The following is a 72,089-nucleotide window of genomic DNA, read 5'->3' on the forward strand; positions in this document are numbered from 1 at the left end:
TTTTCTTGAAAATAAATATATTTATTATGTCCAAAATAATCAATTCTTTTGTATTAATAGGGTTCTTTTCTTCTATGAATTCTTTTGTACTTCCTGACATCACAATGATATATAAAGATTTAACATATTTACAGTACTAGAGACATGGCTTTGCAGTTAAGACAATTTCATTCCCAGGACCTAGGCTAGGTTTTGACATCTTTCTATAATTCCTGGTATGAGAAGATCTCATCTCAAGAAGACCAGATGAGAAGGTCTGGTCTTCATGGAAACTAGAATGGAGGGGCACATAAACACACAAAGACAAAGTGTTATCACATAATGGAAAATAAAACAAATTCTTAAACAAATATATGTTTACTCATGAATGTTTTACTTATATAAGCATTCACTACTGAACTCAGGTGTTGAGGCAACTACAGGCTTACCTACAAATGTTTTCTTCATCATGAATTCTTTCATGTAGGTTTAAAGTCAGAGAAATGAATCGTTCTCAGTTGGTGGTATCATATTTGAAATTTTAAGAAATGTATCCCTGCTGGAGAAAGTATGTTATTTGGGGTACGCTTGATAGTTTTCAGCTTCATACCTTCTGTAATTCCCATTCTCTACTTCATGCTGAAGGTAGAGGTTGTGAGCTCTAAGCTTCCTACTTTAGCTGCCACGTATGATACTTGTGTTGCACAGTTTATAGTGATCCTATTTCCTCTCGGATCATAAGGCAAAGTAAACACATTTGGAAGTTGCCTTAGACATTGTGTTTGGTCACAGAAAATGCACTAATATGCACATATAAATTTTACAACTGTGTTCAAATTTTCTTGTTCTGTTGCTCTCCTTGTGGAGACCCTGTCCTCTCCAGCTCTTACTATTTCCCAGAACAAGAAAATTTGAACACAGGGAACCTCCCAAAGACTCATACTCCAACCAAGGTCTATTCTTAGAGATAACCCAAAACCCCTGCACAAATGTAGCCCAGGGCAGTTCAGAGTCCAATTGGTTTACATAGTAATGTGAAGAGGGACTGCCTCTGACATAATCTGATTGGCCTGCTCTTTGATCACCTCCCCCTGGGGGGGGGAGCAGCTTTACCAGGCCATAGTAGAGGACAATGCAGCCACTTTTGATGTGAACTGATGGACTAAGATCAGAAAGGAGAGGAGAACCTCCCCTATCAGTAGACTTGGGGAGTGGCATGCATGCAGAGGGAGGAGGGAGGGTGGGATTGGGAGGGGAGGAGGAAGGGGCTTATGGGGGGATGCAGAATGAATAAAGTGTAATGGATGAAAAATTAAAAAAAGGGGAAAATAATTTAAGAACCTTAAATGACTTTCAAAAGTGGAGGAAAACATGGAGTTAGTCAATTTACATGGAGCACGTCTCGCCCCGGGGGCAATGGTCTTCTGAATCTACTCAGACCTCGGACACCACCACTGCTAGTTCTAGAACTGATGCAGGATGTTCCAGGGAGGGGGTTAAGGCTTCTCATAATATTTCCTATAAGCCCACACCTGTTTGTTTTTATTCCCCATTTTTATTCATTATTAGCCAGATAGAGCCAAGTAATTGTGGTAATGATACTTGCTTTTTTGCCCAATGCTAGAATGCTAGTGAATTTAGGTATGCCCTGGTTACTCGCATGCCTTACTGGGTGCCTGTGCCCATTGATGCCCCTCACTCTATGACTCTCTTCAGACAGAAAAGGGATCTTGGAACTACAGCCGCCATTGTTACTGCCATCTCATTGGCGGCTGTTGGAGCTACCACTGCGGCATTAGCCTTGAGTCATACTGTGCAGACTGCTCAGACCCTAAATAATCTTTTAGCCAATGTAGCTCATGCTTTAGATGTACAAAAAGGAATTAATGCTCAACTAAAAGGAGGTTTGATGGTGTTCAATCAGAGGATTGACCTCATGCAGGAGCAAATTGATACCCTATGGGAAATCGCTCAACTTGGCTGTCAATGGAAGTATGCTGGACTTTGAGTCACTAGCATACAACATGAGAATTTTCCTTGTGCTGCAAATCTGTCTAAACAATTGTCTAGCTATATTTTAGGTAATTGGACTGGAGAATTTGATACTACGATGGAGCAGCTGAGAGTGGCCATTGTCACGGTAAATTCTACCAGAGTTGACACAGGACTAGCCACAGGATTATCATCATGGATTGCTGCAGCCATGAATCATCTGAAGGAATGGGCGGGCATGGGAGCGTTAGCAGGCCTTCTGGTGTTGGTCTCCTTGGTTTGCCTGTGGTATATATGCAAGATTAGAGTCTCACAACAATGTAATGCAGCCATGACCATCCAGGCCTTTACAGCCATTGAAGCAGGACAGTCTCCCCAAGCATGGTTGGCTACCATAAAAAGATAAAATGTTACACTCAGGATGCGAGGCTAAGCACTGCACTCAGGGTCAGCCGCTTTAGACCCAGAGAAGAGCATGTCTGATTGCATGCGGGTTGATGCCCCAGGTTCCGCCTCTGAGAAAAAAGTATCGGACGGGTCTGATGCTCTTTGGGTGGATGACACCTAAATGAACATCGGTACAAAATCCCAATTTATTTCTAATATCAGAGATCAGACCTCTACTCTTGCCTGATGTGTCTAAACAAAAATGGGGAACTGTAGAGAGCTGCGTAATGCCGCGCTGCGCCTTAAAGATGTAGCTGGTTTCCGCCTTCCACCTTCCCGATGGTGAGTGCTCTCTGTCACGAACAATTCCACATTTGGCTAAGGCTGAGAATCTGGCTTGCTTCAATGTATGTGGACCTATCTGCATTGCCCACGTGGCACGCTGGGGTTGGCTACCCAGAGGCTATTTAAGCTGTGGGCTGGCTTTCCCCAGGGTCAGATGATTGTTCAAGGTTCCTGAATAAACTGCATCGAAAAAAAAATAAATAAAATGACAAGCTTTTTCTTCAATGGTATTAGGAAAAAAAAAAAAGAATCTGTCCGCAGCAAAGAATAGGTTCGGACTTTCTAAGAAAAAATGCAAAATATTTCTTACCAGGCCAGTTTAGATAAGCTGTGCCCTCACCCTGTTTGTCAACTTCCTGACAACAGTGATTATAAGATGTAACACTTCCTCTAATAAGCAGACTTTGACAAAGGTCTTGGTCTCGCTCCTTTTACTCGCCCGTCTTCTCTTCAGGTATGGTCCCCCTCAAAACCCTTCAATAACTGAGTCCCCGCTGATGGGGGCACCCCTCAGAGTTCTCTTCAGATGCATCAGAGAAGAATCTTGGAGAGAGACAATGAGCTACCTCACGCTGGTGCTGCTGATTTGTAGATCTGCCCAGAGTCCCTCATTTCATTTGGCCATCCAGCTGACCTTCAGGACAGTAACAGCTACTTAACTGGGGTATCAGATCAAGCAACTCAGACATCTGAGTTTTTCCCAGATGGACCCTTCGACCTTAGGGGCAGACAGAGCCCTACTCTAAGAAATCTGTATTTTAGTACAATTTTCCAGTCTCCAAGACACAAGGAGACAGTTCCTCTTCAAAGTCACAGGGTCCTTTGTGTGCACATTCCAATACACAAACAACATTCAGTGCAGATATCTCTACCACATAGATGAGAAATCCCAAAGTCAAACAAGTCAAAGCCAAACAGTAACAACAATTAAAGCAAAAAGTGACCATGAATTTGAAAGTAAGGAGTGGTAAATGGGAAATGAATGAAAAACAGAAGGAATAAAAATGAAAGGACATGGATGAATCTAGATACGGTAGTGTAGGAAGTTTATTACATACAAAAGGGACAGCACAGCCAGATGCAGGGACATCTGGGAGAGTCCAGAGGGGACATGACTGTGAGCCTTATGAGGAAAGGCAGGAGGGGAGAGGGGAAAGCCAGACCAAGATGCCAGGATAGTAAATGATAGATGAAAAAGACCAGGTAAACAAAATGGTTGAATTACATAAGGAAGACCATCCAGGGGAAGTGGAACTCAGCCCCTGGGCTAGAAGGCGGAGGATGCCAACCATTACCCTATCACAGGGAGAAACACAGGGATGCTGGGAGAACCAGGAGCTGGGCCTCCTTTGATTTGTTAAATAGGTACCTCAGCCATTTGTCCCAGCATTTGAGACTTAACATTAGGGAAGAATGAGGAGGTTGAAATGAATAAACTTAATCTCAAAAATTGTTGTAAAAAGTTAAAACAGGCTTCATGCTCCAATAGTTTTCTGGGACTAGACATGCGTAGCAGAGCACACCAAGAATTATAAACTCCTTTTCTCTTGGGGTGCGCCATTGTTAGAATAATAACATTCCAGTTATGCTTGGCCACACCAGATTATCCAGTTCTTCTGTGTTTGTTGAACCAGTGTAACTAAAGAAATTTGGTTTCTAGAAATAAGTTTAGTTGCTTTTCCAGAATCTTGATTGCCTTGGTCTGTGAACTCTAAATATTGCCAGTTTGGACATTTCCTAATCATCTAAAATTGAATAACTGACACTTCTGTCCAAGCACGAAAGCTCTCACCATCCTTCTTCTCCATCCCTTTCTGTGCTATGATTACACCAGCTTCAAATTTGGTCACTGAACTCAATTCATACACTGGTGCTTCTTTATTTGTAATTACCCACTCTATGAAAGCCAGGGATGTTTGAGGAACCTCATTCACTGGTCCCTTTTCCATTTCACTGAGCAGGTTAAGGTCCAGCCTGAAATGAGTTGCAAGACACTGGGCCACAAAGGCAGGATTAGGTGGTTCAAAGCAAGTCTTAACTACATAGCATGAAGGCTGAGTTTTGTAAGACATTGCTCTAAACAGATACTAATGAAAAATCCATTTTTATTTAAGAATGAAATTCTTTTTAAAAAATATTTAATTTTATTTTCTGTGCATTAGTGTGTAGGTGTCAGATTGTTTGGAATTGGCATTACAGACAGTTGTGAGCTGTTACATGGGTGCTAGGAATTGAATCTGGGTCCTTTAGAAGAGGAGGCAGTGCTCTTAACCACTGAGCCATCTCTCCAGTCCCAGGAATGAAATCCTTAATGACTGATAAATGTTGGAGAAGAGAAAGAAATAAGAGATTAGAGCAGTGATGCATAAAGAAAATAAAACTTACTAATTAATACCAACAATTGACTTTTTTAGAAAGATAAATATAATTGAAAAACTACATAGGTATATTTACTGAGTTTGAACAAAAGCAGCCCCTTCTCTGGTAGAGCTAATAGCATTAATCAGATACTGATTGATCTTGATTCTACCTGCAGTGTTAGATGCTGAGATTGGTAACGTGACATACAAAGCTACCGCAAATAGCTGAGTCTCAAATTTCTGAGCAGACATAGCCCTATCTATGAAGACAGCACATAAATGCATAGGATAGACCTACTTGGAAATTCAATATTCACTGGTTCAACCTAACCTGCCCAAATTGAATACCCACCAATCTGGTCTGTTTTCACTCACATGCAAGAGTTAATGTGTGCTAGATATTGAAAAATCACTAACTCTGTGGGGATCATATCCTTCTTCGTAGCCTGATCCCTGCAGCTGACTGCCTTAAAGTTTAGTTTTTGATCTAGCTATTGCCTACCCTGTTTCACCCAGCAATTGTACATAAAGAATTGTTCTTACTGTTCTGAACAGAAGGCAGAAACCATGCTCCACATGCAAATCCTTTCACTGTAACGACAATGGACAGTATTACACTCCCAAACATGTTCCTGGCTTTTGAGAGGGAACTCCATTTTATTCTCAATACATGGAGAACTTAGTGAAAGCTCTCAAGGCCACAGCCCCAGTCTGTTACTGGCTATGATAAGAATGATAATGGGCTTGAGAAAGAACTATGCCATTTCCCTCATATGAAGGCCTCACGGAACGCCTTCATTGATCAGGTCAGCCAAGAACACAAACAAGTTTTGTTTTGTTTGTTTGTTTTTTCCCTTTTCAAAGAGTTATCAACCAGTATAGACTTGCCCCTGTGGAAAAATTATTCTTTTCTCAAAAAGAAAACTGGACCTTTAGGTAAATGAATTTTAATTCAGAACATGGCTGTTCTGGCAAGAGATCACATCCAAAGGTATAGGATCTAGTTGGAATTTAGACACACCTTTAATACCAGGAGAAAGAGATAAGCAGATCTTTGTAGTCAAGGCCAGTCAGGTATAGAGCAAGCTTCAGATATGGAAAAGCTTAGGTCGGGGTGTGGTGGTACAAACCTTTAATCATAGCCCTAAGGAAACAGAGAGATGCAGATGATTGAGTTCTAGCCATTTCTGCTCAGGCTGTTCAGCTGAGTCAGTGAGTTGAGAGGCAATGCAGTCAACTTGAGTTTGCAGAATTCAGAAAAAGTTTTACTGGGGGGCTTTTACAGACACAGGTTGAAGAGAGAAACTAGGCACAGGTTGAAGACAGACAGAGCCAGAGAATGAGAATCATCCAGAAGATTATAACATATTGCCAAAGTTAGTATGAGGCCAAGTAGAACAATTCAGTCATAAACTAAGAAAAGCCAAATTGATTCAGTCACCTTGGAGGGAAGTCTGAGTCAGAACAGCTGAGTTGAACAGGCCAGCAAGATTCAGGAAAAAACTAGAAAGGATGAGCTTATTCAGCACTAAGTCTCAAAGGATGAAAACATTCTCGATTACATTGTATGGAGGCTAGAGGCTTGCAGGACTAGGCCTAGGTTAGCAGATGAAGGCACTAAGCGCCTGGAGGACAATTATTTCAGGGGAATAAAAGTTACTTTAACACCTTTATGTCACCACAGGCTGTAATGTTGGTAGTGACCCTGTAGGATCGCCTTGAGCAGTTTGGTAGAGGCCTGTTGTTTGATATGAGGATCGGCCTGGTAGCTGGTTGTAAATCAGAGTTTTCTCTCTCCTTTGCTACGGTTGGGGCCAAATTTCTGGACAAGCTTGGTCAACATGTGTATGCTATTATGCTAATCTCTAACAGGCCTGGTTAGCATACTATTTACCTGTGGGGTAATTTGGAAGCAGTCCTCCCCCTGGCTAAATTCTATTTAGTGACACCTATTATTTCCCAAGTATTGGCTATCCTTTACATCATCAATTCTACTCTTCCTCATCACAGCTTAATATTGGAGTGCTACCCAACACATGAGATGGCGTTTACAACCCCCACAAAACTACCTCCGAATGGATCTCACACTTAAAGATTAAATGCTAAGAGCAGAACTTGTAGAGGATGCAAGAAAAACTGGAACACCAAAGACAAATTAAGTACTCCGAGTTTGGCGTCCCACCATGAGGATGATTTTGCTCACAAACCCCTGCTGCAAATGCTCTGCATGGATGCGGCCCCCTCAGTGAAGTGACTCAGATACAACCGCTGGGTCCAGGGAGCGCTCAGGACCACAAGTTCCCTCCCCAGTGGCCGCCGCTGACCAGCCAGTTCCAGAAGAGACCCCACACAGCAGCTCCCGCCACTCAGCCGCTTTCTCCTCCCTGAACTCACCATGTTGCGACTTCGGAGCTTGCCTCAGTTTCTCTCACAGTACCCAAGCAGCGGCGGCAGCAGCGCTCAGAGCACTTCAAAGGGAACCACGCAAGCCTACTCAGCAGTGGTACCTGAATCAGCAGAAAGGCATCCGGAAGGACACGCCCCCTCTCTTGACTGGCAGGTCCGCTCAGAGACCCTGATTGGCCAGAGAGTCTTAAGTGACAGGAGCCCCTCCCTTAGGGCTAGGGTGTCTCCCTTAGGGTTAGACTGTGCGGAAGGGGCACAGCTCTTTAGTCCCTGACACTGACTTCCAGTCCAGGACTGTGCCTTCTCCAGATCAGCGGAGATTCGCATTTCAGCAGCACTAATGCCTGTCCTCCGATAGCCTATGTCTGCCTGCACACCCAGCCTCCAGATCGCCCAGCCCTCCCACCCTGGCCACTCAGCCACTTGCTGCTCCCCTCTGTGGGAGGGGACCCTAGGCTCCCCAACTTAAGATCTCAGGGTATGCCTAAGCTCCCACACAGCAGCACTCAGGAGGCAGTTCTGCTTCTTCCTCCTGGTGGATCAGGCTTCCATAGCCCATTACTCAACTGCAATGAAGTTACCCATCTGTCCCACAAATGAAAGGGATCCTAGAATATTAACAAGACAATTTTTAATTATTTATACTTTTTATAATTAAAGAACAAAATACAAATTTATGTGACTTCTCTATTAAATTACCATGGTGTTTAAATGTTTTAGCAGTAATATACACATATATAATGTAAATATAAAACGTTTGAAGCACATACTCCAAGAAACCCATTCCTAGATGATTAACATATCTAGAGAACATATTCAGTACAATCAAACAATTCTGACAAAATGATTGCAGGATTCTTAAGTTGTGCTAAATCACATTCATCTTTGGTGGAATGTCTAGTTTATAGTGATTTACAAGTACCACAAAGGAATTTATTAGATTTTATAAATGACTCTCACAGGAGTTATATATTCTTCTCAGAAAACAATATGAATTGTGTTTTGTAATAAATGCAAAATGCATGCTAGGCAAAAAGTATAAAAGCTGATAACAGAATTTTGGTTGGGACTGTGTGTTCCTTATATATTTCATTTCTTAATGTTATGAATATTTTAAATTTTTTATATTAAAATTTATTCACTTTGTATCCCAGCTGTAGCCCCCTCACTCAATCCCTCCCAGTCTCATCATTTTTCCCTCATTTCCATCCATGCCCCACTCCATCTCTCTTTTCTGAGACTGATTCTCCAACCAAGGACCATGCATGGAGATAACCTAGAACTGAGCCCATGGTAGCTCAGTATCCATGTGGGATCCATAGTAACGGGAACAGGGACTGTCTCTGACCATGACTCAGTGGCTAGCTCTTTGATCACCTCCTCCTGAATGGGGAGCAGGCCATAGAGGAAGACATTACAGCCAGTCCTGATGAGACCTGATAGGCTAGGGTCAGATGAAAGGGGGGGAGGACCTTCCCTATCAGAGAAATTTCAAGAGACAAGATTTGTGTTTTGTGGCTTCATAGTGGGCTAATATAACTGCACCTACGTTTCACCTGGTACCTGTGAACATCCTGAGAGAAGAACAGTTAACAGATGACAAACTTTATGGAGCAGTGTTTTTAGAAGCCATAGCTTCCCAAATGGGAAGGTAAACAAAACAAAACATCTGTATTAGTAAAGATTCTCTAGCTGAACACAACAAATGGAATGAATGTACATATGTAGAAAGTGTGTTTATTAGAATGGCTCACAGGCTGTGTTCCAACTGGTCCAACAATACCTATCTACCAATGGAAAGTTGAAGAACCCATGTTGCAGGATTATTTAGTTATACTGTGAACCCTGAGATGGTATCCTGGAAAAATCTGTCTCTAGTTGTGGAGTGGTTTAGTGTAAGCATACACCGTTAATCCACAAGTTCTCTGTTAAAACAGGCTTGGATAAACTCAACCATAGGTCATGAGTCCAAGCAAGCAACCAGTTGGGAGAGATTCACATGAAGTGGAATGTAGGGACATTCAGTTTGAGAGGATTTTTAAAAAGCATGGAAGGAGAAGTAGTTTTTGTTTTGTTTTGTTTTCTGAGCCTTTGGCTGAGTAGGAAGGTAGGCTGCCTCCCTGAGATAGCACGTTTTCACCCAGGCATCTGACTCCAGCATCTTTATTGGTGACATCAAATGTTTTGGATTTTGCTTAAAAACAAAAAAAAAATATAGTAATGGTTCAGCCAATGTAACTGGATGTCTCAGATGGTCTTCAGTATATACCATAATTCTTAAGAAATAAGCTTTAATGCCAGTTTTTAAAAAAATGAGCTTGCTAGCCAGAGGTAGGGCCAGCAGACAAAGAAAAAGAGCTACCATCTCCAATATTATATGTATGTATTTTGTGTGTATATATATGTATGTATCTTACCATCAGAGACTGTGGATGAGATTAAAGGTGGGTTTTATCACATCAAAAATCTATATCTAGATTGAAGAATTTTTCTACTTCCCAACAGTTTGGGTTTTAGTTAATTCCAGACACAGAGTCAATTTGGCTGCCTAGAATAGCCATCATAACAGTGAAAACAGAAGAGCTGAGATTTTTTTTTTTCCTGTGGCAGGAAAGGAGAGCATGGGAGTCTTTTCCAAAGCATGATTTTCTTCAACAAAGGAAGCTTTGATGTTTTACTTAGGGAATCTGGAAAAGTTCAATTATAGGTTTGCCTATGTTTAAGCATGCTAAGTTAAATCCTTTTCGTAACATGGTGATAGTAGATAAGGAGATATATTTAAATGCATCTTGACTCAAAGTCATGCAGAAACATACGTAAATTATAAAAGTGGACAGAAATGCCTCTGGAATATTCATCTTGTACCACAAGGTCTTAGATGAAAATAAGGGACACTGGGTATCGTTTGCATGCGGCCAGTGCTACCTGTCAATCATGTATGATTTCACAGATAGAAGTATCAAGGCCATTTTCTCACACATACAAAGACAGAGAATACAGATTCAGAAAATATCAAGGAAGTCACCAATCAGCACCATGGACACTATTCTTAGAGAAACAGCTTTGCTGAGCTAGTCTAACCTCACAATGAGCCTGATTTTGCCTATGAGATGGCTGGTTCAGAGGAATTATGCAGCTACTTTCATACAGGAGTGGAAAGAGTTCATTTTAATTAGCCCTGGCTGCTGTCTGTCTCACTGCTGTGATATCTCTGTAGAGATTACTACAATTTTAAGCTTTATTTTTATTTTATATACTGGGTGTTTTTCTGTGTGTGTCTATGTTCAGTAACAACAGAAGCCAGAAGATGGCAGGAGATGACATTGACTGGAATTAGAGCAAATGGCTAGCTACCATGTGATTTCTGGAGATGGAACCTCTATCTTCTGTACCAATATCCATTGTTCTTAACTGCTAAACTATCTCTATAGCCATGTTCTAATTTAATATGTATTTTTATATATTTTAATTAAAATATATTACATTGCTTTACCCATTTCTTGTCCTTTCTCTATCCCTTCTTATTCTTCCCAGGTGATTTCTTCCATGCTAAGTATGGGTGAATAAGCATGCTCAAATATTTGAATTAAACTTGCTGAATCCCTTTCTGTTGATTGTGTATATATGGTTTCAGGACTGACCATATTGTATTGGAAAAGAAATTAGGGAGCTCATCCTTGTTTGATGCTAATTATCCTACTTTCAGGAAAATTCCACTCTTCAATGAACAACAAGATGTTGAACCACAAAGGTCCTTGTACCCACAGATCACTAGGGAAACCAGGAATGTTAAACATGCAGAGGCCTCTTTCTCAGTGCATTAGATCAAATACCTGCATTCAATCCAAAAGGCTGGGAGTGGAATTTGTTAAGACCTCTTTGTTAGCTGTGGAGGCAGACCTCACCTACCTCTTGCTACAGAGGCAGACTTTACCAAAATTTTCCAAAATGATTATCTCAGACTATTTCTTTCCTAGACAGTTACCCATTTGAGTGACCAAAGATGTGCCCCTATATGTAAAGGGTGATAGAATACCCAGTTTTCTGTGATCTTTGGATCTTGGAGGGGACAGATGCGCCCCTATCTGTAAAGGGTGGGAGAGCACCCAGTTTTCTATGAGGACAAGGTAGGTGTGATGTGCCTGATTTGAGAAATGCCAAAAGACTACTAGGAGTCCAGTCCATTGAAAATCACACGAGGATTTTATTCAAGCTAAATCTCAGGCCACCAATCTTCCCCAACATAGCAGGTTAGAGAGTGAGGCCCTGAATCTCAGGGAGGCAGACTTTTTAAAGAAAAAAAAAAAAAACGACAAGTGGGGGATTCCAAGCCTTAGAGTTACAGAGAAGGATAAGTTTTAGGTAGGGGGTTCAGTAATCGAACTGACCTTTTGGTTAATTGTTCCAAGCCACCTGGCCAAACCAACAGATAGCAATCTGTATGATAGCCAGCTGGGTGCAGTGGAGGATCCACTAACACACTCTGTGGCATTTATGATAACATGTGGGGTGGAGGTCTGGTTATAATTATCTATTTACACATTTTGTGGTTTCCACAAAACCTGCAGGATGGAGGGCCATGTGGCCCTTTTCGGAACCCAAAGGTGGTGACCAAATCATTCCAAGGTCAGTCAACTTAAGATAGAGTCTGAGAAACTAAATGGCGCCACCCCTGCCATCCTCAGTTCCTTCAATACAAACAAACTGAAAAGGCCAGAATGAGCCTAAATTCTGTGTTATTTGTATACCACTACCTTAAGACAGTCACACTGTGAATCCCAAATCTGTTTATAGATTAAGAAATTCTGTTGCCCTGGAAATCAGTATGAGTGGTGAAATTGCCATCCTGACTCACAGGGACCCATAGCCCTGCTAATGCATTCTCTAGTCAATGTCTCCCCGCAAGTGTCAGTAGATGTTCCCCTGAACTGTAAATGGCAAGACTGAAGAGCTAGCAAAGAGGGAAGCTCAGGCAGCATGTATGAGTTTGAGGCCAGAAGGGTCTATGCAAATGAGTGCAGGTGTCCTCAGACTCCCGAAGAATGCATTTGGCACAACAGGAGCACTGCAGACACAATTGATTGTCACAGGACACCGCATAGATACACGCGAATTTTTAAATGCTCATGGTGTGTACTGTTCGGCTTTAAATTGAATGAGTGCAGATGAGAAATTGGGTAGGTAATGCAATTTCCATTGTCAATGGTTTTTAAACTATGAGCATATTCACTCCGTGGCATTCCTGAGACATAAACAAAAAGCTGGGAAGATGACTCAGCAGTTAGGACATTGGCTCGGTGGCCTCCCCACTATCTCCCGGGCCACCATGTTTCTGAACTGTAAACACAAACCTGCAAAGCACAGGAGCCATTTACTCCTTTCGTTGATCAATACAGAGCTCACCAAAGTCAGAGAACTACAAACAATCCCAGAATGCATTGTGCCCACAGCAAGCTTCTGTGAGAACTACAAGCATGTCTCAATGAGAACTACAAACATGGCGGGCTGCAGAGCAAAGACTTCTGGAATTGTTTGCAGTCATCTCAGCTTATGGCCAAGCTGTAACGTGGTGCGGGCGCAGAAATACAATTCCCAGAATGCTGTGGGCACTGTTTATGCCATCACAAGCCATCTTGGGTCGTTTTTCCCTCACTGGTAGGGTAGCCTGGACCAGAAGTCGCCTGGAAGCTCTTTTCCACCACTGCAGAGGCCCCTGTCTGGGAAGTCACCAACCGACCAGGGCACACAGCGTTTCCCCCAGTCCAAAGGTTCTGTAAATGTCCCCTCCCTTTGCCCCTCACCGTCTTAGGAAACAAGACCTTTCTAGGAGCATCTCTGTGACGTCATAGCCCCGCCCACTGGTAATGGAAGTAAACACCAGCTCCTGGAAGTCGCTTGTGTAGAGAAAGAATGTGCAATTTGCATTTTCCTGCTCAGAGGCCTTCCAGCTGGTCTATGGAAAAGGAATCCTGGGGTCTCGGCCCCCATTTTTTTTTTGTAATTGCGGCCCTCCCAGTCAAAGCAGCACTGCTCTCTCGGGAAGGCAGAAATGCGCTCACCCTGATAAATATTTTTAAAGATTAAACAACAACAACAACAAAAGGCGACCCAGTGGCATACACCTAGGATCCCAGCACTGAGGAGGCAGGGGCAGGTGGGTCTCAGTGTGTTCCAGACCAGCGTGCTCCAGAAAGCAATTCCAGGACAGACAGGGACACAGAATCCCTATTTCTTTCCCAGGTGCCAGGTTGGATCCCCAGGGACAACAGGGTGGTGCACGAATGTCTGGTTCCCTCCGGTGATGCGCACGTGTCCATGAAGACAGAGCGCTCCTGCACCTAATAGCTAGATTTATATATGTGTTAATTTTAATACTATATATTTTAATTTAGTAAAGACAGAACTGTCTCGAGAGCCCACATGCTCTAGTCCTGTGGCATCGTTGGATGAACCACTGAAAGATAAAAGGCCTTATTCCGCCCTAAGCATGGAGGGACCCTGTGCCAGACTTAAGCTCAACGGAGTGGAGGGGAGGGGGATACTAATTTACCTGGGCCCTTGCACCTGTATACAACCTCTATACAACCTCTAAAAGTTGTTGCTGCGGGCTATGGAGGACACAGGTTTTCCCTTAATTTAGCAAACAAAAAAGCCCGAGAGAATTTGTTCCAAATTTTAATACAAACAAGCAATTGACCTGTATTATACATGCACAACAATTTCAGTTCCTCTCCTCTGCTCATATACACAAAAGGCTTATACTGTACATGACGCTACTTCACTCTTGGAGGAAAACATGGCTGTGCTTTGGGCTGGTTTTGTGTTTCTGAGTTTTCTGCAGTGCTGTGACAGTTATGATCCCACAGGTAATGACACATAGGGTGATCAGGTGTAGCCACCCAGGTACATAAAGGAGCAAGGTGCAGCAACTTTGATACAAAGGATAAGGACCAAACAAGCCATTCCCGGATGTGCAAATGGACAAACACACACACACATTTGAGTACCCATTCATTCCTTCTCAAATAATAAGGGATCCAGGTCCAGATGTAGTTTTGAACAAGTTTTGTTTCATTTTCATTTTAATGGCCCACATACAGATAAAACTTTGGCCAGGGATTTGGTTCTGGCTCCTGATTGGTATCAAATGAGACCAAATTCCCACTGATCTCCATTTCTTGAGGAATATCTGAGGATGCATATGCCTTCAGTCATGGCCTCTTAAAAGACTATCATATTATTTAGTGTACTTTAAATAGCAAATGATGATGTTATTCCTATTACTCAATTTCATCTCTGGTGAAAATTCATATTCTGAGGAACATGTGGAAGGTTTTCTAAAATGACTCTCCCTCCCCTACATGCACCACTTTCACACACTCAAAAAAACCAGCATTATTCTTTTCCCATGTCTGACAAAATCATAATTTCTGAAGAGCCTACACTGCCAAAAACTCACTAGCTAGCACCCAGAATACATGCACCTTTCATGAAGTATAAGAACCTTTGATACAATGACCATCATCATCTACCAAAATGGCCAGTATGAAACAGACCATCACAGAGAGGCTGCCCACTGACCAGTGTTATAGTGGAATTCAAATAAAATTATAGTCTTTAACCCAATAATCACTCTGCATGGTAGACTGTCCAGGTGAGTCAGTGAGGGTGACTTGTGCTTGTGAGGGTAGCATCACTCCCAGCAGCCAGCCACAGAAAGAGACATGAAGCTCAGCTCTTCCTGCCAATCTTCACATTCTCCCAAACTGTGCTCAGCCTAAACCCAGAATACAATCAGCACCCCTACCTTCCAGCTAGCTCCAAATGACAGTGAAGCATCTCCAACAGTTCCAAGAACATGAACACTTCCTGATGGGTGCTTGACATCACTGAACCAGCCAGGAAAATGTCTGTTATTATCCTGGATTTAGTAACTGCATGGCTTTCACCACGATCATACAAAATGTTTAAATAATGTGACATCTTCCAAAACACACAACAGGAAGCATCAATGTAACTTGGTATTGTTGCTTTTTTTCCTCTCTCATTCATCACAGCAAATTCTCAGTGTAGCTATGATTTTCTAGGTCCCAAAGTTCCTTTCTTACAATCCTAATATCTTCTCAAACCAAAATGAATGTTATAACCCAACAGCTGTTTGTTTCCTCCTGAGCAAACGTAGTTATCAAAATGGAATTGGTGAATTCCTTTTTGATGGGGTCACCGAAGCTGGTGCACCTCTCCAGAGAAGATGGAAAAGAGTAAATTCCCTAGGATGGTGTCTTAAAGTGAATCAAGTATGGCAAAGCATAATAACAGGAGCCATGATGGCCCTGCCTTGATTTCCAGAGTCTTCAATATTTCACAAGGACAAACAATGAGGTCAACCAAATTTCAGCATATGGTTCCTATATTATCATTTAAGATATGCTCAGGAAAACAATAGGTTTTTTAATTAGGATTTCCCCCAAATACCTTCACATTGGCTGTTTGTGCAAGAAGTGCCCACAAATCCCCAAAGTCTCATGGGTCTGAAAAAGGTAAGAAATAATGGTCAGAGAACCAAAAAACACCCTTGAGAGAAGACAAATCCTGTACAACTGGAATAAGGACACATAAATAAACCCACACTCCTACTAAAACTTTACTTTCAACAAGACAAAACCATACAATGGAAAAATGACAGCATCTTCAAAAAATAGTTGTGGTCTAACTAGATGTCTGCCTGTAGGAAAATGCAAATAGACCCTTTTGTATATCACCATGCAGAAACTCAAGTCCAAGTGGATCAAAGACCTTGACATAAAACCAGAGACTCTAAATCATTTAGAAGACAAGGTAGAAAAATATTTGGAACTCAGTAACATGGGAGACAATAGAACAAATCAGCGCAGGCTCTGAGATTAACGATTAATGAATGGGATCTCAAGAAACTGAAAAGCTTCTGTAAGTCAAAGGACATTATCAAAAGAACAAAACAGCAGCCAACAGATTTGGAAAATAGCAACACCAACCCTACATCAGACAGAGCATTAAAAATCCAAAATACACAAAGAACTTAAGAAATTAAACACCAACAAATCAACTAATCCAATTTAAAAATGGGGTTCAGAGCTAAACTGAGAATTCATCACAGAGGAATCTCGAATGGTTGAGAAGCACTAAAGGAAATCATCAAAGTCCTTAGTCATCAAACAGAAATCAAAATGACTCCAGGATTCCATCTTACACCACTTGAATGGCTAAGATAAAAAAACTCAAGTGACAACACATGCTGGTGAGGATGTGGTAAAAAGGGAACATTCCTCCACTGCTGATGGGAGTGCAAATTTGTACAACTTCTCTGGAAATCAATCTAATGCATTCACAGAAAATTGGAAATAGTTCTACCTCCAGACCCAGCTATACCACTCCAGGGAATATATCTAAAAGATGTTCCATTATAGAACAAGAACATTTGTTCTACTATGTTTATAGCTTTTTATTCATAATAGCTAGAAACTGGAAACAACCTAGGTGTCCCTCAAATCTAGAAGAATGGATAAAGTACTTCTGGTATATTTACACAATGGAATACTAATCAGTTATTAAAAATAAGAAATCATGGAAACTGCAGGCAAATGAATTGAACTAGAAAAAAATCATCCTGAGTGAGGTAGCACAGACACAGACAGAAACACATAGTGTATACTCACTTATGAGCAGATATTAGACCTATAATACAAGATAACTGTACTACAATCCACAGATCCAAAGAAGCTAAGTAACAAGGAGGGTCCACAGGAGGGTGTCAGAATGTCACCCAGAATAGAAAACGGAATAGACAGCAGAAGTGGATGAAGAGAGGGAACTGAGCAGAATTATTTTTTTGACTCTAAGACAGGCTATTTATTTTCCACAAAAGAATCTTTTTTTATGTTTTTTTTTTGCCATAAATATAGATTCTATTTTATTTGAAATGGTTGCTTTGGATACAGTCCTCTTGTATATATATATCTTATGGCACTGGACATATTCCATGAAATCATAAAAATTTTGGTTATTTAACTTGCCATATTTTTACATATTTACACATATATCTTACAGGATTTCATCTCACACTAGGAAAGCATTTGTTGAAAGACATTCAAATTAAATGTCTTCAAATGAGTGCTTTCAGTCTTCAAATCATTTAAGATACAGATATATACACATACACGTTGACAGAACCTTTTTCCATTTTAATTTGTACTTTCAACTATAAGGTGAAAATGTTTTATTGGCTTGATGACAGTGAATTACTTACCAATAATATAAGATATGATGCTACCCTTGCTTACCAGTGAGGCTTACCTGGCATGAAAAAAGCCGGTCCATGTTTCTGTATGCTTTAGATCCCATTTCAAATTTGTTCAACAGCATTTTATGGAGGGCACAGGACACTGCATTCCATATGGAATAGCTGGGCTCAGAAAGGGTCACCACATCATTTTCTTCTGGTTTAATCTCTATAGAAATTGGGCATGGGTCATGATTTTCTCATAGAAAAGCAGGAGATGCAATCAAACCTGTCAATCCAGAATTTATGGAAGTAAAAATCTCCTGGGTACTGGGAGGCTGTAGAAGACTAGAAATAGCTCATTAAGCCAGGGATAGCTCTTGTTTTCAAATATGAGAAGCTTCCTCTGAAAAAGTTCATCAAGTCATTCCTATTTGATAGGGACTCAAAATAAAATGTGTTGGTTTGCCATGTTCTACACCTTCCTTCTGGTTGAAAATAATTTATTTACCATGTGGAAAAACTTCAGTTACTTATGTGAGTACTTTTACCTGTGTATGTTGGTTCAAATTCAGCAAATCAACACCAAATAGTACCCAAGTTTCAATTAGCTGGCTGTTTTTCTGCAAAGCCACAAAGATCTTTCTTTCTTCCTTCCTTTCTCTCTTCCTTTCTCTCTTCCTTTCTCTCTCTCTCTCTCTTTCTTTCTTTCTTCCTCCCTCCCTCCCTCCCTCTCTCTGTCTCTCTCTTCTCCTTCCTTCCTTCCCTCTTCTTCCTCCTCCATCTCTTACTTTTTCTCTTTGCCCATATGTATATGCCTTTAGACCAGCAGAGGTGGCCAGATCCTTCTGTACTGAGTCCCCAACACCCTATCAACTAAGCCCAGTGCACCCTACCTACTCAACCCCCAGCCCCCCCACCTCGCTCGTGCACCCGCGGGCCCAGCAGAGGGTATCAGAAACTTGGGTACTCAGCAAATAGTACCCAAGTTTCAATTAGTTGGGAGTCTTTTTCTTTCTTCCTTTATTTTCTCTTTTTCTTTCTTTTTTTCCTTCCTCTTCTTCCTCATCATCAGAGGACGCCAGAACAACACATACAAGGTTGTGCACAGCCTCACCCCGGGCTGGGTGCACCATCTCCCCCAGGAAACACGCAGGCCTGGTGGGAGCAGAGGACTGTGCCTTTTCTCTTCCCGCCATGCCCCTGCCTGCGTGGCCGCTCAGGAACTCCAGGCGGATGGATGGAAGGCGAGGGGTGGACAAGAGAGGAAGGTGGGGAACCCCAAATCCCTCCTACTCCCCTTCCTCCCTGCCCCCACCCCACGTGTGTGCAGGACTATGTATTCATAACTGCTTGGGATAAGACGATTGCTGACCTGGGGAAACCATTCCGGGTAGCAGGGCATTTCTGGCGGAAGTCCCGCCCCTTATTGCTTCGCTTCCGTATCCGCCCCGCAGACTTCCAGGCTCAGAGGCATCGAGGCCGCCCTACCATCTCCCTGGCCTCCGCCACGGGGATGTAAATGCAAACCCTCTAGTCACAGACAGACCTTTACCCCTTTGTTTCTCACTTCGGAGCTCTTGCTGGTCACGTAAGTCCAACGATCCCAAGATGCTTCACGCCAGAGACTCCCCCTACCCCCTGCCTGAGAACTACAAACAAGGCTTCGGAGCTCGGACTTCTGGAATTGTATCTGAGAACTACAAAAATGGCCTCCAGGCGGCGCGATGCATCCTGGGATTGCTTGTAGTCGCGAGCCTGCGTCTCCCCCTGTCGGTTGTCTGGACTGTGGCCCAGGTGTTGCCTACAAATCCCAGAATCCCCTGCGTGCTGTCCCCACCATCATAAGCCTTTGTTCCTAAGCTTCTCACCTGGTGGCTTGGCTAGGACCCTGGAAATAGGCTCTGGAAGCATCTTCTAGGTGCTGAAGGCTTCTGTGGCACATCTTTGTCCTCAGACCTTACACAGCCTTTCCCCTAGTTCTGGTGTCTGTAAATCTCTCTCTCACACCATACTGTCCCTGGCATCACAATTGGGCAGGAGCTTTGTGACGTCTACTCCTCGCCCCCTGTCCCATAAGTTAACACGCTTGGCTGCTGTTTTTATTGCTCCTGTTACTACATTAAAATGCCCAGTCCCTGGTAGCTGGAGAAGGGGTCCTTGGGTCTCCTTTAATTATGTCAGGAGCTAATCTCAGAACAAAGGGCCCCTGTTTTATAACCCTTTGAACTTTTGGCTAGATGCTGGTTTTTTTTGTTTTTGTTTTTGTTTTTTTGTTTGTTTGTTTGTTTTGTTTTGTTTTTTGTTTTGTTTTTTAGTAAGGGAAAAAGAAGTGGTCAGTTTTAGTTTTCCTCCTTAGCAGCTGTGTAGCCAGTCTCTAATTCTAGAGAAGAAATACTGGGCTCCCTCCCCTATTTCTTTTCCTTTGAATAATTCTTCCTGGTCAGTTTCCTGGATTGCCTTGCAAACCTTAACAATGTATTATAGTTAAAACATTAGAAACACAAAATCTTAAAAACTGTTATTAAAAGGTGCATTGACAAAGATCAAGTAACTTACTCACGCTGCAAGCCTATTAGAATAATACCAAACTGTTTGACATTAACTTTAACATAAGAAGGAAATCAAAAGATATACTCTAACTCCCAAAACATCGTAATTGTTAGTCAAGATGTTTTAGTCGGCAAAGGTATGTACCAAATTGAAGGAGTTTTCTTTTATGGTAGAAAACTTATTAAAAGAGTTTATGTGTACAAAGACAGCTCTATAGACAAAATTAGCCAAAGCAATAAAATAACTAAAGGAGATTATTGGGATACAAATTGGTAAGTAGGAAGTCAAACAATCACTAATCACAAATGATATGATAGTATAAAAAAAGTGACCCCTGAAAATTCTACTATAGATTTCCTACAGCTGATGAACATGTTCAGCAAAGTGATTGATACAAAATTAAATTAAAAAAATCAGTAGTCCCCCTGTATACAAAAGAATAGGCTGAGAATGAAATTATATAAACAACACCCTTCACAATAGTCACAAATAAAATAAAATATCTTGCTGTAACTCTAACCAAGCAAGTGAAAGACATGTATGACAAGAACTTTAAGTCTATGAAAAAAAAAAAAAAAGAACTGGAAAGATTTCCCATGTCCGTGGCTCAAACTTTTTTCATATACCTGGTTACCTGGTTATGTTTTTATGAATAAAAAGCCTAACTTAGAAACAAACCAGCATCATATTCTGGCTCCTGATTCCAGATTATGGTCCTGAATGGTCAATTTTTGTTTAGCATTCAATAACTTCCATCAGTCTGAGTTTGGTGTTTGAGTGGTTAGTGTGTGGCTATTCCTGAACCTATAACACCTCCACAGGTACAGGTGCCAATGTGAAAATTCTGCTACCTTTTATGTAAACTACCCCATTATACCTTCTCAGACTGGGTAATATCATTGGATCACTGGACCAATTGTAATTTGGGTGTTGACCAAAACTCTATTAAACACCTGACCTCCAAAGGCCCCTACTTTATGTGAAGTGCTGCAATATTTCTTGGTATCTCCAGGAATCCATATTAATTCAGACCTAGCATATAATAGATACAAGAAAGTTTGATTTTTCCTTTACCCTTGGATGAAATTACTCTTGTAAAAGGTAGTAGGGTCCTTCTGGGCAAGGACTGCAGAAAGGCTAAAAGTAAAACTTTTAGGGGATTTGTCAGGCTCCTTCTTCAGGGAAACCTTGTAGTCCCTTCATTCAAGAGGTACTGGATTCATTCACCACTATCCCACATGTTTAAAATCCATTCCTAAGATTTCAGTTTACCATCACACAGCTTTTTAAAGCAATGTATCACATGGAGTGTCTGCACAAGGTAATAAACTCCTTTATAACATGAACTGAAGGCAGTTAGCAAAGTTTGCTTAAGGTGTTTTCATACATCACTAAACTTGTTAGTTTAGTGCACTTGTAGACGCATTCCTGTGTGAAAGCACAATAAATAATACAGTACATTTACACATGTTTAAGCTTGTTTAAGCAATTAACCTCATGGTGTCTTTGCACAAGGCAATGACAGCCACACGTAGAAGGCAGAGGCCATCTTGTTTAACACATATATTTCACATTTCTTTAAGTTATGAGAATCAAATTTATGTTGTCATGTTTGCACAGAAAGAACATTGATTATCTAGCTGTCATACATATCACGTTGCTATAGAACTACTGTATGCTGTTCTTGTCTTCAAAAATTGTGTAAGAATGAATTAAAAAGTAACAGACCAATTACTATTGCACAGGAAATGAAGACATCAAATTTACACAAGTAATGGTTATTGCTTATTATTTCAATTAAGGACTAAAATAAAAAGAACAAGATATGGAAGAAAATTGTGAGAATCTGTTCAAATAAAATGCTTGATTATTGGCTTGCCTTTACATATGAGAAGATTGATTCTTGGCCTATTCTTTTTCCCTGAGGAATTTCAGAGTGAATGCTCCATGGATTCATTATAAGATTCGTCATAAGAAAGTGCAGAGGATGGTAATCCAAGATGGTAGTGATCAACACACACCAGATTTGAGGGGTACAGGATTTGAAATGCCAAAATTGGTGAGTGGAGGAGCAGCTGAAGCCAGAACATCAACTCCAAGGCTTCCTGGATGAGAAGGGACAACCTGTTGACAGTTTCATATAAACTTAAGCAGATATTTGCCCATGATATAAGATTTTTTTTCTGTTTTTAACTCAAGAAAAATAAAAACATGCCAATATTCAAAGATCCTGTCAAATATCTATTTTATTCTGAGTAACCAAAATCTGGAAACATAAGTATCCACCAACAGATGAATGAATGAACAAATTGTATTTTACATCTCGATATAAACAAAAAAGGTTATTGCTAAGGCTGGAGATGCAGCTCTATTGATAAGAGTGCTTGCTTACCATGTAGAATGCCCAAGATTCCATTTCTAGGACCATAGAAATTGGGCATGAGGGTCCACAACTATAATCATAGTACTGGGGATAGAGGCAGAAAAATGATAACTTCAAGATCAAGGTCATCCTTGACTAAATCATAAATTTCAAGTTAGCCTGAGCTACAAGGGAAAGTGTAAATTAGCCTCCACTGGGAGAAAGCAGGGATCCCTAGAAGAATAGTTGATTACAGGGCCACACTTGCTTATTGTGTACGTGGCCCCATATCAGAGGTGTAATGCCATAAAGGAGAAAAAATGGGTGTGCATGTATGCCAGAAATACCTTAGGTCAAAACGCAATGATGCTCAAAGAATGATAGAAATGGGACATGCCAAAAAGACTCAGAAGGGGCTGGAGAGATGGCTCAGAGATTAAGAGCACTGGCTGCTCTTCCAAAGGTCATGACTTCAATTCCCAGCAACCACATGGTAGCTAAAAACCATGTAAAAAGAGATCTGTTACCCTCTATTGGCCTGCAGGCACACATGCAGGCAGAACACTGTAAAAATAAGATACATTCTTAAAGAAAAAAGGCACAGAGTTCTCATTGCTCAAATGACAAAATAATTTAAACATCAAAATTATCTGAATATCTAGGTCCTCCCAAAATTCCTATGTTGAAGTCCTAAGACCCCAACAAACAAACTGCATGAGGTCTTTTGGAGGTACTCAGGTCTTGGAGGTGAAGTCCTTATAAATAGGTTCATAACCTTATTAAAGAGATCCTATAAAATCATGTGCCCCTTTAGGGCACTGAGGTCAAAATGAGAACAGGACTGTAGACAAGCATGCCCCCAACAAGACCTCATATTTTAACTTTAGATTTTCCAGAGTTTACAAGTGTGAAAGGTAAAAAGTAACCGTGAAAGGCCTTTTTTTATAAATCATTTATTGCAACAGCCCCAGCAGACTAAAACATACAAGAACAGTACAGTCCACTACAAAAGGCACATAAATCATGAATCCATATTGATCTAAATGTATGGCAAATGCTTTAACATTCTGATGAGGACCAAAACACAGAGTGTCAAGATACTCATGGGGGTGCAGTGTATTAACTCTGTAGTAGAAAAGCCTTGCAGCTACTAATTACAAGTAATCAAAGTAAAAGTATGTATCACCTAACAAGACACAGTGTGTGTAACTTGTTGTGATACCCTTGCCCAAATGCATGTATTGATCCATGGGAGCACAGACAGCTCAGGGACAGTCTACAAAAATAACTAACCTGGGATATTAGCTATATAGTACACTATAATCATGGTACAATCCACACTCAAATAAACTAAGTAACATAGAGGGTTCAAGTCAGGATACATGATTCCCACTAAAAAAGAAAATAAAATAGACATAACAGACATGGGAAGTGGAGGGAGAGAAGAAGTGGGTGGGAGAAGGGAGTGAAGAGAGAAACAGGATAGGGGATCAGGTGTGGTAAAAGTGGGGATGAGGGTGAGATGGCTGGGAGAGAAGGGAAATTGGTGTTGGGCATCTCTGAGACAAGATGAAGACTAAAGTTTTGGAGGTGCCTGGGAAGATATGGGGGTGGTGAGCTTGGCTGAGGCTCATAGCAGCAGGGATATTGAGACTGAAGTGGACACATCCTGTAGCCAGAGGAGGGAGGGGGACACCAATGAACTCACAAAACCCTCAACCCAAATTTTCTGCCTAGAAGATATGCAGAGATAAAAGATGGAACAGAGATGGAGGAAATGGACACCAATGACTGGCATAACTTGAGACACAACCCATGGGAGAGCCCCAACTTCTGACACTATTAACAATACTCTGCTATGATTGTAGATAGGACACTAGCATAACTATCATCTGAGAGGCTTCAACCAACAGATAATGGAAACAGTTGCAGAGACCCACAGCCAAACAAATATTAGGCAGAACTCAGGGAGTCTTGTGGAAGAGTTAGAGGAAGGATTGAGGAAGCTGAAGGGGTAGGACACCACAAGAAGATCTATATAACTAGCTAACCTGGAATCATGGCGCCTCATAGAGAGTGAACTACCAACAAAAGAACATGCCTGGACTAGTCCTAGGCCCCACACATATGAAAATGATGGGCTGCTTGTCCTCAAGTGGGTCCTCTAACATCTAGAGCAGGGGTTGTCTCTGATTTGTACTCTGTTGCCTCCTTCTGGATCCCATTTCCCTAGCAGGGCTGCCCTGTCTTGCCTCAGTGAAAGACGAGATACTTAATCCTGATGTAACTTTATGTGCAAGGGTAGGTTGTTTGGTGGTGGGGTGTTATAGGGAAAAAGGGAGGTGGGACTTGGAAGAGAGGAGGGAGTGGGGTTGTAAGTGGGATATAAAATGAACAAATAGATAAATTAATGAAGAAAAAAAATAACTGACCCACAGTCATCAAAAGTGACATGATCATGAAAAAGATTAGGAAAATATTCCATATTGAAAGAGACTAAAGAGATAAAGAAACAATGGAACACTTAAATGTACGAACTTCTTTTGACATTTATGTGAATAATAACATAGAGAAAAAAACCAAATTAAAGGGAACACTGTGTCAGTGTGAATTTCCTGTTGTGATAACTGCACTGTCATTATGTAGGACAACATTCTTGTTTGTATAAAATTGACACTAAACTATTCTGAGTGACAGGGCATAAGGTCAGCAGCTTCCTCTCAAAATATCCAAAGTAAAACAGCATTAATTATGTAACATACTTGAAACTTTTATCAAGTTTGTTATTGTTTCAAAACTGTTGTGGGGGAAGCTGGGCATGGTCTTTAACCCCAGCACTTTGGAGGCAGAGAAAGGGAGATCTCTGTAGGTTCAATGCCAGCCTCATCTACATAGGGAATCCCAGGACAGCCAGGGCTCTATAGAGGGAATTTGTCTCAAGAAAAAAAAAAAGCAAAACTAAATAAAATTGTTGTAGGGGGAAGAATAATGTTACTGAAAACTGAACAAGATTAAAACAAAACTGATTCTTCACACTAGAAGTCTGGGGAAGACTATATCAAGACTATGACAAGTGAAATGAAGTGACATTTTGGAGCAGCAAGAAGATTCTCTAAATACAGCACAATGTCTTCATTTTTTAGTGTGTGTGTGTGTGTGTGTGTGTGTGTGTTCATGATGTCAGTGAAGCATGCATACTAGGGAACACATAGGAAGGTTAGAAGACAACTCTGTGCAATCACTTCTTTTCTTCCACTTTTTCATATATTCAGGGATCGAACTCAGGTCTCCAGGCTTGCCCAGCAAGAGCCTTTATCTGCTGAGCCATCTCACCGACCTGCAAGCAATTCTCTTAAGTGACCTCAATTAGGCAGTAGTGAGAAAAAAATGTGAACGATCCCTTCTCTTAAACAAATTCTTAGGGATGAGTAAATAATAAAAAGAGACTAGAACAGTGGTACCCTAGTGCTACCAACAACTAACAATCAGCAAAACATAACCTCAGTACCTTCTGAGACAAGGAGCTGGAGGGCTGGTAGCTAAAATTCCTTGCAAGTGTAAAACTGGAATTATCCCGAAATAAAAGAGCTTTCCCAGCTCTACAGTAACCTTGTTATTAAATCCTGTTTATCTATAAATAACAACACAAAGAAATAAAAATAAGAAAATAAGCCTGCATGAACCCTGCATACTTCTGATTGTGCAAGTCCATAAACAGCAATGTATCTGCCAAACTGTTCCTTATGAAGAATTCTCAGACGAATAAAAAGAACAATAAAATCAGGTGAAAGCTAAGTAAGAGACAGCACCTGCAGTGGCTGTCTTTACTTAAGAAGAATCACTTCATTCTGGAATGCCTGCACATAGGTCCTCATACAATGTTCCTAGAAATGTTCAAGGATCATGTGGACTTTCCAAGTACCTGCTTTCTTTCGAACCAGATGTCCAAGCTCCCCCACCCCACGAGCCCCAGGGCAGGCAGGAGGCAGCGCCGGACTCTCTGTACTTCCTCTCCGGGGGGACTGGCCCCAGCATCACTCTTTCTCAGGATGCAGGACACAAGTGTATCCCTAGGAACTCCGCACAGTGTGCTCCTGCCCTCCCAACCCCGGCCGCCCAAGGGCGCGGTCCCGGGTACCAGCAGCCTCCACAGAAGCTCTTGGCAGAATTCTGGCAGGCTCTCCCGACCTGCCCAGCCCGCCAGCCCCCAACTGCACAGCCCCGGCCTTGCCCTGAGACCGCAGTCCGGCGGGTTCCTCACACACGCCCACAGCCAGCCAGGTTCAGCCACTCCGCGATGGCCAAAACCCGTGGATCCGCTGCTCCTACACCACGGGACCCAACCCTCTCTCCTTCCTGCCTCCCAGCTGGGACGCCAGGCCAAGCACCACCTAGCCCAATGGATGGCTGCTAGGGGCGGAGGCAGAGCCCAGAGGCGGAGGAGGGGGAGGAGCCCAGGGCAGGGACAGAGCCCGAGGGGGTGGAGGCAGAGCCCGGGGCGGGGAAGGGGGAGGAGCCCGGAAGAGGAGGGAGGCGGAGCCCGCAGTAGCAGAGGCGGAGCCTAGTGGAGGCGGGGGCGGAGCTCGGAGCGGGGACGGGGAGGGGCCTGGAAGCGGAGGAAGGCAGAGCCCTGGGGAGGAGGGAGGCGGAGTCCGGGGGCGCAGAGGTGGAGCCTAGTGAGGGCGGAGACGGAGCAGGGAAGCGGGGGTGGCGGATCCCAGGGTCAGAGGGAAGCGGAGCCTGGTGGGGCAGAGGCGGAGCCCGGGTTCGGAGGCGGTGACAGGGGGCAGAGGGAGGCGGAGCCCGGAGGCGGCACCCGCCCCACACCCTTACCTGGCTTCTCTTGGTCTTAGTCTACCAAGACGAAGTATTCAGCTAGCCAAGCCATGATTGCTGCCACCATGCCCAGGAAGCGGGTTCCTGTTGCCAACCCTGGCCGCCACCGCTCCCCAGGCCCGGGTCGAGCTCAGCGGTTTCCCTTCAGTGTCTGTAGCCATAGCAATGGCGCTTCAGTCACTCTTCACAATGGAGACACGCACTGTGCCTGCGCTCCGCCTCGCGCAAGCCAACTCCCCCGCCACCCGAGAGGGCTCGGCTTTCTGGGTCGGGGCGCTGTGAGTCCTGAAATTTCTGAAATCTTGTTATTAATTTTACAGGACAAAGGGATCTTTGAGAAAAGTGTACATCAAAGCATTTCTCTCCTGTTTTCAAACCCCTTGTCTTAGTTACTTTTCTATCACTGTGCTAAGATATCATGACCATGGCTGCTTTTAGAAGAAAGAGGTGGTTGGGTACCTAGAGTTTCAGAGGGTAAGTCCAGGAGCATCACGGCAGGGAGCATAGTGGCAGACAGGAATGGCAGGCAGAGAACCAGAGAGAACAGTGGCTGTGAGCCTACATCCTGATCTACAAGTATGACGGAAAGAGCTATCTGAGAATGGTGTGGGGTTTTAAAACTTCAAAGCCCACCCACAATGGAACACCTCTTCAACAAGATCACAGTTCCTAATTTTTCCAAAACAGTTCCAACAACAGGGTACCATATTTTCAAACATATGAGACTATAGGGGTCATTTTCATTCAAACAACTACACTCCTCAATAGCTTCCTATGGAGCCAAGAATTAAGATAAAAACTTGAATGTCCCAAAGCATCCCAGGCACTCAGATTCTTGTGCAGTTTTGTTGTTGTTGCTGTTGTTTTGTTTTTGAGACAGAGTTTCATAGTCCAGATTAACCTTCCTTCTTGAACTTCCTAATGCTCCATTTACAGGCATGTGTCACCACACTTGCTTTATGATTTGGTTTGTTTGTTTTTATATTGTTTTGTTTTGCTGTTGTTTTGTTTCTCAGTACAGTGTTTCCCTGTATAGCTTTGCCTGGACTGGACTCACTCTATTGACCAGGATGGACTTGAACACACTGAGATCCACTGTGTGCCACTACATCCACTGACCTGTTTTTTTTTTTTTTTGAGGGGGTATTTTTATCTTTTATGTAGATGAGTGATAAGAGTATTTTACTTGCATGTAAGTAAGTGTACCACATGTGTGGCTTATATCCCAGGAGGTCATATGGCATCAAATTCCCTGAAACAGGAGCTGCAGAAGATTGTCAACCACCATGTACATGCTAGGAACTCTAGGAAAAAAAGAGAGAATGTTTTGTTTTAAGATTTATTATTTATTATGTATACAATGTTGTGTTTGCATGTACAACTGCATGACAGAAGAGGGTACCAGATTACATTATAGACGGTTGTGAGCCACCATGTGGTTCCTGGGAATTGAACTCATGACCTCTGGAAGAGCAGCCAGTGCTCTTAACCTCTGAGACATCTCTCCAGCCCCACAGAAATTATTTTTCATCACTAAGCCATGTCTTCAGCCCCTCTGGCTTCCTTTTTAATTATTATTATTATTATTGTTATTATTATTAATAATAATAATAATAATTTTTTTCTTCCCTATTATATTCCAAACAAATTCACCTTCTTTCATTTCCCCTACTGAACTAAAATGTTCTCAACTCTGGGCCCTTGAATACATGTTTTCTTTATCCCTTCTAGGGTGTTAGGTCACCCTTGCTTTTCTTTAGGTTTCATAGTGGATTTTATAGTGATGTATACATTTCTATGCATGGTCTATGGTGGATTACCCCACAAGACTGTAAGCTTGTAGAGAAAGAATGGTGTTTGCATGAGTCATTTTTTGTGTGTTCAGGACTTAGCACAATACTGGGTACCTAATTCACAAACAGGAACTATCTGTGGAAGGAGAAATAATCTTTTAAACAGTAAATGCCTTTAGGAAAGTTTTCATAATCTGATAGTAATAAACAATTCCCACGTAGAGCATGGGAATATGTAGCATTTTGTTAAGGCCAACCATTGTGCCATCTGTAATAAACTTCTCCTGAAGTCTTTTTATCTTGTTCTGTTACTGCTGTTACTAGGACAGCCTCCTCTATCCCTGTTACCTTCTCTGTGTTTTCTTGCATTTATCCAAGAGCAAATCACTTCCTTTAAGCTTTAGTGAGGTTTAGCATCTGGCTTTATCATATGCAAAGACTATCTCTATCTACCTGTTTTGTACAGGAGCTAGGAATACAGCACAGAGGTAGAATATTTGCTTCACATATACAAGGTAAAGAAGGAGGAGAAAGAGGAGAAGAAAGAAAAGGAACAGGAGAAGCAAAGCATTACTTTTCTTTATGCAGATGCTCTGCTTAAATACAGGGGTTAACAGTCATCCTATCTCTGCCTTCCAAATAAGATAGAAATTACAGATACAGCAATAGTGTTACTTATTTGGTGTTAGTTTTTAACCTGGTCCCTCTCTGACAATCACTCTGTACCTGCTTTATATGTAGTTGGTTTTATGTACATGTTCACTTTCTGCAAAGCATCTATGTTTTCATTAAGTTTTATGAGAGATCAGATCCTCAGAAAATGTCCTGGGCTTCGCATCCCGCCGTACTTATCCCAAGGAGATTATTTCAACAAAGCTGATTGTGTCCTCTCTGTACATCATTTGATGTTATGACTTCAGGATGCATCTTGAGCCTTGTTTTCAAGAGAATGTTGTAAACAAGCCCTAAGCTTAACAGGCATTTTGTGCCTCATGAAAAATATTTCATCATAAAATGTCCTGTCTGAAGTGAGCATCTGAGATCATTGTAAAATGCACTCACTTTCATTTTAGTAATTAACATTATTAGTACTATTTATTGTTTTTCATTCATTTTTTAGAGACCCAAGTATAATGACTCTGCTGTAAGGGACTGTGTACACACTGTTAACTATGAAAATAAAACCACACATTCAATACAAGCAAAACCTCCAAATATTGATAAGAATTAGTTTTAGATTTAGGGCCCAAAATTAATTCAGTTGAAATGTGAGGAAGATATTGAAGCACCATTATTCAGCAAGCTTTTATATATATCTTTACACACACACACACACACACACACACACACACACACACACACATATATGTAAATATGATGAAAGGATGTCCACATAAACACAGCAAGAAATTTTGGGCACACACACAAAATGTGGAACTTCATTAAGCAGGATTTTTTTCCTTTCTCTTTTCTTGCCAGGAAGATTTTGAACATTTTCCTTCCCTCCCTCCCCACCTCTCCCCCTCTGTCCTTTCTTTCTCTTCCCTCCATTTCCTTTATTTCTTGGTCAGTGTGAATTTACAAACATTGCACTTGATTGGATATAATTCTGTGACAACATTGCCTAAAGGACCCCTGATGCCTCATTTCTAGACCTTGAACTACAAATACATTTTAGCTATTTTTTCATGCAGTGGTGATTAAGTAAAGCAATGTATTCTCTGGGGGGAAGGTGAAGATGCCCAGACATGATGAATTCCTCATCTATCCCCCCATGCTTATTTTGGAGAGCACATTGACAGAGGTTCCCCACCCATGCAAACCATAATCATACATGTGCTCTCCAGGATTTTCTAACAAAATTCTTCTACTTGCTAGTCTAAGACTTCGCCTAAAGAAGAATTGGCTTTGTTCTCAAGCAACAATCTCATATGTTCATTCACGCTATTAAGTCATGTGTCAAAGTGCTCAGGTGGGCATTCTTGGCACGGTGCTAGTACACTTAGACAGACCCAGGAGCTCAGTGGAGCCAAGCCTTCTCCTTTTGGGTTCAGTCCACTTACTTGTTGAAACCACCTATGGATCAAAACAAGGAGTTTGAGGGATTGGGGGTGTAGCACAGTTGTTAAGAGGTGGAACAGAAGGATCAGAAATTCAAGGTCATCTATAGCTGTTTAGTTTCAGGCCAGGATGGGCTATACGGGATCCTAACCAAATAATAATAATAGTAATAACAACAATACATTTTGGCTAAGGGCATATTTGGTGATCATTGTTCCAAGCCAGAGCTAACCTCAGGTCACCAACTTTCCTCAGAGAGGAAGCAAGGAGGCAAAATGAGGTCCAGCCCCGCAGGATTTTCTGCACACAGACCCCTCTCTAACCAAGCCTTCCCAGCCAACCATGTGGAAATGTGTGCTCCTACTGGTGACCAGAGGTGTCCCAGATTGTTGTGCTGGGAGGATGGGGCAGGAGGAGTCACCATGGATCAAAGCTGTTTGATCACTGGCCCACTGAGACCATCACAAGCAAACAAAACCACAAAAGAACACCACAATAAAAGAAGGTACTGGGCACAATGTGCACAAAGAGAATGAAAAAGAAAAAAAATACCAAAACTCAGAACAGTTGTGTGTCTCTCTATGGGCCCTCTATCCTGTTCCAATAGTGGTGGCCTACCCCAGAATCAGTCTTCACCCAACTACACCAGAGATTTGAATGTCAGCCTTTCGTTCCACTAGACCAGAGACTGGAGCAAGAACATACCTGATGACCTCTACCAGACCAGAGGCCAGAGCAGCAGCTAAGCTATGCCAGCCGAGAGACCAGAGAACAGTTACAAAGGTGCCAAGCATGGGGCTCCCCATACTGTATCCATCCTTTGGCACCTCCTTGCCATTGTCAACAGAGCCTGTGGAGCATGGCTCAAGCCTTACTGAAATGGGAAAGAATCAAGTGTAGGAGGTTAGAAGGATTCTGTACCATGTCCTCATCAGTCCCAGTAAGAAAAAACAGGCAGCAACAGATAAGACAGTCAAACAAAAATACACAAACATCCAGATCCCACTGCTTTCACAGCAGAAAAACAAAAAGAGCCAGACAACAGATCCCACCACTTATGCAGTGAAAAAACTGTAAGTTGGACATCAGGGAATCTGTGCAGCAGGAGCTACCTGCCTTGTCCTTATCCAAAGATCCAGACATCACAGTAAACTGGATTCTCTACCGCCCTTTACAGATAGGGGGACATTCATCCCCTCTGAGATCAAGAGATCACAGAAAACTGGGTGTTAAACTCCCTTTGCAGATACACCCCTTCAAAGTGAGCTATATATAGGCCACAAGAATGGTGGGTAATTTCTGTGTCATGAAATGGTTCTACTACAAGGTTAGTGGGCTGCTCAGCACAAATGCCCCACCCTGAGATAAGATACCTTCCCATTCTTGTGGTTATCCTCAAGCTGCTCCTTGGGTAGGGAATCTTATAACCTTGTTTCTGGAATTGCTGACCCATGGCCTAGTTCCTGGTGACCTTGGGGTAGAGTCACTAGCTGGGTAACCTTTAGGTGACCTTTTTTAGGCATAATTCCTGGTGACCTTTGGGGGTGTCAGGTCTGGTTCTCTCAATTTTAAAAGATCCATTTGGATTTTGTGAGGGTTGCAAATGGTATGTCCTGTGTCAGATAGTACTCCAGTATTAAGTTGTGATATAGATGAGTAGAACTGATGATGTAAAGGATTTACCATTGCTGAAAAACTAGTGGCATCAGTTAGAATTTAGCTGAGGGAAGACTGCCTGTAAAACACTTCACAGATAAGTAGTATGCTACCAGGCCTATTAGTGATTAAGATTCCGGGATACACATTTCCTCACCAGGATTATACAGAAACGTGGCTCTAAACAAAAGCAAAAGGGAAACTGATTTAAAACCAACCATGAGGTCCATATTCATATCAAAGGATTTGCCTCTAACAATCTGCTCAAAGGGATATTACAGGGTCACAACCAACATTAAGGCCTGGTGTGCCATAAAGGTCCAGTTTTCTACTTGATAAAAACATAGTTCTGCCCCATGGGCAAGAATACACAGGGAGACAATTCTTTGAAAAGGAAAAAACTCTGTTCTGTTGAGGGTTAGCCTGATCAAGCAAGGATTTTCCTGGGGTTCTCATGTATGGAGAATGGCATAGCTCCTTCCCAAACCCAACAACAAGCTTGATAGAGCCAGTAACAGCCTAGGGACTTGGGAGCTTTCCATTAGCCCCAATGTATAGAGAGCAAAACAGAGGTCCTTCTCTAAAGTAAGTATTACTTTTGAGAACTGGTAATGGTCTGGGTCCAAGGCCTTTGGGAAGGCATTGCTTTAGAACCTGGCAACCCCACTCTTCCCAACACATAGAGCTATAGTAGACAGTCCCAAGGCCACTATAGGCTTGGTCAATAAATTTATTGAGATGCCCTATGCTCCCTTTGTACAGCATTGTTCTATTAGATGCCTCCTGAATTTAACCCATTGTGTGATAGTTTGTGTTGACTTCATAGAAGCCATTTTATTCATTTTTTCCCCGTTGTATTTTTCACCTGAAAATATACAATATGCTGTTTTGCTTAATGAGATTACTTGGCATGGGACATAGCTTGTAAAAGACTATGCAGGATATTTGCTCACACTCTCAACCCAAAGATTGTGTTAATTACTGGAAGTTGTGGTGTGGTTGAACCATAGCAAACACCTTAATACAAGAGCTTTCAGTTTTAATATTGTAAGCAGGATTAAATGAAGTCAATGGTAGGCCAAGTTGCAGAGCAAAATCCAGGTGACAGGAAGTGAACATAGGTTATTAAGGAAAAATAGAAAAAGTAAGTGGGAGTGGGAGGAAGGATAGAGAGAGGCCCTGGAATTAGGAGAAAATTTAGTAATGAGGAGGTTATTTTAGAAGGCCTAGGGAAACAGGATTAATTCTGGGACCTAGGCCTGGGAATGTCAAGGGCATGATTATCTGCCTCTCTGAGCTAGCAGGCTTTCGCCTCACTCTCTGGCTCCAGGGTCTTCATTGGTAAAATTGAATGATTTGAGATGTTGTAAAAAAAAAAAATAACAGACCTCCCACTGTAGCTTTTATCTTTTTGACCTTCTAATTTTTTCATTCTCTGAGATATTCCATTTATGATCTTTTCACTGAGGAGTGACCTGTTGTTTTTATTTAAGAAATAATTTGGGGTAATATCTTTGCTGTGCAAATCTCCCAACTGTCTTAGTGGCGAGACCACTTAGTCTCCAGTCCGTATTTAAATTGTTCAAAACACAACCTGGGACCTAAATCTGAAAGTGACTTAGGGTAACAGGATATGTGGAATGTAAAGTCTGTTCTCATCTGGCTCCGTTTGAGCATTATCCAGAGCTGAAAGTGAGCTGTCATTAAAGGGATTTTTTTTAATCTTTTAATTGTGTGTGCAATGATTTCTCCTTGGAAAAGCATATAGAACAGCTGCATCTTCAGCCTCATAGAAAAATGTTTCTGAGACAAACTATGCTGACTCAAGTCACCTTGATCCCAGTTTGTCTTTTCCCAAGGCATTGACCATGTTTCTTCATCATTAAACTTTCTAAAGTCTTTAGTTAAAGGGCTGTACCACAACTCAATTTTTAAATTACTCATATGGATCATTTAATGAACTCTCCATTTCATAACAGGAAAAGGATTTCCAAGTGGGGCTTCTGTGTTCAGACCAGAATAGATAGGAGGAACAGCTATTATGTACACTTCAGGGGGAAACAGAATAGGCAATAGACTAAATCACAGACTAAAGCGTTTTGTTGTTGGTGTTTTATTTATTTATTTATTTATTTATTTTTGACACTGGATCTCTCTATGTAGTCCTGGCTATCCTGGATTCACTTTGTAGACGAGACTGGCCTGGAACTCATGGAGTCCACCTACTTTTGCCTCCAAAGTGCTGGAACTAAAGTACACACCCCCAATCCCTGCTTGATCAAACTAAAGTTTAAGGGAGTCAGCTGGAAGGGGAAGCATTATGAAGAAGGGCCAAATTGAGACAGGGGGAGGTTTTTTATCTGTAATTTCCTAACATGTATTTAGGAAAATGGACCACATTGGTGGGTGTACAGTTTGGGTCAGGTAGCTTGATCCAGTGAATATTTAATTTCGAATTAAGAGTCTGTCCTATGCCTATATGTACAATCCTCATTGACACTCTTTTGTTATGTCAGTTCAAATTGAGACAAAGGCTATTAGCTAAATATGTGTCTGTCAGGTTACAGGTCTAAGCAGCTAACATTGCACAAAGGGACAAGGTCTAACAGTATCTTATTAATGGATTTCCCTCTACCACAGAATGGCCTATTATTTTTCAAAGTAAATATGCCTATGTGCTTTTTCAACTCTGAGTTTAAGAGCCCTGGCTACACTTCCAGGTGTCAAGAGTTCAATTCCCAGCAACCACATGGTGGCTCACAACCATCTATAATGAGACCTGGTGCCCTCTTCTGGAATGCAGGTGTAGATGCACACAGAACATTGTATACATAATAAATAAATATACTTTTTAGAAAGTTAGTTGTTGGTATTATTCAATTTTATTTTGTTAATGCATCCCTGCTCTAGTCTCTTATTAGTTAATATTCTCTGATAATCCCCAGTCATTAAGAATTTCATTCATTTGTCTCTAGTGGTTTGATATTTGTTTTTGTTTAAAGCAATGTCTCCTGTAGATCAACCTTTCACATTTTATGTAATTGAGACTTTCTTTGAGCACTGAATGCTATCCCTAGTGCCCAGTGCCTAGAACATTGTCCTGCAGCTCTTTTTTAGGTGGACCCTGACTGATGAGTGTGAAGTAAAAGAGACCAGTGAATGAATGTCCACTGAGCACTCTGATAATTTTTTTTGGAGGTGAGCAATTACAAATAAAGAGGGACTTGTGTAAGAATTGAGTTCACTGACCTACTTTGAAGCTGGTGTAGTCACAACACAGAAAGGGAGGGGAGGAGGGAAGATAGTAATGAGTCAGGTAATCAATGGTAGATGGTCAATAAAAGTGAAAATTGTACATTTGGGGGGAGTCATACACAAAGGGAATCAAGAATATGGATTAGTTGCTGAACTTGTTTTTGGGAAGCAAATTTCTATAGTTGCACGAGTTCAAACAACACAGAAGTTCTGGATAAACTGCTGTGGTAGTGACTAACAGGCATGTTTCCTCCCCCCCCCCATTGAAAATGAACAACCTGAGAGAAAAGGTGTGAGTAATACTTTGTGTGCTCTAATACATACTTGAAGTACCTGAAGAATATTGGACCATAAAGCCATTTTCAACTTTTAAAAATAATTTTTAATATTATGATGAAATCATTTCAACCTTCTCATTCCTCTCTACTCTTACGTCTCAAATGATGGGATAAATTGTTAAGGTGGCTACTTAACAATCACAGCAGATTTGGCTGTCAAGTTCTCCCAGCATCCCTCAGTCCTTACCTGTTACAAGGTATGGGTGTCAATCACAATTCTCTAGCCCAGGAGTTGATCTGCCCTCCTCCCAGCTGTCCTTCCTTATGTATTCCAAACATTTTGGTTACCTGGTATTTTTCATTTATCATTTATCCTCCTGGCCTTTTGTTCTGGCTCTCCACTTCCCTCTCTCCTCTCATCTCACATAGCTCAGGGTCAGGTCAACTTTAGACTGTCCCAGATGTCCCTGTGTCTGACTATGTTCTCTCATCTATCTATAATAAACTTTCTACCCCAACATTCCTAGGTATAGCCATATCCTTTTTGGTTTATATCTCATTTTTGTTGAGCCCGCATTAACTACTCCTTTATTTCAAATTCATGGACATTTGTTTCTTTAATGGTTATTACTCTTTGACTTTGACTGAAGTTTCAATGAAGGACTTCCCAACTATGAGGTAGAGGTGACTGCACTGGACACTGAGTGTGAAATGGAATGTGCAACATGAATGGCTTGTATCTGGGAAGATGAGCAGGTGCCCTGGGAAAGTGGAAGATTTTATTTTAAAACATTTCCAAGATGAGGATGTTGCAGGATATTTGATCCCAGTGTGATCCCCGAGATTGTGAACTGTAAAGACCCGTGCTTTGTTTGATGTGGGTGAGCCCTAACACAAACCTTAATTCCAAGAACTTACAATTTATTGTAAACAGGTGATTACGGTATGGATCCACCAGCCCTAGAACATGCCTTTAATTCAAAAGCTCTCTGTGCACAGGATTAAATAATGTTAACCCTAGGTCAAGAGGCAAAGCAAGAAACCAGCTGACAGGGATTAAAGAGTAAGTGGAACTTTCAGCTGAAATGTATTTAAGACAGAGTGTAAAAGTGGAAGTTTTAGCTTGGTAGATTTGGGGCTTTTTGAGCTGTGAGCTAGAAAGTCTTTGGCCTTGGGTTCCTTTGGCCTACCCCCCTGAGCTGTCATCTGAGCTGGTGAGCTTTTGGGGCTTTTTTCTCTTGGAGGTGAGGTGAGTAGCAGGGTCAGATGGGTGTTTTTTCTGCCTCTCTGAGCTAGCACGTTTTAAAATTGTATAATTGGGATTTTCATTCTTTTATAACAACACTAGGATTCTGTGTGCCCATAGGGGTTAGGGCAAAGCTAGAATGCCTCTGTTATTAGCATCATTTGATCTTTGATCCACTGGTAAAGGAGCTACTACTGTCCTGAGACTCAGATCTATTGTTCAAGCTAATGAGGGACTCTGGGCAGGCGTAGCAGTCAGGAGAAACAGTGGGAGTTGATTTATGGGTTTGTTCTGGGATTTTCCTCTGATGTAGCTCTAAAGAGCTGTGAGTGAGACTAGACCATGTCATGCTGAGTGTGGGGCAATTGTCCCCAGGCCAGGAAGAGCAGGCTGCTGAGCTATTACAGCCTGATCTGCTTTGAACGAGATGGACTGTGGTTCAGGCTGTAGTTCTGTTGGTCTCCATGTGGTGATCTTGTCAGAGACCCATGGCCTCTGACCCTTCCTGAGAGTTGATTGTCCAAAGAAGTGAGGATTTTGTGGCCTGGGCAGTAGAAATTTGTGGTGCTTATGATATCAGGCATTGGTTTTTCAGTGGACAGATTGGAAAACTGAAGGTCTCATTTCTAGAAATGATGAATGTTGTATTCCACATACACCTTTGTGTAACAAATTTTACAAATAGTTTTGAAACTGGAAGAAAAGAGGTGGTGGTCGTCATCTTTCAGCAATACTTGATTACGTTTTTTTAACCTTTTAACTTCCACCAGTCACAATGGCGTGGTTTAGGGAAATTCAATTCCAGGGTACAAAACAAATTTCTGAGATGCAGAATTTTGTCAGGGGTGCCTGGTTTTAAATCAGTGGATAGGGCAAATTCCACATCTTGTGACATAATTCATGCAGCAGGGAACAGATGCTAAACTATTCTCCAACATTTTTTGTGTGTGAGTTTCAGCAAGGGCTGGACTGTGCCTGAACCCACATGAGGGTTCATGAGGGACTGCAAGACATAGCTCAGCTTATGATCACCTCCATTTTCTAAGAGATTTCCAGAGCAAAAGGACTCTCTGTAAAGGAAGTTAGTAGTAGCTGGAGGGTCAGAAATATAACAGTTTAGGTATCACTTTGTGTTTGTCTTGTAGCAGTTGTGAAATCTGTGTTTATTTAATTTGTTTTAATTAGAAAATCAAAGGTATCTCAGGGCCAGTGCAAATTTCTCATACTAGAGTTTACTTACATCTTTTCATGTAAACTTGGCTATATTTTAGGCTTATTTTTTTTCTTTTTCTCTCACCCCCTCCTTCTTTTACAAACACTGTACACATTCTTGATTATTGAAGTCTGTGGTAAGTACAGAAGTCACATCATGCCAGAAGATTATGAGATTCATGACAATAGAATCATCCCTTATTTTTCTGTTTTCCTCCTTTTCTTACCAGGTGGCTTTTCTTATATGAGATAGAGATTTTGGATTGTTCTTTAGCAATCACATAAAGACAATTTGCACTTATGTCTGTAGAAGGCGGAAGAGATAACATGAAGGTGAGTGATACCAGTTGGCCAGTTTATTCCTTCTCTTTTGACATTTTCTTTTGGTGATCTGTCATTTTCTTCAGAAATTTCATGTGTCCAGTGTTCTCCATATTCTTTAGTTGGATGATTTTATTCTCCTGAAAAGATTAAATTAAAACCCTTGCCCATCCCTAATTCTGGGGTGAGGGTTGTGCCATTTTGGGCATGTTATATCTTTTATAGAGCAAAATAGTTGTTTTTTTTTTGGAACTAGAAAAAGTATAATATCTCAATTAAAGTTAAAAAATCTTTGAAAGTTTACAATTATACTTTAAAGTCTATTTATTTCTAGATAATAAAGGGCATTCATTTTGATTTTCAGCCTGCCTTTTACAAGCAGCTTTTAAATAAAATCACTATAAATCCTATGTGCCTGCCTCTGCCTCCCAGGTGGTATGTAAAAGGCATGTGCCTCCCACATGCTGGGATTAGGGATATGAACCACCAACACCTTGCCATTGGAACTCCTGAATTTAGAAAACAACTAATTAATAGAGAACTGCTTGTCTCTGCTGGGATTAAATGCATGGTCTATCACCACACTGTTCAAGTATGTTATATTCACTCCAAATTATTCCAACTCAAACAAGTTTATACCTTTGAATTTACTTCAAACATTTTAAACCTCTTAACTGTTTTTAATATGAAACAACAAAAGTATCCTTTTTTATTTAAGAAGAAATCACTAGTCTTTATAAGTTTGTTTGGACTCAATGACCAAGCTCTCTGATGAACAGTTACCTCTGCTAATTCAGAAGATCTCTACTATTCAAATCTAATCGTTATCAATTTTGATAGGATCCACCTTTCTTTTCCTGTAGAAACATTCGGTTTTACCAGTAAAGACACAGTTCAGTAGTTTCTCACTGTCTACTCCTTTTAGTTATGTTTATTTCTTTTTGTTCTAGAGTATTTAGGTGTGATGTTAAGTTGCTACTAAGAGATCTTTCTGATTATGTTTTCTGAATGTACTTAGTGCTATGAACTGTCTTTGGGTCAACATTTACATTGTGTACTATGAGTTTTGATATGCTATGTATTCATTTCATTGACTTCTAGAAAGTCTTTAATTTCTTTATTTCAGTTTTGATCCATTTTTTATTCAGTAGAGAGTTATTGAATTTCTATGAGTTTGTAAGCTTTCTATTGTTTTTGTTATTGGTGATGTGCTGCTTTAAACCTTAGTGGTCTGATAGGATGCAGGTAGTTATTCCAAATTTCTTATAACTTTTGAGGCTTCCACTGTTCAAGTATATCATCAATTTTGGAGAGCAATACATGATTTGCTGAGAAGAGGGAACCATCTTTTGTGCTTGGGTGGATGTTCTGTAAATATTATTTGGGTATATTTAGATTTTTGATGTTAGCTTAGCTGGAGCATTTCTCTGTTCAGTTTGGTCAGGAGGACCTGTCCATTAGTGAGAGTGATATATTGAAGTCTTTCCCTATCAGTTTATGAGGGCCAGGATGTGATGCAAGCTGCAGAAGGGTTTCTTTTATAACTTGGGTATTCTTAGGTTGGGGGCATAGATGTTAAGTATTGAAATGTTTTATTGCTGGATTTTTTTAATACATCATGTCCTTTGCCATCTTTTGATTAGTTTTTTGAAAGCTGTTTCATTAGATATTAAAATTGCTATATAAGCTTGATACTCTAGTCCATTTATTTAGAATATCTTTTTCCAAACCTTTACCCTGAGATAATGTGTATCTTGATGTGAAGCTGTGTTTGTTGTATTTAGAAGAAGGGTGGATTCTATTTTATCATCCATTTTGTGAGTCTGTGTCTTTTTATTGGTGAATTTGGGTCAATGTTATTAAGAGATATCATTGAACAGTGATTGTTATTTTGGTGGTGGTGGTGGTTTTAGTACCTTGAATGGAGCTGTATTTATAGATACATATTATTTAAAATTGACCTTTTTATGGAACATCTTATTTTCCCCATTTGGTGATTGAAAGTTTCTGGGCATAGTTAGTAATTTGTGTTGGCTTCTGTAGATTTTTAGAGTCAGAAGCACACTGTCTAAGCCCTTCAACTTCTAGCATTTTTATTGAGAGTACAGGATTAATTCCAATAGATCTGCCTTTTTTTGTTTCTTGATTAGTTTTTCTTTGTTTGGGTTTGTCTGATTGGTTGGTTAGTTTGGCTTGTTTGATTGATTTCAGTTGCAGCTTTTCATATTCTTTCTTTGTTCTGCTTGTTTAGTGTTTTGATTATTCCGTGCTAAGAAGACTTTCTTTTCTGGTCTGGTCTCTGGTATTTTGTATGCTTCTTGTGCCTTGATAGACATCTTCTTCTTTAGGTGAAGAAATTTTTCTTGTATGATTTTGTTAAAAATATCTTCTGGACCCTTGATCTCATCCTTCTGCTAATCTGATTATCAACATGTTTTGTCTTTTCATAATGTCTCAGAGTTCTTGGATGTTTTGTGATAGGGAACTTTTGGATTTAACATTTTCTTTGACACGTGTATCTAGTTCAGCTTTTTTTTCTGTTTTTCGTTGTTGTTGTTGTTTTTGTTGTTTATTTTCAGACAGGATTGCTTTTTATAGCCTTTGCTGTCCTGGAATAACTTTGTAGACCAGGCTGGCCTCAAACTCACAACAGTCCAGCTATTTCTGCCTCCCTGAGTTCTGGTGTTAAAGTAATGTGTAAACACACCTGTCTTCAATTTCTCTATTTTGTATTTAGTGCATAAATTTATCTCCTTGATCTCTGTTTTCTGTGTGAACCTTGCCTCTGTATTTCTTTGCTGTAGTCTTTAAATTTTTCATTTCCAGGATTCCCTGAATTTCTGCATTTAAAAAATAACTCTCTTTTGGGTTTTTGAGCCTGGGATTCTCTGTGTAGCATATGCTGTCTTTGCCTTGCTTTGTAGACCAGGGTAGCCTCAAAGTCACTCTGCTGCCCCGACCCGCAGGACCTAGTTATTCGTGGGGGCGAAGGGGGTCGCAGCCTGTAAAAGATGAGCGGGAGAACGGAAGGACTCAAGCAAATGTACACTTGTCAAGAGTCAAATTTTATTGAACCGAAGTAGGCTTTTAAGGCCAACCTTAGATAGGGGCGGGGCGAGGGAGGAGCGCAGTGCAGAATCCTTTTTACTCAGGGCAGGTTGGAAAGGCCTACTTTAGAACCTCTCAGCTCAGGAAGGGGCAGGGTGGAAGTTACAGAATCTTCTTGCCCCGGGTCCTGGAACACTTTGCAGTTATTATAGGAAGTCAAGGCACAGTTAACACATCTCTGTAACTGTCAAGCAACCAGGTGCAGCAGGGTGGGAGGGAGTGAGAAAAGGTCGGAAGTTTCTCGGGGCTTGTCTCCACCACTCTGCCTCTTCCTACCCAAGTGCTGAGATCACAGGTGTGCACCACCATGGTCAGCTTGTTTTTGCTTTCTTTATTGATTATATTTACATATTTCCAGAATGTGTTTCATTCTGTCATTCTCCATTCAGCAGAGGTCCTGGAGCTCAGCTTCCAGATGGAGAACAGTGGTTCCATATCTCTCAGGGGCAGCTAAAACACTTTAGGGCAACACCCATGTTCACTAGGTGGGGGTATGGAAATAATTTTCTATTGACTGTTACAGGTAGCTAGCTCTTTTAGAATGAAATCATGAGTGGTAGTGGAAATTCTGGTATTCCAGAGCCTATGGAAATACCAAAGTGTTACCATTCTCGGATAAGCTGCTATGCCTTGCTCTGAGGACTTTCACCTCAGAGGTTCAAGTAAAAGTCCATGCCTGGTTAGCTTGCAACCAAGACATAGGCCTAGTGAGACACAGACCCAGTGAGGCCTAGGCCAAGTGGGCCAGTGAGCAAGCCCAGAGGGGGATAAATGATGAATCTCAGAGGCCATGATGGAAGGCTGATTGTATCAGGTGGCATACATCCAGCCAGCACGCATGCACTCCCAGCATGTTAGTTTGAGGTCAGAATTTATAAACCTTGGCCAGAGGGAAGGATTTTGAGGATAAATGTCTGATTTGCTGGGGTCTAGGGGTCAAGGATAATTGGCTCACATATAGTGCTACCATGACTCATTTTCCATGCAGTAGCATGGTCCTATCACAAGAAGGAGAACACAGTACTCAATTATCTTATAGATGTGGGGAAAAAATCTCTGAGTACAGTTGAAAGCCCCTGCTGAAGATTAAGATCCTTAGCAGGGTGATCTATTTCTAGGAATTCCCAGATGCTTGTTCTAGCAGTTTTCTTCACAGGAAAGGGTTTGCCTAATAATCTACCCTAGGGGTATGTGAGGCTCTTTATATGACTCAGGGTCATATAGATCAGGAAGCAGATTTTTAGGCCCTTCACTGAGAAAACAGAGTTCACCATCAAAGACTGAATATAAATAAGTGGCTATCCAGAGGTGTCAGACTTCACCCTAATCCAGCAAAGCCTCACATCCCTCAAATGTTTGTTGTTTCATGGTTTTATTTAAGGAATTTATTGGTTTCCTCCAATTGTTTGATTATTATTTGCCTGGATTTCTTTATGGAACTTATTCATACCACATACCACAGCACATCCTGAATATATAAACATAGCTGAAAGCACAAGAAAAAGATCTTAAAACAAAATACACAAAGATGATATTGGTAATTAAAGCAATTAGTGCAAAAGGAGATGTTTAAGCGTATAGTACAAACACACTGCTTCTTTAAAATTCTGATTTCTTCCACTTGGCTTGAGAAGTTTGCATTTTACACTGATGCAGACCTATATCCAACCATCAGTCATAGAAAATAATATGGTTTCCAAGTGATTCTAACAGATATATTTTTCTTTATTGTAAGAGTATGAGATAATTTTAGTAGACAAAATCATATTTTCTAATATTGAAACACTTGTATGCTTTAATGGAATATCTTCAATTGGAATAGCCCTCCACCTCTAATTCATTTTTATTGTTGGCAAAGGAAAGAACCAGAATGTACAAGTTCAGTGCTGGCCAGGGAATTCTTTGACTCTAATCCTATTGTATTTGCTTATAGGACTGTGTTATATTTATAGGCATGTCTTTGTATTTCCTTTTGACAGGGGTGTATGTATATTGTGTGGTTTGATTAGTCATAACTCTATTGTGTCTCTTGAAAGTGATAGACCTTCACCTATTTTTGCCTTTTAAAAATTTATGGTATATTTCCTTGAGTTTTTGTTGATTTGTAGACTTGATTTACAGAAATAATTTTACTGTTCTTTTCTTGATCATAAAGGCTTGTCTCTCCTTATTTCTTAGTATATATGTGTTTTCAAATTGTTGCAATCATCAATGTCTCAAATTTTTCTGCTTAAGTGATTCATAGAGTTAACACATTGGTTTTGAGTTTTTAAGACTTTCTCATATATTGTTGTCTCTGTGTCCTAATTAGCTTCAGTTGTCAACATTTCAAAGCCTACAGTAATCTGAGGGAACCTCAAGAAATGGCATGCCCTCATCAGAAAAGCTGCTTGCTATATCTGTGAGAGATTGTGTTGATAGATGTTTGATGTGGGGAGGCTCTTCCACTGAGAGATGCAATATCCCTAAGTAAGTGGGCCTGGGCTGCATAAGATAACTACCTGAGCATGAGACAGTGATGAAGGAAGAGACCAACCCAGGAAACATTTGCCCATCGCTTTTGCCCTAATTTTCTTCAAGCTTGACATTCTATGCTAAGCTCCCAAAATGGTGGACTGTGATCTGACAGTACCAAACTAAACAAGTAAACCCATTCATGACCTGAGACACTTTTGTTAGGGGATTTAGTCACAGTAACAAAGAAGCAAATTCGAACAAAAATCATATGCAAAGAGTGATTTAGCTGTGGCACAGAATCTTGGAATGTTCTCTTTTTAAGGTATGTGGAAATCATCATGATTTCAGATGGCAAAAACATTAAAAATCTGTATACACAGCTTCATCAGCTATTCTGGTAGGACCTAGAAGATAAAGAGTGTTGAGAGTAATGCAGACAGAGAAAGTCCAGGCCATAGGATTTCAGTGGAAAATAGATTCCATGGAAAATTAAGCTAGAGGTCATTTGTGTGATATTTTAGCTGCACATCATACTTATTCTGCTCATGCCTTGAAATTTAGTAAGGCAGAATTTAAAAAATAATGGATGGGATTTCTTAGATGGAATATTGAATCTGTTGAATGGTTATTATTAGAGAGACATTCAGGACCACAGTGAAAGACAGACAAGTGGAGTAGAAATAATTGTAAAGTCTTTGGTTTGTATAGAAAAACAGTACTAGGTAGTTTCAGATGGCAGTCATGTGATGAAACAGAGACAGAATTTTTCAAGGAGATTATCACCATCAAAGAAAAGATCCTAGCTCTAGATTTGAAGCCTAAAATGATATTCCTAGAGAAAATTCCTTCCTGCTAATTCTTCTGTTAATGGAAGGAGGACTCAAAGTGATTCCTAGCACCAGGAATGAACTTCATATAAAGCCTGCTCCAAATGGACCAAGTGTGGCACAGTCCATCCAAATTTTGAATCCAAATTAACAGGCTCACCCTGTTGTGATTTTTCTGGAAACAAGAAATATGTAAAATTTAGCATAATAGATTCTTTGTGGTTTCTAATCAGCACTGTGTCAGCCTTCTGTGTTTGGCAGAGTCAGATCACCAGTGAAGATACTGTAAATGTTCATTGCATGGCGCCATGAGGGTGAAGCCTGAGTTGCATCTTGACACTACAAGATGTTGAGATACCTAAGTTATGAGACACCTGTCATAAAGAGCTGCCTATAGGGATTGGAAGTAACCAATCTGAGAAATGTATGAGACGTTACATAGATAGGACCCTCTAAGCCTTTTGAAACAGCAACAGGATTTGCTGTTTTCCTTGCTGGTCTTCTTTCCTTGGTATAGTCTTCCCTCACTATGTATACATTCCTATCTACTGGAATGGGAAGAGGTATTCTGTGCATCTATGTTGGAATGATGTAACTTACTTCTGATGTGGCGGTGAAGAGATTTTTCTTATATGTCAGAAGAGACTGGACAATTAAACAGTGTATGAGTTATTGCCAAATTTTAGGATCATTGAAGTTAGACTACATTTTCATCACGGGATGGCCATAAGTCAGTAGTGAATTTGGTCATAAATTATTTGATTTAAATCAAAAAAGCTCCCAGAGAAGATGATGTTTTTGGTTTTGACGTTGAATGAAAAAGATTCTGTGTATCCCAGGCTGTCCTCAGAGTTAGTATGTACACCAGGCAGGTTTTACACTTACAGGTTTGACTCCTGTTGAGTGTTGGGGTAAAATTTAGGCCAAGAAACCTGGCATCAACATCATCATCACTGGCTGGTTAGTCTGGAATGTAGGGTTTTGGGTTTTTATTTAGTTTAGTTTTGTTTTGTCTATGTACGCATAGGATGCTGTGGCGATCTTCATCCACATCATGTATTTGAAATTTGGCAGAGAGTATATTTAACTTTTATGGGGCATGTATTCATGATATTAACACTGAGCTTTCTGAGTCATTGAATTACAGGGGTGTAGTGTTTGTTTTTTAAAACTTTATTCATGCATTTTTCACATTTAATTTATTTTTTATTTAAAATTGATTTTTATACTTTATTCTCTGACATGAACTTGGCTCTTTAATCACTCCTCTTGGTGGGTCCAGCCTTGCAAAGCCACAGAGAATGATGATACAGCCATCCTTGATGAGACCTGATAAGCTAGGGTCAGATAGAAGGGGAGGAGTTCCTCCTCTATAAGATTAGGGAAAGGGCATAGGATAAAAGAAAGAGGGTTGGTGGAATTTGGACTAGATGACGCAGGGGGCTATAGTTGGTATACAAAGTGAATAAATTGTAATAAATAAAATTTAAAAATAATTTAACATCTCAATTGTAGCCTCCTCCCTTGTCTCTTCCTCATCTCATCCTCCATTCCTCTTTCCCGTGTATCCCATTTTATCAGATAGGGGGAGCCCTCCACTCCTACCAGCTGACCCCAACTTATCAAATCTCACTAGGACTGTCTACATCCTCTTCCTTTGTGGTGTACCAATGCCTCCTCCACCATGGGGGAGTGATCAAAGAGCAGGCAACAGAGTCCAGGTCAGAGGCAGCCCCTGCTTCCCTTACTATGGATCCCACATAGAGACTGAGCTGCCTATCAGCTACATCTGAGCAGGGGTATGGGTCATCTTTATGAACGGTCTTTGGTGGGTGCATCAGTCTCTGCATGTCCCCACAGTCCCAGATTTGTTGTCCTTGTTGGTCTTATGGAGCTCCTGTCAGCTCTGAGTCTTTCTATCTCTCCACTCTTTCCTATGATTCCCTGTGCTCTGCCCAAAGTTTGGTTGTGAGTATTAGCATCTGCTTTATCCCCTACTGGGTTGAGTATTTCAGAGGACATGTCTGGTATCAATTCTATTTGTCCTTTTAAATGAGAATTGAGCATCCTTCATAAGGTCTTCCTTCTTATTTAGCTTCTTTAGGTCTGTGAATTGTAGTATGTTTGTCCTGTATTATGGTTATTATCCACTTATAAATGAGTATATACCTAGCATGTCTTTCTGGTTCTGGGATACCTCACTCAGGATGATCTTTTCTAGTTCCATCCTTTTCCCTGAAAATTTCATGATTTCCCTGTTTTTAATATGTGAGTAGCATTCTACTGTGTAAATGTACCACAATTTCTGTAACTGTTGTTCCATTGAGAGACATGTAAGTTGTTTCCAGATTCTGGCTATTATGAATATAGATGTGTGAACATAATTGAGCAAATGTATTTATTGAATGGTGGAGCATTGTTTGGAATAATATATCTGACACTTGAAGTAACACTATTTCCAATTGTCTGCAAAAGCATCAGAATGATTTCTAATGTGGTAGTATATGTTTGCACTCTCACCAGCAATGGAGGAGTGATTCCCTTTCTCCACATCCTGACTAGCATGTGCTGTCTCTTCAGGTTTTGATCTTAGCCATTCTGATGGAATATCAAAGTCATTTTGATTTGCATTTCCATGAGGACTATTGATATTTAGCATTTATTTAAATGTTTTCCCACCATCAGATATACCTCTGTGGAGAATTCTGTTTTATTCTGTACCCCAGTTTTAAAGTGGTTTGTTGGAGTTTAATATCTTGAGGTCTTTATATATCTTGTTTACTAGCCCTCTCTGCTGTATATAGGGTTGGTAAGGATCTTTTCCCAGGCTGTTGATTTGTTCTAGTGACAGAATTCTTTGATTCATAGAAAGTTTTAGTTTCATGAGATCTATTTATTAATTGTTGATCTTAGAGCCAGTGCTCTTGGTATTCTGTTCAGGAAGTTATCATCTATGCCAATGTGATCCAGGCTTTTTCCCAATTTTTCTTCTAACTAATTTAGTGTGTCTGGTTTTATGTTGAAAGTCTTTGATCAACTTGGACTTTAGTTTAGTGCGGGATGATAAATATGGATCCATTTTCATTTTTCCACATGTAGACTTCCATTTAGACCAGCACCATTTGTTGAAGATGTTGCCATTTTTCCATTGAATGGCTTTGGCTTCTTTGTGAAAAATCATGTGTCCATAGGTTTGTGGGTTTATTTATGAGCCTTTGCTTCAATTCCATTGATTCACCAGTCTGTTTCTGTAATAGTACCATGCTGTTTTTATTACTGTTGTTTTATAGTATAGTTTGAGATAAGGGATGGAGAAACCTCCTGAAGATCTGTTTTTGTACAGGATTGTTTTAGCTATTCTAGTGTTTGTTTGTTTGTTTGTTTGTTTGTTTTGTTTTGTTTTCATATGAAGCTGAGAATTGTTCTTTCAAGGTCTGTAAGAAATTGTGTTGATATTTTGATGGGGATATCATTGAATCTGTAGATTGTTTTTGGTAATATGGCAATTTTTACTATGTTGTTCCTACTGATACATGAGCATAAGAGATCTTTCCATCTTTTGTTATCTTCTTCAATTTCTTTTTTCAGAGGCTTGAAGGGTTTTTTTTTTTTTCATATAGGTTAGGTTTTTCACTTGCTTAGTTAGGGAAACACCAAGATACTTGTTTTTTTTCTGGCTATTGTGAGCGGTGTTGTTTCCCTAATTCTTTCTCAGGCAGTTTGTCTTTTGTATACAGGAGTGCTACGGATTTTTTGTTAACTTTGTATCCAGCCACTTTGCTGAAGTGTTTGTCAATTGTAGGCATTCCCTGGTAGAACTTTTGGGGACACTTATGTATACTATCATTTCATCTGTGAATAGTGATACTTTGACTTCTTCCTTTTCAATTTGTATCCCTTTAAACTTCTTTAGTTGTCTTATTGCTCTAGATAGGACTTCAGATAATATATTGAAGAAATTTGGAGAGAGTGGGTAGCCTTGCCTTGTCCCTGAGTTCAGTGGAATCGATTTAACTTTCTTTCCATTTAGTTTGATGTTAGCTATAGGATTGCTGTGTATTGCCTTCACTGTTTTTAGGTATGTGCCTTATATCCTCGGTCTCTTCGAGATTTTAAACAAGAATAAGCATTGGATATTGTCAAATCCTTTTGCAGTGTCTAAGGAAATGATTGTGTGGTTGTTTTTTTTTTCAGTTTATTTATATGTTGGATTACATTGATGGATTCCATGTGTTTAACCAATGCTGCATGCATGGGATGGAGCCTATTTGGTCATGGTGGATGATATTTTTGATATGTTCTTGGATTTGGTTTGTGAGTATTTTATTGAGTATTTTGGCATCATTGTTCATAAGAGTGACTGGTCTGAAGTTCTCTTTCTTTTTTGGGGTCTTTGAGGATATATCAAGGTGACTGCAATCTTATAAAAGTAGTTTGGTCATTTTGCTTCCATTTATATTTTATGAAATAGTTTGAAGAATATTGGTATTCTTTCTTCTTTGAAGCTCTGGTAGAATTCTACTCTGAAATCATTTGGCCCTTGGTTGGGAGTCTTTTGATGTTTGCTTCTATTCACTGAGGGGATGTAAGACTATTAAATTTCTTTACCTGATATTGATTCTACTTTGGTAAGTGGAAACAATACAAAAATTGTATATTTCATTTTGATTTTAAAATTTTGTGGCATATAGGCTTTTGACATAAGAGCTAATGGTTCTTTGGATTTTCTTAGTGTCTGTTATATCTCTCTTTTTATCAGAAGTGGTTGATTTGGTTAGTGTCTCTGCCATTTTCTTAGTTTGGCTAAGAATTTGTCTGTTTTTTATTTTTTCAAAAAACTAGCTCCTGGTTTTGTTGATTCTTTGAACTGTTCTCTTTGTTCCTAATTTATTGATTTCAGCCCTGAGTTTGGTTATCTAGTGGTCTACTCCTGTTGTGTGTGTCTGCTTTTTTTTTCCTAGAGTATTCAGGTGTGCCATTAAGATGCTTGTATGGGAACTCTCCAATAGCTTTTGAAGGCACTTAGTGCTATTAAATCTCTTCTTAAGACTGCTTTCATTGCATCTCATCAGTTTGGGTTTGATGTGCCTTCACTTTCATTGAACTGTAGAAAGTTCTTTGTTTCTTCCCTGACCCAGATTTCATTGAGTAGGGAGTTGTTCAGTTTCCACATATGTGTAGGCTTTTTGCTATTTCTGTTATTGTCAAGATCCATCTTTACTCCATCATGGTCTGATAGGACCTACTGTATGATCATTTTTAGAGAAGGGTCCATGAGGTACTGAAAAGAAGATGTATTCTTTTCTGTTTGGGTAAACATTTTTCTAGATATCTGGTAGGTCCATTTAATTCATGACATCCATTAGTGTCATTATATATCATTTTAGGTTCTGTTTCACTGCTCTGTCCTTTGATGATAATGAGTTGTTGTGGTCTCTCACTATTAATGTGTAGAGATTGAAATGTTCTTTAAACTTTATTAATGTCTCTTTTACAAATGTGGGTGCCCTTGAATTTTGGGCATAGTTGCCCAGAATTGAGACACCATCTTGGTAGATTTTTCCTTTTATGAGTTTGAAGTATCCTTCCTTATCTCTTTCAATTAATTTTGGTTGCATGTCTGTTTTATTAGATATTAGAATTGCAACTTCTGCTTGTTTCTTGGGTCCATTTGCTTGAAAACCTCATTCCTGTTTCAACATCCCAGGAACTTTTCCAGAGATAAGCTCAATGCTCTGAGGTTGGAACCAATTTTTCCCTCACCATTGGGTTTCCTTTCACCTGGGAAACACAGAACTCACTGCTGAGCCATCTGTCCTGCCTTATGTTGCTTAGTTATCATCAACATTTACATTGCTAATATTTCTTTTGACTTTTTAAACATGCATTTCCTTTTAGTAAGATCTTATTAATGTTACAGTTTAAGCTGTGGCACTGCTGGTTTCTGGAAGATGAATACAGAATTGGATTGAATGTATAATTCCTTGTAGGAGCTTCAGCAAAGACCTCTGAGTTTTTTCTACCTATTATATTTGTTTGATTGACTTTTAGGGGAGGCTCTGTCTTACAATATAGGTCTGGCTGTCCTGGAACTTTTTTCATAGGTCATGGTGGCATCCAACTCAATGAGATTCACCTGCCTCTGCCTCCTGAGTGATAGAATTAGAGGCATAACTGAATACACCCAGCTTGTCCATCATTTTTTGTAGATAATAAATGTTCATAAATTTCTCATGATATGTAATCAGTACTGTTCATATGTTCATTTCTCTCTGTATCTCTGTCTCTATCTTTCTCTTTCTATTTCACTCTCTTCTCTCTGTTTGTCTTTGTCCACATTAATTGGCATGTCTATTTCAAGGCTGTATCCTATTCAAAGTGTTCAGATATGACACAGTTATTCAGTTTTCTTCTAAGAATGACTTACTGATAACATTAGCACTTCCTTTTTAATATAAAAGCTTTATTCTTTATTTTTCAACTATAGACTATACATGATTTTGAAAGGAGAATATACAAAACAATTATCAAAGAATAATCATGTGTTCTATGCCTTTTCTTTCGTCTCTTTACTCACAAATATGATCTTATTAGGTATGATTGTTGTTGTTTGCCAACTCACATTATTTTTATCCATGTATTCACCATAGTCCACTATCATGTCCACAAATATATAAGCCCCCCTTTTCACATACTGATATGTCATATCGCTGAGGCCGGGTCAAAACACAATATTCAATGCCACATTGTCTTTGGACTGATGCCAGTGTCCCCTGATCACAGCATCTCATTTGTTGCTAGACAAAATATCGTGGCTGTGTTTTTTTCCTTCCACCTGTTTCATGACTGGGTCCTGACCAACTCACCCAAGTAACTGAACCCAATTCATAGATTTCTCAAGGATCCAACTGCTGGCTAATTGAGATTCATGTTTCATAAACTGATAAATTTCTATAACATAGGTCTTCAAAGCATGGCTTTGGTTTTTCTTACAATCTAATCTTAAGGCTTTTCCTTCTCCCCTCCTTCACCTAATGCACAACACCTAATTGTCTTACATTAATACTTATGTGTAAGAAAATAAATGAAAGAAGTACCAGAAATATGTGAATATATTACCAATGAAGTATAAATTTATATTGTTGCCACTGTTTCGGTTGTACACGTGTATCACATATTTTAGAATTCAGTGACCTTCAATGATGTGCATGTGAAATTCAGCCAAGAAGAGTGGGCCTTGCTGGAACCTTCCCAGAAGCAACTCTACAAAGATGTGATGCTAGACACCTGTAAAAACCTCACTGCTATAGGTAAGACTGCAAATATTCTTTCACTTTTAAAATAAGAAGACAACTCTTACTTTATTATTGATCTTCTTCTATAATTCCAATTGAAAATCAGGTAGAATGAGGTGAATAAATCAGACATGGTTCTAAGAGTTACAGAAGATAGTGATTTAAGTTTTTCCTTAATATTAATATGATATTTCCAATAATATATATTTTCTGGTACTATATTTTAGGCTACAATTGGGAAGATCATAATATTGAAGAACATTTTCAAAGTTCTACAAGTAATAAAAGGTAACTTCATCTGCATGCTGATACAGATATGAATCTTAAGAAATTTTAATGTGTTCTGGAAGTTTGTTTGTCTGTTTGTTTGTTGGCTGCTTTTTATTTTCAGTTTTTAAAAAAGTTTTTTTTTTCTGTGTAGCTGTGGCTTGACTTAGACTTGCTTGTTGGGCCAGCCTGACCTCAACATCACACAAATCTGCCTGCTTCTACCTCCACAAGTGCTGGGATTAAAGACATGTACCAGCACACCTGGCTGTGTCCTGGAAGTTTTAAAGAAAAGCAACAGCATAAAAACAGCACTGCTTTAAGTGTACTGATGATAATTAAAATCTCACAATTCCATGTACTTCAATCTCAGGTATCTGATTTGTTTACAGGGCACTCCCCTAAGATAGAAGAAAATAAAATAATTTTGTAACAGAAAATACCATTTGAATCATATGGACATTACAGCTACTGACTTGAACTGCCAATCTGTTCAGTATCATTCTATCTACTCAGATATTGTAAGAGGTTTACACATTGAATTGGTTATCAGTATGTGTCCAAAACCTTCTAATAAGCAAAAATTTCATAGTACAACCAGTGTTACTCATTTTCATGCAGTAACATTGTAAAGTTTAGTGAAAGGAGGAGCTTATGAGCATCAAGAATATTGTTGTGGAGAAACCTTAATCCCTATATGACATGTCTATGATGAACAAAAAACAAACTGTGTTAATTCAATGTGGGAATCTTTTATTATTCTTGTAAATTAAACTGGTATATCATATGTCAAAATGTTTCTAAGACACATGAGCATAGGGATATTGAAAGAAACAGTGTCCCTGTCTTTCTCCAAGAACAAATGTTATTGTAGTACACTCACTTTAAGTAAATTTTCTGAATGTGATAAATAGTTACTGTTAATTAGTTTTTCATCTTCACTGAGAATTCATCAGCAAACTCATACTGCTGAAAATACCTATGAATACTAGAAATTTGGAACTTCTTCTGGTGGTCCTGGTCATTTACTTTGTAAATGAATTATCATTCATAGAGTACAAAAATTTGAAAATGGGATTGCTGTGGTAAAACTCTGAATTCTTAAATACTCTTCATATATAGGAGAAAACCTCTTATAGAAAAATGGTGCTCTAAAAGTGATTTGATTCTTCTTTACCATTAGGCCAAATTATGAAATTAATTCATATAGATAAACATATTCATTAGTGTAATGAAATGACTGTGGTAAATCTTTCACATGTGCCAATCTTCTTTGCAGGCATGAAAGCAGTCATACTGGAGAGAAACCCTTTAAATGCACTCTATGTGGTAAAGCCTTCTCCTATATCACTGTTCTCATATGGCATAAAAGAACACACACTGGAGAGAAGTCTTACAAATGTAATCAATGTGGTAAAGCCTTTGCAAAAAACAGTCATCTCATGCGGCATAAAAGAACACATACTGGAGAGAAACTTTATGAATGTAACCAGTGTGGCAAAGCCTTTGCAGAAAACAGTACTCTCTTAAGCCATAAAAGAACACACACTGGAGAGAAACCTTACGAATGTAACCAGTGTGGTAAAGCCTTTGCACAAAACAGTCATCTCATACAGCATAAAAGAACACACACTGGAGAGAAACCTTATGAATGTAACCAGTGCGGTAAAGCCTTTGCAGTAAACAGTCATCTCATACGGCATAAAAGAACACACACTGGAGAGAAACCTTATGAATGTAAACAGTGTGGTAAAGCCTTTGCACAAAACAGTACTCTCAGACGGCATAAAAGAACACACACTGGAGAGAAACCTTATGAATGTAACCAATGCGGTAAAGCCTTTGCAGAAAACAGTCATCTCATAAGACATAAAAGAACACATCCTAGAAAGAAACCTTATGAATATACTTAACGTGATAAAGCCTTTGCACAGCAGAGTAGTCACCGAAGATATGAAATAACACAGTGGAGAGAAGCCTTGTGAGGGTAATTAGTGTGATAAAGCCTTTGCATGTAACAATCATCTCCTAAGGCAACAACACATTCTGGAGGGTAACCACACAAATATACCTGTGTGGCAAAGTCTTTGCACATAACATCTCCTAATACATAAAAGAACACATACTGGAAAGAAGTTGTCTAACTGTAACCAATGTTAAAAAACTTTTGGACTTCAGAATCGTCTTCACACTCATGAAAGAAATCCTAATGGACAGAAAGCCCGTGAGTGCTTTTAACATGGTGAAACCATTCCACATTTGTATAATCTTCATCATCATGAAAGGATTCATAATGGAGGAAAACTTATGAATGTGTTAAAATGGTGAGGCCTTGCACAAATCTAGAGTCATCATAAAAGTATCCTTACTGGAGAGGAATTCAGTGAGTATAAGCAATGTGGAAAGGCCTTTGTGTTCTTTGGTCCACTGAGATCCAACAGAACTGAAAAACCATCTCAATGGAAATGACATCCCTTTTCTGAAGGGGAAAGGGAATAGGGGCAATAAGAATGGAGGGTAGTACTGGGGGAGAGAAGGGAAGGGGGCTATGATTGGAATGTAAAGTAAATAAACTTATTTTTAAAAAGAATACAATGAATGGTAAATATCAATTATATGCAAAAATATTATATAATAAGGTGTTTAGGGAAGATTTATTGATAATCCTAATTCTCAAAATTTACTATTTTCAGTTGCCTCACTTTACACAAGAAACTTTTAGCCCAGTGGATGATTATGTAGGGAATGGTGAACTAACACCAGCCAGGAAGTTCTCTGAGAGTATCACAACAGTGGTAGCCGGTAGAAGTTTCTTTGTGTATACATACCTATTTTATGTATACACACCAGGGGTACTACATACCAGGGGTACTATTGAAAAACATCACAACCAACAATGGATTTTGAGATATGAGGGAGGAGGCTTTCTTTTCCATGTTTGACCCTGTTTCTGGCATAGATGTGTATTTGTGTCAAGGGTGAGTTTTTCCGGAGAGTGTCTTTAGATAAAGACACCACCAATCAAATTTGATAGATGGCCTTTGTCATAGATCCCTGATAACTCCTCTCTTCAAATATCGCATAATTTGATTCTTTTTTTCTTGTTCTTGTTCATATGCTAGAATGTGCTGTTTAATGCAAATCGAACATCCTTGAATTGCCTAGTATTAAACAATTATCTACACCTATGCTTGGAGCATCCCAGGTACTCCCCAAGGGGTATAAGCTTCTGTTTTCTGGAATTAAAGTTGAACTTACTTTCTAAGGTGGTTCCCAGAGTGGCTGATCACTGTTATGCTTGCGGGCTTTCCAAGCTTTATACCTCATCTTCTGCCCCTCATCCCTTCCTGGGTTGGTGGAAAACACCCCTCCAGGCAGCAAGAGAATCATGTTCTCTGAAATGCCTTTGATAAAATGTTTCAGACTTCATAGCATTTCAAATTTCACATGTTTCTGGATGTGAAATGGTCAATCAAACAGTGTCTTGGGGTGGGACTCTTTAAAATGAGTTATACTTAGTGTTTAGTTCACTGTAAGGTTGCAGGCAAGCTTCATGGTATGAAATCTTCTGAGGTGAGTACAGTGGCCCACGGAAAGGAAATAAGAGCAGAAATTTAATTCTCTGTTTTTAATAGCTGAGTACTGTTCTGATAATGTATGGGTGGATGGCAGAGGAGAGGAACTCCCCTTTTGAGTGGTCTAGGGAAAGGGGATGAGGGAAGATGGAGGGAGGATGGGACCAGTAGATGTTGAGGGAGTGACTTTCAATCAGCATATATAATGAATAAATTGTGAAAAATAAAAAAAAACAATTAATAAAATAAAATATAGTAAGAAAAACAAAACAAAAAAGCAAAAATTTGAGTCTAGTTTCGGTAACTGCCCTCCCTCAAAGAGAAGAAAGCAGATATGTAGAAAGAAAAAAAACCAAAATCTATGTCTTTGCCACCTTTCTTCCCTGTGGGCTCACTTGATAATCATTATCCAATGGAGAACATGTTTCTCTCTCTGAAGTTTATGTTATCATAGGAGTAGGATTCGAACCTGGAACTAATAGCAGAGGTTCGTAGTTAACATATCAAATCAAAACTACCCGCCATTTACCTCCCAGCAATCCTTCAGTCCTTCCATGTTATCTGGTCCTCCAGGCTGGTACAGCCAATGCAATACCCTGAATTCTCTTTCCCAGGGCCTGAGCTAACCTCACTTCCCCCTCACCCATCTATAGGCAAACTATTTTGGCTACCTGGTCTTGTCAAGAGCCATGCAGGAGCAACAGCAAAACAGCTGTAGAACTCATGGAATGTGGCTTCCCTGTTAGCATAGTCACAAGGAGTTTGTCTTGGAGAAGCATAATCCCAAGAACTGATTTTCCTGAGGACTTTGTGTTCTTATGTAGCATATCTCTGCTCATTGCCCTTATGATGACCATATTCCTCATAACATAAGTTGTATGAAAACTCTAAGGAGGCTTCTAGCCCATCACTGGGCAATATCACTGGCATTTAAAAACAATACTTCATCTCTTTTCACATGTTTACTGGAGCAGATTAATGAATTAACCAGTGCCCTTGAAAGGAGCCATAGATATAGATTGTTAGCAATGACCATTATACTTAGAAACAATTTGGAAAATTAGATTGTTTAACAAGGTCAGGGAAGATGTTATTGCTAATGACTCTGATGTAAAAAATCTTAGAGAACAATTTAAAGTTAAGAAAAGTACACTCTTAATAGTAAAGCCAGGGAAGTTTTAAGGTTGATGAGCTGAAACAATAGTCCAAGATAACATTGGCTGTCTGGGCACCCTCAAACTGGGTCTAAAACCTGAGACAGCAGTTGATTCCCCTATATTTGTTTTTCCCCTCAGCTTCTTGATATGATTTAATAAAAATGATTAATGAGTAGATGCACACCCCTTTAAGATTTAAAGTACAGGTGCCAGTACCATGCCATTTTTTATTACTGTTGCCCTATAGTACTACTTGAGATCGTGGATGAAGATAACTCCAGAAAATATTTATTGTGCAGGCATTTTTTTTAAATCAATTCTGGGTTTTTTCGTTTTTCCATATGAAACTGAGAATTGTTCTTTCAAGGTCTGTAATGAGTTGTGCTGGTGTTTTGATTGGAATTGCATTGAGTCTTTAGATTTCTTTTGGTAGAGTGGCTGTTTTTCCTATGTTAATCCTACCAATTCTGGAGTATGAGAGATTTTCTGATATCTTCCTTGAAGTTCTTTTCATACAAGTCGTTCACTGGCTTGATTAGAGTCAGACCAAGGTACTTCATGTTATTTGTGGCTTCTGTGAAGGGGTTTTGTTTCCCTAATTTCTTTCTGAGCCCATTTGTCTTCTGTATACAGGAGGGCTTCGGATTTTTTAAATTTAATTTTGTATCCAGTCATTTTGCTGAAGTTGTTTATCAGCTGTAGGAGTTCCCTGGTTGAATTTTTAGGGTTATTCATGTATACTATCACATCATCTGCAACACAAGCTGAACTGGATGTGGAGAAAAGGGAACCCTTCTCCATTGCTGGTGGGAATGTAAAATTGTACAACCACTTTGGAAATCAATCTGGTGCTTTCTCAGAAAACTGTGAATAGTGTTACTAGAATATTCAATTATACCAACCCTGGGCATATATTCAGAAGATTATCAAACATACAACAGGGACATTTATTCAACTGTACTCATAACAGCTTTACTGATAATAGCCAGAATCTGGAAACAACTTAGATGTCCCCAAACCGAGGAATAGACATAGAAATTGTGGCACATTTATACAATGCAATACTATTTAGCAATTAAAAACAAGGAAATCAGCAGGCAAATGGATGCAACTAGAAAAGATCACTCTGAGTGAGGTATCCAGAAGCAGAAAGACACTCATGGTATATCCTCACTTATATGTGGATATTAGTCAAATAATGTAGGATTAAAATACTAAAAACTATACTCCTAAAGGATCTAAACAACAGGAAGAACCCTAGTGAAGATGCTTAATCCTCATTTAGAAGGGAAAAAATGGGATAGACATCAGGAATGGGAGAAGATAGGGAACAGGGCAGGAACCTACCGCAGAGGGCCACTGAAAGAATCTACCTAGCAGGGTATTAAAGCAGATGATTAGACTCATAGCCAAACTTTGGGCAGAGAGCATGGACTAATATGGAGGATTCAGGAGTTAGAAAGACCTGGATGGGAGAGGTCCTCCACAAGGAGGCCAATTGAGTCAAAAAATATGGGCCCTGGGGGTCCTGTTCCAACCAAGGACCATGCATGAAGAACACCTAGAACCCCTGCTCAGATGTAGCTCATAAGTATCTCAATTTCCATATGAGTTTCCTATTAAGGGTAATAGCATCTGTCTCTGACCTGAACTCAGTGGCAGGCTACTTGATCACCTACTCCTGGAAGGTGCAGCCTTGCCAGGCCACAGAGGAAGAAGGTGCAGCCATTCTTGGTAAGACTTGAGAAGATAGTAGGAAAGGAAGACTTCTCCTATCATTGGACTAGGAGAGGGGCATAGTGGGAGAAGAGGGAGGTAGTTTGTAACTGGTGAAAGATGAAGGAGGGGCTTATAGCCAGAAAACAAAGTGAATAAATTGTAATAATAAAAAAATGAGTTTTTTTTTCCTGAGATGGCTGGACTCAGGCAACTGTCTCTTAAAAACAACTAGAAAGAATAGTATTTCATCTCTACTCATTTTCCTTTTTCCTGTAATACTATATATAATAAATACCCTTGATAAAATTCAGTGGTTTGTCATATATTCCTAGTATTATAATATTGTAAAATATTGCACAAATCAAATTTTGGTATGTTAAGTGTATAAAAATAGTTTATGAAAAAAAGTGGCTTGAAAAAGAGCAAAACATGATTATTTAAAATTCAGGAGGATGAAAATGGAAGGAAATTAATGGAAGAATAAATAATATAAAAATAAATTGATATCTCTTACAAAGTAATTCTAACATTTTGGTTATTGAGATTTAAAAAATATATACAGAATTTTTCTCAAGTAAACAATGTAAGCTATTAGTAATAGCTCTTATCCATGCACCCTGAAGTATTTCTTTATATTATTCCTCTTGTCACTGAAATGTGTTCTTTGACAAGTCATGCCACTCCACCCTGATGTTCAGGCTCTAATACTGACTATTCAACTCTTATTTCAGGGTACTGACTGCTTTTAGCCCAATTAGGACTGAAGTCAGACAATGTTTGATTTCTGTGTCTAGCTCAGGTCAAAATTTTGATGATACATTTGGAGTTCATCCACAATTTCAAAGTAAAATGATTGCCTTTCTTGAAATGTTAAATGTTTTCAGGAATGGCTGCATTGTCATCTGTGGCCTGGTAGGGCTGCTCTCCCCTCAGGGGGAGGTGATCAAAGAACAGGCCTATCAGGTTATGTCAGAGGTAGTCCCTCTTCCCATTACTATGGAACCCACTTGGATACTATGCTGTCATGGACTACATCTGTGCAGGGGTTCTAGGTTATCTCCGTGCATGTTCCTTGGTTGGAATATGAGTCCATGGGGAGACCCCTGTGTTCAAATTTTCTGGTTCTGTTGCTCTCCTTGTGGGGTTCCTGTCCTTTTCAGATCTTACTATTTCCCACTTCTTAAGATTCTCTGCACTTTGCCCATCAGTTGGCCTTAAGTCTCAGCATCTACTTTGATAGTCTGCAGGGCAGAGCCTTTCAGAGGCCCTATGTGGCAGGTTCCTAGGTTGTTTCCTGTTTTCTTCTTCTTCTGATGTCTATCCTCTTTGCCTTTTGGGATGGGGATTGAGAATTTTAGTCAGTGTCTGCTCCCTTGATTAGTTCCTTTAGATGTTCAGGGTTCTAGTAGATTTATCCTATGTTATATGTCTATATGAGTGAGTATATACCATGTATGTCTTTCTGCTTCTGGGACAGCTCACTCAGGATGATACTTTCCAAGTCCCACCATTTACCTGCAAATTTCATGATTTCCTTATTTTTCATTGCAGTGTAATACTCCATCTTGCACACATGCACACACACACACACACACACACACACACACACATGCATGATACATGTAATAACATTTATTGGCAACAAAAGACTTGAAATTGAAAGAGCCAAAGGAGGGTTATATGAGAGAATTTGTAGGGAAGACAAATAAACAAGAAATAATGTGATTATATTAAAAATCTCATAAAAATGAAAGTACATGTTTCCATGAATAAAAAAATTGAATAATATTATATTTTGCACTCATGTGATTCAGGACAATCAAGTCCATTCTATCTTAGCACATGGTAAGCTTTGCTTCAGTAAACATGAGTGTAGATGTGTGCTGGACCAGCCCAAGTCATCTGTTTCATATGGATAATGGTGGAACTCCTCATTCAGTGTGTACAGTAATACTCTCTTTTAAATTGACTCAAGAATTTTAGTATTTGTTTGTGTGAACTGTATAAAATAAAGTTCCTCTAAACTTCTTTTTGGTCGACTTTCTTCTACTGTCTCCTTTCATCCTTTTACACAGAGATGCTGTCCAACCTGGATGATAAAGAGTGTCAGTAGATGCAGCAGAAGAATGGACTTGTTGTCTAGTCCATTCTGTTAGTTCCTGTCTTTCTATTGGAGAATTGAACATCCAAGTTGAGAGATTTCAATGAGCAATGTTTATTATTTCCCTTTATTTTGTAGTTATGGTGGGGGTTTTTGCCTTCTGATTTGATGCTTGGGATGATTCATTCTTTGTGTTGTCTTGGGTGTGGTTAACACTTTAGATTGGAGTATTTCATCGATTGGCTTCTGTAGTGAAGTTTTACAGAGATACTGCTCATATTTGGTTTTATTATGCAATATATCTTTATTCCTCATTTATTATTGAAAGTTCACTGGATATAGGAATAAGGGTCCCTCAAAGATTATATATAATCTGACTCAGCCATTCTAGGTTTAGAATCTCTCTTGAGAGATCAGGAGTTATTCTAAAGAGCCTGAATTTATATGCAACTTAGGATTTTCAACTTGTAGCTTTTCATATCCCTTCTTTGTTTAATATACTCTTCTTTACATTTAATGTTTTGATTTTATGTGCTGAGCACAATTTCTTTTCGGTACACTTTAATTGTTGCTCTATATATATTTTGTACTTTTATAGGCTACCCCTTCTTCATTAGGTTAAGGATACATTCTTCTATTATTTTGCTGAAAATATTTTCTAGGCTTTTGATGTGAGGTTTTTCTTCTTTTTCTATTTCTATTATTCATAAATTACTTTTTTGTTACTTTTTAGATTTTCTGGATCTTTTGTGCATGGCTCTTTAACATTTCTTTTGACACAATTTTTGTTTTCTTCTTCTTCTTCTTCTTCTTCTTCTTCTTCTTCTTCTTCTTCTTCTTCTTCCTCCAACTCTTCCTTCTTCTTTTTCTTTCTTTTCATCCTCCTCCTTTATTTCTTTTAAAAATAGTCACTTTATTTATATATTCATCTAGATTAAAGTTTTTCCTTTCTCTAATCTCCTCCTGCTTTTCTTCTTTCTCCAATTCTTCCTTCTTCTTTTTTTGGCCATCTACCTATTAGAATGTACTCTTAAAAATACAATTAAGAATAGTCCCTACAGAGTTAATAAAATGTAACTGATAAAAAAAAAGAATAGTCCCTTGGATACAATGAGTGTACCTTGGAGAAAACTACATTTTCATTTGCAAGCACTTATCAATTAGAGATAGGGCTAAGGACAGAACACTAAAGGCCTTGTGTATGCTGCCTCAGTCTCTCACAGTTCATCTATTCTTCAGTCGTCTTAATTTATGGTGATTTGCTCTTTGATATCCTCTTTCTTTTCTGGCTCTTACACTCTTCTGGCTGAATTACTTAAGAGCCTGAAGGGCATATTCTGAGGTCTCTCACTGACTGTCTATTTTCTCTATGGGTCTCTGCATTTGTCTCCATCAAATGCAGGATGACATTTTTTTGATGATGGCTGAACAAGATACTGGTCTATGAGTATAGCAGAATGGTGTCAATGGTCATTTTATTACTTTTAGTAGAATGTAGTATTTGCTTTTTCCCCAGAACCATGGTCTGTGTAATTTCTTTTTCTTGATCAATAAAGCAGTGTAAGGTGTGGATTCCATCATGTGAAATGGGCCTTAAGTCAACTATAGATTGGTATTTACTCCTACAACTCTTGCACTAATATGTCTTACAGGTAGAACATTGTTAAAGTTCAAAAGTTTGGTAGCTGGTTAATGTTTATATTTTTCCTCTTGTAGTTGCAGAGTACTTACCATATAAAAGTTGCTAGAATGTAAGTGTGAAGGTTCTATGTAGGCACAAGCTCTATTTATCTATGTTCCATTTAAGTGTAAGTGTTGTCTCCAGCAAGAGGGCACTGCATTCAATTTGTGGAGTGCAGCCTATAGTCTTGGCAAAAGCCTGTATTGTTTTGGCATTACAATCACACCACTTTGGCCAATACCTCAGTTAAATATAAACCATTACCAGTACTGGATGCTTTATTTAGTGACAAGAGATTTCCAGTTGGAACTTTCTTCTTGTGTGGTGATTTCATTTATATTGGCTTGTTATATGTATATATTTTAGAAAGTTTCTATTGCATTAGGTTTCCACTGTACCAAACAAATGACCCTTAATTTTACCTGTCTTTCCTCATGTTACCTTTTCATTGCCCTCTTCCTTTCCCAATCCCCTTCAGTTCTATCTTTTTAGCCCACCTTCCATTTGTACCAAATATTTTATTTCCCTTTACTATGGAGAAATCTCTGCCTCCCCTAACCTCCAGTTCTTAATCTGTATGTATCCCCTGTGGTATTATGTTCAGTTGCTTGCATATCATACATCTTGCAACTAATATATATGTAAAAGCAAATACATACCCTATTTGTCTTGAATTTGTTAGCACAGAGTTATTAAGTCTTTTCATTTAAAAATAGTAATGATCTATAATAAAGAGCCTTCATCTTGTTGATAATTTATGGTACCTTTCTTTTTCTGTCCTTAGTTTTTCTAGGTTTTTTCAGTTTTATGGATCTTTTATCAAAACAAGTTTTTGGTTTAAAATTTTTTTTTAAAATTTCATGATTCATGTTTCATGATTTGATTTTTTAAATATCTGAGTAATATTTGATTATGTAAATGCACTAGCACTATAACAAAAATAGAAATACACACTGGAAAGCTAGAAATACACACTGGAAAAACAGATAAAATCTTCATAAATGGTACTGACCAAACTAGATGTATATATGTAGAAACATAGAAATAGGAGCTTATTTTCACATAAAATCACCTCCAAATTGATTAAAACCTCACCAAAGTTCATATACAGTTAAAGCCATGAAATCAGCACAGCTATTTGACAAAGATCCAGCATAGCTGAGCTGCATGTTACAATATGCAGCTCATGCTATCTTTCAGGCTTGGTCTTGATCTCTGCTTGCTACATGCTTAAAGGGCTTTCAGTACTTGTACAACCTGGGGCCATTGGAGCAATGGGAAATTTTTTAATGAATCATTTATGTCTTCACTCTGTGGTACTGCTTCTAAGCTTCCCCAGAAAAATTCTGAGCAGACTGCCCCTCTCACTTTTAGAGGAAATATCAATTATCTGGCCTACATGAATGTCTTCCTCGTGGAAGTTGTAACTCACATAAAAATGGCAGAAAACTCCTTATGAGACTTCAGCTCCAAGATAGTCTTGCAAAACCTACCCCTGTGCTTCCTCAAGAAGAAAATAATCAGAACAACATACTCTTAAAAAGGCAAACAAAGTTTCTAGAGCTTGGAGAGTTGATAGTATTTGAGATTAAATACCTTGTACTTCTGTATCCTCTGATGATTACTTGGCATATAAGATTAGGAGCTACATATGGTATGCCCCTCAATGACTTTACAGAACTGTAAATGAATGGCTGGAGACATCTTCACCTACACTAGGGTCTATAATGATGGACAAAGAATGTTTTGTAAAAATTATTTTAAAAGTGAGGTATTAGGACCTCATTTTCCTAGAAATATCAGCTTGCACAGTATCACTATGATGTTGTATGACCAAAATAATTAAAGAATACTTAATTTAGCACATAAATAAATTCTAAAAGATATGAGGTATAGACATTACATTATCCCAGGAACTGAATAATGATTGTTGCTGCTTTGGCCTAAATTATTTCTCTTGAGGCTGTCCATTAAAATTTGATAATATATTTCTTGGGACAAAGCAATATGCCCACGCCGGTTTAAAGATTTTCTATCTATTGCCATTGAATCTGAGAATGCTTCCAACCTGAGAATGGGCTTTCAGGCCGTGGCAAATATGCCTCCAGATTCTCAAAAATGTCAGATTAGGGGTTGATGAGGAAAAATGATAGTAAAAGATAAGGTTTATCAATGATAACTAAATTTATGACCAAGAGACAGTTAAAACACCTGTCTTGGGACAAAAAGGATATCATCTATATTTTATCATAATGTGAATCTATCTTTATTACTAAGTTCTGTCTAAATAAAGAAGTACTCTGACTGCTAGTCAATCAAGACTCTCAGTTTCTTTAGACAACCATGTCTGACTCATTTCTGCCCTGCCTTATCCTTCCCTCCTCTCTGGATACTATCAACTGCCGGGGCTGGTCCCCAGTCTTTTGCCACACTCTTTTCTTTCACACTAGCGTGAATACTCACAACTGAAGATCTAGAGCTATATGCTTCAGAGTAGATAAGATATGTGATATCTGTTTTCTGGATTTGAGTTACCTAAATCAATATCGTCATTTATATTTCTATCTACTTATGTGCATACCATTTCACTTATCTATATCAGTTGAAAGATATTTAGGTGTTCCCATTTTGTACCTATTGTGAACAGAATAGCAATGAGTATGGTTGAGAAAATATTTTTGAAGGAGTATGTTGAGTCCATTGTGCATATGTCAAGGAAAGTTATAAGTGGTTCATATGGTAGATTTATTTTCATCATTTTGAGATTTCTGCACACTGATTTCCACTGTGGATGTACAATTTTGCAAGCTCCCTTTGCCAGAGATCAAGGTTTTGCCTGTCCAACAGAAGATGTCAACTGTCAACTTAATTCCTGTTTCCTCCAGAAAAATAAAATACTAAGGGAAAAGTATATAGTACCTGTATTATTTATCACAATTACTATTATGTAATTAAAATTTGAATACTTATATGTCCACGAATTAAAAAGTAACAGGTATAACTTACTAAAATGTTTTTTTCAGAAGTGGTTTCTATTCTGAAATAGGGTGTATCTATATAACATTACTTAAATGAAGGGCTCTTTTAGTTATGGTTAGATATACATTTTATATAAACTTACTAAAAGTAGGGATAAATAATTTTATTTGAAGACACTAAGGTATTTTATTATAGTGTGGTTATTGGACTTAATGATGGGTGAGTCATGGTGCTTGAGAAAGATCCCCAAAACTATAGCTGTGCTGACAGATTAGCACAAAGCCATGCAGGTCATGGCCAACACAAGAAGATCCTCAAAGGACAGGAAGGTCACTGCCATGGGCAGGGACTGGTTTCTCTCAAGGTTTGGGTACTCTTGAATTCAGCAAGGGATACATTCCTGCTGATCTGTGGGGAGAAAGTAAATCAACATCTCAACTCCTACAAGTCACTTCATGTTCATTCCATAAAGAAAGATTTCCAATGATATTGTATGCATCCTATCACATTCTCTTTTACTATAGTGCCAAGAAGGACACTAAACATACAATATTTGTCATTTGAGGTATTGGTTGCCTAAGTTCTTTTTTCTAGCTAGATCTATGATTAAAGATGATGAGTATTTTTTGTGTTTCTCAGCCAATTGTGTTGTATTTTTTATTCCTTCTGTCACCCATGTTCATCATTAATTTTTACAATTTGTTTACTTTCTATCCAAATTGTAGCCCCCTCCGTCATCTCTAGGTCCCACCCACTCTCCCTCCCTTGACCCTATCCCTCTTCTCTAGTCCTCTGATAGGCAAAGTCCACCTCCCCCTACTGTCTAACTGAAGCCTATCAGGTCCTATTAGGTCTCCGTGTATCCTATTCCTGTGAGGGCTGGCTAAGTTGTCCCACCAGGGAGAAGTGATCAAAAAGCAGGCAATTAAGTTCATGGTAGAGACTCCCTCTTCTCCCCTTGCTAGGGAACCCATATGTTAATTGAGCTGTCTATGAGCTACCTCTGAGCAGGGTATCTAGGTCCTCTCATGGTCTTTGGTTGATGCATCAGTCCCTGCAGCCCCCCCTGGACCCAGATTTTTTTGGCTTTGTTGGTCTCCTTGTATGGCTTTTCCCCCCTTTGAGTTCTTCTAGTTCCCACTTCTTGCTCTATCCAAAGTTTGTGTGTAGCTCTCTGCATCTATTTTGATTGCCTGCTGAGTGGAGTCAATTAGAATACATTTGTGAAGGCTCCCATCCTGTTATTTCTCTTCTATGGGTTCTGGTGTCTATCCTGTTTCCTTTTCTGAATGAAAATTAAGCATCTTCCCTGGGGTCTTCCTTATAGTTTACCATTTTAAGGTCTGTAGATTTTAGTATGTTTATTCCATATTATATGGATAATATCCACTTATGAGTAAGTATATACCATTCCTGTATTTCTGCTTCTGGGATACCTCACTCCACATGCTCTGTTTTAGTTCCATCCATTTGCCTGCAAATTTCATGATTTTCTTGTTTTTAATACCTGAGTAGCATTTCATTGTGTAAATGTACCACAATTTCTGTATCCATTGCTCCATTTTGAAGGACATCTAGGTTGCTTCCAGATTCTGGCTATTATGAATAAAGCTGCTACAAACATGGTTAAGCAAATGTCTTTGTTGCATGGTTGAACATCTTTCTGATAATGTCCTCAGGAGCTATCTAGCTGAGTCTTGGGGTAACACTGTTCCCAGTTTTCTGAGAAAGCACTAGATCAATTTCCAATGTGGTTGTACAAGTTTACAATCCCACCAACAATTGAGGAGGGTTCCCCTTTCTTGACATCCTCTCCAACATGTGTTGTCACATAAGCATTTGATCTTAGCCATTCTGATGGGTGTAAGGGGACATCTCAGGGTCATTTTGATTTGCATTGCCCTGATGACTAAGGATACTTAACATTTCTTTAAGTGTTTCTCTGTCATTCAATATTCCTCTATTGAGAATTCTCTGTTTAGCTCTATACCCATTGTTTGATTGGATCACTTATTCCAACTCAGAGCTGAAATCAACGAATTAGAAACAAAGAAAACAATTCAAAGAATCAATGTGACCAAGAGCTGGTTCTTTGAGAAAATCAACAAGATAGACAAACCTTTAGTGAAACTAACTAAAAGGCTAATAGAAACTATCCAAATCAGCAAAATCAGAAATGAAAATGGGGGCATAACAACAGTCACTGAGGAAATCCAAACAACCATTAGGTCATCCTACAAAAGCCTATATGCCACAAAATTTGAAAATCTAAATGAAATGGACAATTTTCTTGATAGATTTCATCTACCAAAATTAAATCAAGATTAGGCAGAAAGATTGAATAGTCCTATATCCCCCAAGGAAATAGAAGCAGTCACATAAGTCTCTCTTCCAAAAAAATGCCCAGGACCATATGATTCCAGCACAGAATTCTACCAGACCTTCAAAGAAGTGCTAACTCCAATTCAACCTAAATTATTCCACAAAATAGAAACAGAAGGAACATTACCAAATTCATTCTAGGTAGCCAAAGTCACCTTGAAACCTAAAGTACACAAAGACCCAACCAAAAAGGAGAAATTCAAACCTATCTCTCTTATGAGAATTGATGGAAAAATACTAAATAAAATACTGGCAAACCGAATCCAAGAACATATAAAAGATATCATCCACCATTACCAAGTAGGCTTCATATCAGGCATCCAGAGGTGGTTCAATATATGGAAATCCATCATTTAAACAAACTGAAGGAGAAAAATGACATGATCATCTCCCTAGGCATTTGAAAAAACCCAACACCCATTCATGTTTAAAGTCTTGGAGAGATCAGGTATACAAGGCACATACCTAAACTTAGTGAAGACAATATATAGCAAGCCTATAGCAAACATCAAACTAAACAGAAAAAAAAACTTACATCAATCCCTCTGAAATTAGGGACAAGGGAAGGCTGCCCACTCTTTCCATATCTCTTCAACATAGTACTGGAAGTCTTCGCTAGACCAATAAGAGAACTAAAGGAGATCAAGGGGATACAAATTGGAATGGAAGAAATCAAAGTAACACTATTTGCAGAAGATATGAGAGTCTACATGAATGACACCAAAAATTCATCCAGAGAACACCTTCAGCTGATAAACACCTTCAGCAAAGTGGCTGGTTAAAAAAATCACAAAAAAATCATAAGCCCTCATGTATACCAAAGAAAAAAAAGGGCCGATAAAGAAATTAGGGAAACAACACCCTTCACAGTAGCCACTAATAATATAAAATACCTTGGTGTTACTCTAACCAAGCAAGTGAAAGATCTTTTCAAATAAAAGTCTCTGTAGTAAGAAATTGAAGAAAATATTAGAAGATGGAAAAATCTCCCCTGCTCATGGATCAATAATATTAAAATTGTTAAAATAGCCATCCTGTGAAAAGCAATCTACATATTCAATGTAATTCCCATGAAAATACCAACACAATTCTTTACAGAAATTGAAAGAAAATTCTCAACTTTATTTGGAAAAACAAAAAAAGCAGAACTGTCAAAATGATCCTGTGCAACAACAGATCATCTGGAGGAATCTCCATTCCTGATCTCAACCTGTACTACAGAGCAATAGTAATAAAACCCAAATGGTACTTTTATAGAAACAGAATAGTGGATCAATGGAATCGAACAGAAGATCCAGTGATAAACCCACAAACTTATGCATATTTAATTTTTGACAAAGAAGCCAAAACCATACAGTGGAAAAAAGACAGAATCTTCAACAAATGCTGATGGTCTAATTGGATGTTTACATGTAAAAAAATGCAAATAGATCCATATTTCTCACCCTGCACAAATCTAAAGTGCACGTGGATCAAAGAGCTCAACAGAAAATCAGTCACAATAAATCAGTTAGAAGAAAAAGTGGGGAAGAGCCTAGAATTCATTGGTACAGGAGACAACTTCCTAAACAGAACACCAACAGCACAGGCTCTAAGAGCAACAATCAATAAATGGGATCTCATGAAAATGAAAAGCTTCTGTGAAGCAAAGGACACTGTCATCAGAATAAAATGACAGCCTACCGACTGGGAAAGGATCTTCACTAACCTTATGTCTGACAGAGAGCTGATATTCAGAATATATAAAGAACTAAAGAAGTTAAAAAGCTACAAATCAAGTAATCCAATTAAAAATGGGGTACAGAGCTAAACAGAGAATTCTCCATAGAGAAACATAGAATGCCAGAGAAACACTTAGAGAAATTCTCAGTGTCCTTAGTCATCAGAGAAATGCAAACCAAAATGACCCTAAGATTTCCTTTACACCCATCAGAATAGCTAGGATTAAAAAAAATCAAGTCAAAGTACAAGCTGGAGTGGATGTGGGGAAAGGGGAACCCTCCTCCATTGCTGGTGGGAATGTAGACTTGAAAAACATTTTGGAAATCGATTTGGTGCTTTCTCACACAACTAGGAATAGCACTTCCTGAAGATCCAGCTATACCACTCCTAGGCATATATCCAAAATATACTCAAGTACACAACAAGGACATTTGTTCAACCATGTTCATAGCAGCTTTATTCACAATACCCAGAACCTGCAAACATCCGAGATGTCCCTAAATTAAAGAATGGATACAGAAATTGTTGTATATTTACACTATGGAATACTACTCAGCAATTAAAAACAAGGAAATCATGGAATTTTCAGGCAAATGGTGGGACATAGAAAAAATCATATTGAGTGAGGTATCCCACAAACAGAAAGACACACATGAAACATACTCATTTATAAGTGGATACTAGACCTATGAGATAGGATAAACCTACAAAAATCAGAACACCTAAAAAAGGTGAGCTAGAAGGAGGACCCTGTGTAAGATGATCAATCCTCACTCAGAAAGGCAGACAGGATGGACTTTGGAAGAAGGATAAAAACAGGAAACAGGACAGGAGCCTGTTTCGAAAGAGGGTCTCTGAAAGAGTCTAACCATCATTGTATAAAAGTAGATAATGAGACTCATAAACAAAATTTGGGCAGACTGCAGGGAATCTTAGGAAAGAAGGGGGAGATAACAAGACCTGGAGAAGACAGGAGCTCCACAATGATAGCAGCAGAACGAACATATCTGGGCATAGGGTCTTCTCTGAGACTGATACTCCAACTAAGCCCTATTCATGGATATAACATAGAACTCTTGCTAAGATGTAGCCCATGGAAGCTCAGTATCCAAGTGGGTATCATAGTAAGGGGAACATGGACATCTCTGACATGAACTCACTGGCTCGCTCTTTGACTGCCTCCCCTTGATAGGGGAGCAGCCTTGCCAGGCCACAGAGGAGGACAATGAAGTCAGTTTGGATGAGATCAGATAAGCTAGGGTCAGATGAAAGGGGAAGAGGACCTCCCCTATCTCTGGACTTGGAGAGGCACATAGGAGAAGATGAGGAAGAGTAGGTAGGATTGGGAGAGGAGGAAGAAGGGGGCTACAGCTGGGAATCAAAGTGAATAAGCTCTAATTAGTATAAAAAATAAAAATTTAATTTAAAAAACTGAACAGCAAAAAGCTTAAAGAACAAAAGTTGCACTTAGCACCTTTGGAACTGAATACAGCTGGCAGCCTTCAAGAAAGATAGTGGT

The 72,089-nt window shown here is 39.4% G+C and overlaps 1 protein-coding gene across 1 annotated transcript; it reads left to right on the plus strand.

Annotated features, from left to right (window-relative positions):
- Nucleotides 1–27,543: 27,543 nt before the first annotated feature.
- LOC132650766 (zinc finger protein 436-like) lies at nucleotides 27,544–55,110 on the plus strand (the record flags this gene model as incomplete). Its single annotated transcript, XM_060376089.1, has 2 exons — nucleotides 27,544–27,756; nucleotides 54,688–55,110. Coding segments are annotated over exons 1-2 (636 nt in total), but the record flags the coding sequence as incomplete, so codon positions are not given.
- Between the last annotated feature and the right edge of the window lie 16,979 nt (nucleotides 55,111–72,089).

This window comes from Meriones unguiculatus, assembly GCF_030254825.1.
Source record: "Meriones unguiculatus strain TT.TT164.6M chromosome 13 unlocalized genomic scaffold, Bangor_MerUng_6.1 Chr13_unordered_Scaffold_33, whole genome shotgun sequence".
Taxonomy (NCBI): Eukaryota; Metazoa; Chordata; class Mammalia; order Rodentia; family Muridae; genus Meriones; species Meriones unguiculatus.